A 72,089-nucleotide genomic window follows, 5' to 3' on the forward strand; every position below is an offset into this window, starting at 1 on the left:
ATTAGATGATCTAATAAATGCATGCACATATATTTTATTGAGTACTAAAAAGTTTTATCTATACATTTGGACCTTGGCTAACTGATTCATCCCCACTCTTAGTTATTCTAAATTATTCCAATGATTGGTATCATAGTTATTGGTGCTTATGAGGAAACATTTGTAAGTTACTTGAAGCTAAAGATCAAGATGTACAAAAATGAGGTGCCCAAGCTAACAAAGGAAAACTTTCCTACATGGAAATTTTTGATGAAGTTGCATCTAAGAGGACTTGCAAATTTTGCATAGTCAACTCTAACCACTAAATGTGTTTAAGTTTTTGGAGCCCTTATTTCTAAACAACTAAAAGAAAAGAAAGAACACAATCAAGCAATGTTGGAGATTGCATCTACCCTAAGCTATTCAAATTATGACGACATCAAAGAATGTGTTAATGTTAAAGAAATGTGGGATGCTCTACATAAAATTTATGGAGGAGACAAGAATGTGCTGAGAACCAAGGTAGAAAGTCTAAAAGGAAAATTTGATGATATGAAAATGCAAGAAGGTGAGACTATAGTTAAGTATTGTGGAAGAATCAAAGTTTTTATAAATTCTATTAGAGGACCTAATAATGTAAATGCAACTAGAGGATCTAATGTTAGGATTAAACCATAGACATAAATAATAATTACATGCAAATATAAAATATATCAAAAAATAATAGATCTCATAGAAAAGAACACAAGACACCAATATTTAATGTTGTTCACCCAATCCTTGGGCTACATCCACCAAACATAAAGTCCAATATTATTACAATTTGGTGATTAGAACCTGATTACAATCCATAATCCCTTATAGCTCAATACCATGACAAGAACCAATTTTCTCATCACACCTGATGAAACAATCCCTAACCCTAAGCCCTTTTATACAAGTATTTTTTCCACATTAGGGTTAAAACATGTCTAACATAAATTGGTGAATATAAGAAATATCCAATTGGTGAATAGTAGCCCAAATTTTGTGCCATTGGTGAATAGTAGCCCAAAAAATTTATATAGTATATACAATACTTCCCTGATCAGTCACCACAAACTAACATCTAATGGAAATATTGAAGATGAAACTATGATCAGAATGTTGGAATGTTCAAAGGGGAAGAGTACTTCTGAGAGGGGGGCTAAATCAAAAGTAACTAGTTTTTATGCTTTTAAACTCTCATTAACACATAACTGAAACTAAAGTACATGCATGTAAACATATAAGCAAACATGAAATGAAAGCATGCATCAACACGTGACACAAGAGATTTGGTAACCTAGAAACCCTCCAAGAATAAGAAGGTAAAACTAGGGTGGGGATGACACCCACAAAAATTACTATAGAAACATGTTCAACCACTTCTAATGGTTTTCCCTATTAAAGGCCTACCCTATTAAAGGCTTTACACTATACCAATAGTGAACTAGTTGGAGGATTTACAAACACTTACATGAAGTCTCACCCTGTTAAAGGATTTATAATAGGTTGTTAAACCCACCTAATACATAGGATTTTCATCACCTTCTCCAAAGGTCTTCCCATTTAGCTATTAAGCTAACCTATAAACATAGGATTTCCATCATCTAATACAATGGTAAGAGAGTATTAGAACATTCAACCTAATAGAGTGCAATCTTCAATTGCTAGGTTTAGGTACTAGATCCGCTCTTCCAGTTCTAATCCATGCTTGATTTGATCTCTATACGTGTCCCCTGTCCTATTATGATCAACTATATATGTAATTGTTGCTCCTTTTACTAAGTCCTTGACTTCTTCACATTGAATTTCACTATAGTCTCCCCATACATTGTTATCATCCATATACCTAATGAAGTTTTTAAAGATTTTGAAACTTAGGGTTAGGTATGGATCTACAATCCATATTGAATCTCAAATTCTTGCTCATTCCTTGTATTTTTCTTATTGGTTGCATGCCTTCTCCATTTTTTTGATTGGCTACATGTAGACACATAGGAAATGTAAATGATTCATCCTTATCCTTTTTATTTTTCAAAATCTCTCTATTTCAGCTCCAAAAATTGTTTACATCTGAGTTTGTGAGAGCACAAACTCATATGCTAATTCTGTGTTACTCAACACATACTATATTACTAATGCTCATCACATACTATCTTGAATTGCTTGGCACATGTTACATTTTTGGATTAATCAACACCTATTACACTTTGTGTTGCTCAGCACATGAATATTCCTAAATCACTTGGCACATACTACACTATGTCTTGATTGGCATCTAAATACTAATCAACATCTATTACTTGCTCAGCACCTGAATAAAGCTCAGCAACTACTATAACTTACTCAGCATACATAGTATACTTGACAGATATGGTGGAATTGGTTAAGTGTGTTGATACTTGAATGTCAAGACCATTCTAAGACCAACAATCTCCCCCTTTGACATGAGTGTCAAAAACACTTAATTATGCATTAATGAACTGATATGATTGAGTAAAATCTTTATTCTTGCTCAGCATACATGCAAATTTTCAAAAATTGTTCAAAATTTTTGTGAGCAACAATATACCTTATGACTCCCCCTGAGTTGATTATGCCTAGTCCATTCTTGAAACTTAAAATTTTGTGCTAATGTGCTTGATTCTCTCTATTCTTTGTCCTATTCCTATTCCCTATGCCTGTATATTGTATCTAATCTATATGAATTCTTTATTTCAAATCTATTTTCCACATGCTTGTCAAAAAATTTCATCTCCCCCTCACTTTATCTTATTTCTTGTCCCTTTTTGGCTACCTACAAAATTTCCAATTTATTCTCAAAATGAATAAAAGAATGTAATCAAAATTATCAAAATTTGGTATTCTCCATATATCTTCATATATCTCCCCATATATACATATCTCTCCCTAATGTATATATCTCCCCCTTTTTTACACTAATGTCAAAGGGTTCTAAGGAGTAATAGCATATTTTGCCAAAAATGTACTATTTACCTCCAGGAGTATCTTTAGAGATACATCCCAATTCTCCAATTCAATGTCCAGTGACTTGTGCTAGATGGTAGTCTCTACAGCAAGGTGTACAAGTCCATCTAGGGTAGAAAGATTTGGATGTTTCCTTAGGACTATTTTTGCATATGCTTGCTCCTTATGGAGGACCTCTAAGTGTGGGATTATGGAGGACTGGAATTGCATCAACTTTTCCTTTATGTTTGCCTCCTCTACTATTAATACAGCTTATTCCCTTTGTGTGTGAAGTGTCTGTGCAAAATGCTTCTCACTCTAAGCTAGATTTGTTGGAAGTTGAATGCTAGAAATCTTGAGATTTCTTTCCAAGCTCATTATTCTTTGGCTAATCTCTTGTGTGAAGTTGGAAAAATCACATAGTTTGTTATACAATGAGAAAGTGTTCCCAAGTACAATTTTCACTTTTTCTAGTTTCTTAGCCAATTCAACTTGTGCTAATGCTAGATCATTCAATATTTTCTCATTTACTTTTCCCTAGAATTTTCTTTCTAATCATTTCATTAATTTTTCAACTTTATCATGGCCTACATTAGTCACTTGGTCAACTATATCTAATAGTTGTTCTATTATAGGCCTTGTTTCATCTAGTGACTGCAAGTTGAAGGCATCCATGAAGATGTCCTTTATCTTTTTCAATGCTTGCCTATACTTGTATTCTCTTCTCAATACTTCTTGTCTCTTTCTCATATCCAGTGCACCTTGTATTTCATTTATCTTTTCTATGGTGAGAGTGTTGGATTCATAGGAGGGAATGATGATCTCTTTATCAAGTTCAGGATCTCCATAGTGAAGTATCATGGCTACCTTCTAGAGCTCAAGCCTAGTGTTCAAACTTGCATTGATATCATATCAGTGCTCAACTTCTGAAGAGTCTAAGTAGGAGTACTAGATTTTGGTAATTCAACCAATTTCTATATTACAACTTGCTTCTCATCTCTTGTTTCCTCCTTCTTTTCTTATAATTTCCCTTTATCACTAAAAATTACTAGGGGTGAACCTATTGAATATTCTTGTTTTCCTAGATATCTTCCCCTATTATTACACTCAGCATCTGAAGTGCATCACTTACTACTTTTGGTGGAGATTTTGGTGGAAGTAGTAGGAGTTTAGTAGCAATGTATGTAAAAGGTTGTTCCTTTGGATTCACCTTTTCTCTTTGAGGTGCTACTACTGCTCTTTGTAGTTCATCTACACTCACCAATACAGGGCTTGTAAACAATTGTGCTTGTAGAGTAGATTGATGAAGGATCTTTGAGAGATCTTCTATAGTTAAAGGATTGATGTTTTGACATGAAGTGTCAATAACATCCTTTATTTTTATGATCTTTGCAAGTGTGATAGTGGCATGAGGAGGGCTAGGAGGTGGCATTTGTGCATCTTTCACACTTTGTTCTTCCTATTCATCTAATTCCTTTTCTTCTCCTTTAGCCATATTCTCTTCTGCTCTTCTTTCCTCACCTTTCTTCTCCTCTTCACTTTTCTTCTCTTTCTCACTTCTCTTCTCCTCTTTCTTTCCTATTTCTTTTGCTTCTCTTCTCTTTGAGCTAGCCTTTGCCTTATATTCCTCATCAAATACATCATCAATTGACTTGTATATTGACTTTCACAATTTTTTGGATTTATTTACACCATCCTCTATCTTATTTTGGAGGATGCAAAATGCTCTATTTTTAGGAGAAAATTTTCTATTATGCCTTTTATTTGCTTTAGCTATTTGACCTTTAGTCAGGTTTGGTAGTGTTCTATATAGGGTTGATTCTCTTATTTCCTTTTCCATTTGCAAACAAAAATGTCACTTATCTACAACTATCTTGTATAGCTCCTTGGCCATTGTACTATCTAACTCTAGAGGTGTGTGCTTGTATTCGGCCATCATTACATACACTAATTCCTCTATTTTATTTTTCTCTTCTTTGTTGAGCTTATTAAAGTCTATAGTCTTTAAACTATTCAAGTTTTCTTTTCTAATATTTACACATAACATGTCAATGGTAGACTTCGAGGGATGACTAACCACTCTAAACTGGCTGTTGTCATCTAACTCTGTTCTTTCTTCATTTTAGTCTGGCTGGGCAACATATTTCCTTCTCTTCCTTAGTTCTTTACTAGTTTTCTTTGTGGCTTTTTTCTTCTCTTTGGCTTCATCTTTTACCTTTTGAGTTGCAACTCTGGTGGTAGCCCTTGTAGTAGGCTTCTTTGTTTTGACTACAATGGGTTTTGTCCCCTTCTTTGCCTTGGGCTGGGATGTAGGCTAAGTTTTGGCTTTCCTTTTGATGGCTTTGGCTTTGGTGGGTACTTACTCAACTTCTTCTTCCTTAGCACCTTCTTTGTCCTCTCCTAGGCCTTGTGTTAATTCCAATGGCTCTTGCCTTGGTTCATCTTCTTCTTATTCATTCTCATCTTCATCTTCATATGCTTCTTCTTCTACTACAGTGCCTACTACTTCTATATCAGCTCCAAATTTTTTCTTGAGATTTCTTGTCATTTTTTCCTTCTTCTTCACTGTAGAGGTTGTCTTCAAATCTATTACCACCCTAGATTTGATAGTATCATAAGTGCCAAAATGAGAAGCATCGTTATTAATCTCTTCTGCAAGTAAAGCAGTGATTGTAGTTGAAGCCTTGTCTACATCAAGCTCATATCCAAGTGGCCTAAGACATCTTACTCTAGGTATCATGGCTTGGATGTAGGTGTAATATATGTCAACCAAGAAACAAATTTCATTTACATGCTACTCAACCAGTGATACTAGTATCCTCATCCTTTGTTTCATGGACTTCTTGAAGTCCTCAAAGTAGCTTGTCATTTGAGCATCAAAATTTTCTTCCATTTTCTCAATAAACTCATTGACTTGTATAACAATTGTCTTGTTAGGATCCCATTTTACCTTTCCAATTGATGGAAATTCCTTCATGACATAGAAAAATATGCAAACCAACACTGATCCAAATTTTCATTGAGCTCCTTTAGATTTTCTTATGGCTCCCAAATTTTCATTAATTTTTTGTAGCATGAGCTCTACTAGAACATAGGTGTGGTCCTTCTTCACAAGTTTTTATGCAACATCTACTACTATACATGGCACATTGTTCAATCTTCTTGATTGATAGAATTAATGAGATATGCCTCTAATAGCAAGATCAAGTAGGGGTTCAGTGATGGTATTAATGGTCATTCCCCTATTGTTCCATTTGGCACTAGTATTTTTCACTATGGCCTCCATTTTGTCACTTCTTAGGGTCTTAGGCCAATCTAGGGTTGGGAATCCAGTGACCCAATGAACAATTTTATTTGTGATCCTTATTAGCCCTATTTCTAACCAAAATGATCCATCATGAATTTTGCTCAACACTATATGAATCCATTCAGTCTTAAATACAATGGAGAAAACTAGGGCTTTAGTTAAACCCTTCTTCTCAACAATTTGAAACTCATCCTTCAATGTAACCTTGTCACACAGCTTATCAAAGGCATTGAAAATTTCTAGGTCACCTATGGCTCCAATCTTATAGTTATAATATTTCCTAATATCTTGGACCATTACTACTTTGTCAAGAATGACTGACAAAGCACCAGTAGGGTCATTTTTATAGGAAACTTTAGGTATTGGCCTAAATTTAGATTGTTTAACTTTAATTTTAACAAGTTGAATCTCATGATCATTCTTTCCCTTTTTGGTTTTAGACCCAGATGCCATCTTGACCAAACTAGGGTTTAATATTTAAATAAACTTTCAAATATTGTATAGCTTGGCACTTGATGAAATACCTTTGAATCAAAGAGTTCAAGTTGAATTGATGTTGGGATCAATGCAAATCACTGCTAAATCACTATTTGATTGCCTCTTTGCTCTTCTCATTTTCACTTTGTTTTCGAATGGCTTGAAAAGGAGTGATTTTCAACTTTATTAGTCTCAAAACCTAGCATTTATTGCATAGTTCTTATAGTTGTAAACTTGGCACTTAAAGGTGTTAGTATAACTGGGCTCCCATTGTAATTCATTTACTCAGCTTCCACTAACATATCTCATTTAGCATCAACTAGACTTTCCAACTTGGCATATACTGAATTTTCACTTAGCATCCAAGGGTGGCTTAGTGTCTTCTACAAAATTTTCAATCTCTTAATTTTTTGACATCTTTTCTCATGTAGATTTCTTCTTGGTAGCACTTTGTTGTTCTTTTGGAACTGATGTATGATTTGACTTAGTATATCAGTCCCATACATTTTCCTTTGCTTAATTGGATGAAGTGTAATCACTTGACCTCTTGGGTGAAGTGATCTGTCCATTGGATGTACTTGATCCATCTTTTCTTTGCCATGCCTTTTTCATTTCTACTCTGATGTGTTCCACTTCAACTTTTTCTTTACCCTTGTTGACTTCTAACTTGGGTGCCTTTGCCTTTGTTAGAAAATTCCTACTGACATGTCCTATCTTCAAGCAACTAAAACATGTGGTTTGGCTTAACGACTTGCTATAATTTCCCTTGAAATGTGTTCATATGTATTTCTAAGGAACATGACCATATTCTTGACAGTAGTGACAACTTTGCCTAGTATTGTAATCCCAATTGTAGTGGTGTGCATAGCTTTTTCTCCTTGCAAGCTAATTAGGTGTCCACATATGCTTTGATCTACAATCAAAATCTCTATGTCCATACTTTTTGTAGTTGTAGTAGTAACCTTCAAATCTTGGTGTCCTCACAGTCTTGGTTCTACAGTCTTGTGTTGAGTGTCCTTGCATGTTACACTTGTGACAATAACCTTTGTTTTTGGACGTGCCTTGCTGATTAGTCTTTTTACTCCTACAAATATTAGCTGTCTGCCCCTTTTTATTATAGAAGTGACAAGTAGGTTTAGTGTTCTTACCTTAGTTGATTCTTTCTTCTGTAGTCTTGGATGGTTCTCCTTGTTTAGTGCTGGTGTAACCAAATCCTAAAGTATCATTACTAGCCCTTGATGATTTCAATAATTTTTCAAAGTACTTGATAGCCTCATTGGGTTTGTTGTAGCTTTCTGCTATCTACTTTTCTCTCTTCAATTCATTCTGCAATTGTTCATTCTACATCTTCAAGGTGGAGATCTCAATGTCCTTCATGTTTAGCTCATGATGAGCATTCATCATTTGGCTTAAGGTGTCTAGCTACATGTTTGAGATATTTTCAAACTCAATTGTCTTCTCCTCTAGTCTATTGGTGAGATTTCTCTTGTCATCTTCTATCATGGCCTTGTCTTCAATAGCTCTTTTCTTTTGTTCAGTCACTTCACAAAGAATTATGGCTTGTGATTCTTTTTCAAGCTTGAGTAATCTGATTTCTTTAGCTTGTGCTCTATTTTTCTCCATTAGTTCTGTTATTGCTACATCAAACTCCTTGGAATCTGCATTGGAAAACACTTCTGTCATGTCAATCTCCTTGTAGTGTCTATCATTTTCAACTATGGCTATCTCCTTTCTTCTTTTCAAGGATTTTCTCAATTCCTCTACCTAGTGTAGAGCGAGATACACATCAATCACTTGATTGTCAATAATCTTCCCAAGTTTGAAGACTTCCATCTTATGACCTTTTTCTCCAAGCTGTCATGCTTCTCCTTGTGAGAACTAGTACTCTAATACCAATTTTTGGAATGTTCAAATGGGAAGAGTACTTCAGAGGTGGGGGGAGGGGGAGGGTGAATAAGAAGTAACTAGTTTTTATGCTTTTAAACCCTCATTAACACATAACTAAAAGTAAAGTACATGCATGTAAACATATAAGAAAAGATGAAATGAAAGCATGCATCAAAACATGACACCAAGAGATTTGGTAACCTAGAAACCCTCCAAGAATAAGAAGGTAAAACTAGGGTGAGGATGACACCCACAAAAATTAGTGTAGTAACATGTTCAACCACTTCTAATGGTTTTCCTTATTAAAGTCTTTACATTGTGTCAATAGTGACCTAGTTGGAGGATTTAAAAACACTTACATGAAGTGTCACCCTATTAAAAGATTTACAATAGGTTGTTAGACCCACCTAATACATAGGATTTTCATCACCTTCTCCAAAGGTCTTCCCACCTAGCTATTAAGCTAACCTATCAACATAGGATTTTCATCATCTAATACAAGGGTAAGAGAGTATTAGAACATTTAACCTAATAGAGTGCAATCTTCAATTGTTGGGTTCAGGGACTAGATTTTCTCTTCTAGTTCTGATCCATGCTTGATCTGATCTCTATATGTGTCCCCTATTCTATTATGATCAACTATATATGTAATTGTTACTCCTTTTACTAAGTCCTTGACTTCTTCACATTGAATTTTTCTATAGTCTCCCCATACATTGTTCTCATCCACATACCTAATGGAGTTTTAGACCTCCTTTTAAATATTGTGAAGACTTAGGGTTAGGTATGGATCTACGATCCATATTGAATCTCAAATCCTACTCATTCCTTTCTTTTTTCTTATTGGTTGCATGCCTTCTCCATTTTTCTAACTGGCTACATGCAGATCACATAGGAAATGTAACTGATTCATCCTTATCCTTTTTCCTTTTCAAAATATCTCTATGTCATCTCCAAAAATGGTTTACATCTAAGTTTGTTAGAGCACAAACTCATATGCTAATTCTGTGTTACTCAATGCATATTATATTACTAATGCTTGGCACATACTATTCTGAATTGCTTAGCAAATGTTACATTTCTAGATTGCTCAACACTTATTACACTCTATTTTGCTTGGCACATGAATATTCCTAAATCACTCGGCACATACTATGCTATGTCTTGCTCAGCACCTAAATACTACTCGACATCTATTACTTGCTTGGCACCTAAATACTACTTGGGAACTACTATAACTCACTCGGCATACATAGTGTAATCAGCATATATGGTAGAATTGGTTAAGTGTGTTGACACTTGAATGTTAAGACCATTCTAAGACCAACATAGAAAATTATTAAGAATCATGTTTCTTATCTATTTTATTAAATTATTTTCTATACAAGAATTGAGGTGTACTCCAATAGTGATCTAACCCTTGAAGGACTGGTTGGTAGACTCATTACTTTTGAACTTTCAAATTTTAATAATTTAAAATATAAGAATATTTACTCTACTTTCAAAGCTAAACTGATATTCAAAGAACCTAAAGATAAGAGGAAGAAAAATGTCAAGCATGTTGCTAGTGACAGTGAAATAGATAATGATCTAGATGAACTAGAAGCACTACTATCTAGGAGATTTTATAGAGGCAATGGAAAATACAAAGGTAAGTTACCCATCATATGTTTTAATTGTAATGAAGTTGGTCATATTGCAGAAAGATGTCTTTAGAAGAAAAACAACAAAAATGAAGACAAATACATAAGTAAAAAAATGAGAGTAATAAAGGCTACGAAGACAAGGGAAAGAAATCTTGCTACATTGTTGAAGAAGAATCTAATGATGAATAAGATGATCATGATGAATACATTATCTATGTAGCTATGAAAGATGATTCAGATGAAGATGAGGCAATTGCATTAGTATCTTATGTAACCAAAAGTGACATATGGATCATTGACAGTGGATGTTGTCATCACATGAGTGGTGATAAAAGTAAGTTAATAACCCTTGAGCATTATAATGGAAATAGTGTTAGATTTGGTAATGATGCACCTTGTCTAGTGAAAGCTAGAGGATTAATAAGATTGAAAAACAAGATCATGTGTGAAAATGCTTATTATGTAGGACTTAACTATAATCTGTTGAGTGCACCACAATTGAATATTTCAAGATGCAAAGTAAAATTTAAACACGAGAAGGCTAAGATCTATGATGTTGATGGATAACTCATTAGAAGCGATGATCAAACAAGAGGTAATATATTTTTTGACATGAATAAAGAAACCTATCTTTTTGTATAAATTGATGGTGTGTGGCTATGAAACAAAATACTATGTCATGTAAATTTTGAAAACTTGGTTACTATCATTAAGATTAAAAGAGTCAGAGGTTTGCCAAAACTAAAGAAACTAGATAATGTGATTTGCAAAAAATGTTAGTTAGGCAAGATGACAAAGTCTGGTTTTAAGAGTAAGACTCATACTTCAAAAGAAATTTTGGAATTAGTTCATATTGATCTATCTGGACCAATTGATGTGCAAAGCTACAAAGGTGACAAGTATTTTATTCTATTTGTTGATAATTAATCTAGAATGATGACAATGATGTTTTTTAGAGAAAAACATGATGCTTTTCAAATGTTTAAGTGGTATCTAGAAAAAATTGAAAAGGAAATCGGTAAAGTCTTGAAATTTTTGAGATCCAATAGAGGTGGAGAGTTTACATTGAATGAATCCAACAATTTCTACAATGATAGAGGAATCAAAAGACAAACTTCAGTACTGAGGACCCCTCCACAAAATGGGATAGCTAAAAGGAGAAACATATATGTGATGGATTGTGCTAGAATACCAATGATGGAGAAGAATGTTGCTTTGAAATATTAGAGAGAAGCTTTCAATACAACTGTTTATACCTTGAACTAAGTATAAGTCAAGAAAGGTACAAATTTTACACCTTTTGAATTATGGTATAGATACTCACCCAATGTCAAATATTTTAAAATATTTGGAAGAAAGTGTTATATTCTTAAGGACAACAAAAATGGTAAACTTGATGCAAAAAGTGAAGAAGGTATATTCATAGGATATTCCACAAGAAGAAAATCTTATAAGTGTTTACACACTAACACTAACAAAGTTGTGGAAAGAGCAAATATAAAAATTGATGAATATATAGAAATTGAAGATGAACAAAAGAAGGAAACTGAAAAATTACAAAACATTTATGCACTACTATGAAGGCATGTTTCCTAATACTGATGATTCTATAAACTAAGCTACTAGTTAACAAGAATCAGTGATTGCCAAGTCACATACAATGGATGTTGAGTTATAGTCAAAAGTAAAGGTACATTTTGATGTTGAGATAAATTTACAAGAAAGGAATTGCAAGTTACCTGATAGGTATATAGTGAACTTGAGATTAAAGTTCATGAATAACCTATTGTTGAAGAAAGAGGAATACAGTCAAGACTATCAAAATATGTTAGAAGATGTCATCCTATTGAATATATCATTAGAGAAAAAGAGGATTGAACAATGACAAGGAATGGATTAAGAAATGAAACATGTTTTTTAAGCATAGATGAACCTAAAACAATGAAGTATACACTAGAGAATGAAGACTAGATTAAAGCCATGAAAGAATAAATTGATCATATTGGGAAGAAGAAAACCTAGACACTAGCACCAAGACTAGAGGACAAGCATGTTATTGGAAAAAAGTGGGTATATACAAATTAGATGATAATGATGAAGTAACAAGGAATAAGGAAAGATTAGTCTACAAAGGTTATGCACAAGAAGAGGGAATTGATTATGGAGAGACATTTTTCCTAGTTGCAAGATTGGAAGGATTAAGGACTCAAAGTTTATCAAATAGATGTTAACTCAAAATTTATGAATTGTATAATTGAAGAAGAGGCTTATATTGAGAAACCTAAAGGATTTGTTGATCCAAAAAATAAAAACATTGTGTGTAGATTGTACAAAGCTTTATATGGCTTAAAGAAAGCTCCTAGAGCATAGTATGAAAGATAGTAAAATTGTCTTGTGAAGTTTGGTTTTGAGAAGATTGATGATAACATCAACCTATACTAAAGATAGAAGGAGCTAAAGGAAGTTTACTAGCTGAAATATATGTTGATGATATCATATTTGGAGGACAAAATGAATTGTCTAAGACATTTACAAATGAAATGATGAAAGAATTTGAAATAAATTTCTTTGTTGGATTACAAGTATATAAGATGAAATATGGTATTTACATCACTCAATCCAAGTATGTAAAGGAATTCTTGAAGACTTTGGTATGGAAGATTCAAGATTAGTTAGTACTCCCATGGTGATAGGACATGAACTATCCAAAACTGATGATTCTACTAAGGTAAATCATTATACAAGTTTATGATGGAAAATTGCAATATGTAGCTCATAGTAGACCTAATGTTGCACTAGCTATTGGGATTGTTGCAATATTTTCTAAAAATCCTAAGGAGAATCACTTAATGGTTGTTAAAAGGAATATGAGATATTTAAAATGTATAGAAGACTATCATCTATACTACAAGAAGAATGAAAAGTTTGACTTGAGAACCTATACAGATGTTGATTGGGCTAAAAAACTTTATGATAAGTAAAGAACAAGTGGTGGAGCATTTTTCTTAGGAAAAATATTGGTTTCCTAGACTACCAAGAAATAGAATTATATTTCACAATATAGTGTTGAAGATGAATATGTGGTTGCTACAGTGAATTGTACAAATTTGGTATGGATCAAATAGTTACTCAAAGGAATGAAGGAAGAAATCACTAAACCCATGGTAATCTACTGTGACAATACAAGTTCTATAAACATATCTAAGAATCTTGTGATGCATACAAAGATAAAACACATTACAATCAAATATCACTATTTGGGAGAATTGGTTTAGGATAAAGAAGTGAGAATGGAATATATGAATACAAAGGAACATATAGCTAATATATTTACAAAGACTTTACCTAAGGATACATAATGAAAGGATACTGAAGCAAAGATAATAAGAAAACTAAGAAAAATGAATGTGTCTACCAATCCTAATCGAGAAAATAGTGTAATAAGAGAACTTAGTTAAGGTTGAGTAGAAAGATGGTTATGATTGAGGCAAGAAAAGTTTAGTATGTGTCAAGCATCAAAAAACTTAGTTTTTGTTGAGCATCAAAGATGGTAGTACTAACCAAGAAAGACATAGTTTATGCTAAGAAACCTAGTGTTGACCAAGCATCAAAAGTTGGTTATTTGTATGACAGTATGTTATTTCCAAGTGAAAACATAAAGAGTTTTATGAAGATTTGATGAATCTGAGATGACATAAGCTGATTTCTTGAATTATGTGAAGCATGTTGAAGATAAGCTTAATGAGTTGGTGGTAGAGAATTCAAGATAAACCATTTGAAGACAAATTTGAAGAGGGTTGTAAGAGAAATTTCTAGAGGGAACATAATAGAAAGAAGGTAGGATTCAATGAATATAATCTAACCCTAAGATTGATGATTGTCATTAAGTGGAAAAAGATCAAAATTCTTTATTTAAGGAGATACAAGGCCATATGAAAAGTGTGAGCAAGAAAGACAATTTTGGAGGTGTTGCTTCATTTGGTGAAGGATTGAAGAGTGAATAAGAAATCAAAGACAAAGAGGAATGAATTTCAACTAGAATGGAGAGTTGGATGAGATATCTAAACTTTTCAAGTGAGTTGTTATGATATTAGATCAAGTCCTAGTGTTATTTCCTAGCAATTGTATCAGTTAGGATAAATCCTTTGGATAAAGGTTGACCTAATAGCCATGAGTAAATCCTTTAACCAGGTGACATTGTAATGGAATATTCTAAAGTCCTCTAATAAGGTTCACTTTTAATTGGGTGATTGAAATCCTCTAATCAAGGTCACATTTAACGATGTACATTATTACCTTTAATAGGGTTGGCTACTCATAGAGCTCACTTCAAAAAAGTGAAAATTGGTAGCATGTTACTAGCAATTTTTCCCAAATTGGGTTTCCATGTTAAATCCTTGTGTAAAATTGTGCGATTGAATTTATATTAAATTATGTTTACATATTTGCAAAGTTAATTTGACCTAGGAGAGTAACATACAAAGGTTTTCATGCACATATGTTTGTTGAGTACTAAGAAGTTGTATTTGTACATTTGGACCTTGTATAATGGATTCAACCTTACTCTTAGTTATTCTAAATTATTCCAATAGAGATCACTTGTAAAAGAGTGTGGAGAGCTATGAATGAGGGTGGAGATCAATTTCCTAGTCATTCCCTTGCTCTACATTTCATTTTTGTGTTGTGTCCTTGCTATAGGATTTTGTAGTCATGTTGTTCCCTTTCTCTACATTTAACCTACACAAAAGATTGAGGAGTCTCTAATTTTTAGGTATCTTCACATTCTCCCTACACAAAACATTAACAATTTGCAAACCCATGCAATTCTAGAGTTAAGCTTTTGGGTTCAAGTGGAGATGTAATTTACATACAATAAACAACATAATATTATGTGAGAGCATAATGATATTTTTGTTGGAGATTCCTTTTACTTAATGCACATATACATTCTAATTAAACCCAAAGTTGAGAAAATAATATACTTAATGTAATTCATTTTGAGATTTATTTTATTTTATCTATCTTGGTGAATTGTGGCTGGATTTAGTGCATTTAAAATTTGTTAGTTTCTTGTAGGCCAACCAGAGCCATAATACCAAGTATTAGCTAGGATCTAATTTTATCTTTGATTCATGAAAATAATAGCTTATTTATCTTGGAAATTAGCATAACAATTCCTTGCATCCATTTTCAGTTTGATTGAATATTTGGTTAATCTCAGATTGGTTTTGACAAGATAGTGAAAAAAGCTTAGTCATTATTTAGCAGAATTGTAGTGCAAGCCAAGTAATCAGAGCAAGCTGAGTAATTAGTGTGAGTCAACTCATCAAAGCATGTCGAGCATAAGGAGCCAAAAAATACATGTAAAGTAATACATATAGTTAGTTTTCAGCACTAGTATGTACCAAGTAGATAGTGAGTGTCGATTCACTCAAGAGCTAAGTAAACAAAGTATTTCAAGTCATTTAGGAACCAAGTTACAACTTTGAACATATAGTGAATGTCAAGCATCAAAGAATTCAATTGTTGAGTGAATATTTTTGGACATAGTTATTTATAATGGCACAAAATTCTATGTAAACTATTTTTGGGCTAACTGAATTATTATTTTAATATTCTAGAAGATGTATATAGGTGTATATTACAAGTCACTATGTAGCACATGTAGACAATCAAAGTGAGGGACGTTCTAAGTGGAAAAATGGATAAAAAATAGTTATTTATTCTAACCTAACCTTGGATAACTTGTGTATACTTAAGGAGACAAACCATAAATAGTTTTTATGTGTCAAGTAAGAGAAGGAGATTGAAGAGAGATGAATGCTAATTTTAGAGAGCATTCATGATGGCTATGAAGGTTCTAAAAATGTTATGAATTGCAAAATCAATTAGAGGAGAATAGAGAAAAGCAGAGAGAGGAGAGAGGAGGCATGTCAAACTAGAAGGATCAAGTACACACTAGGAAAGAGGAGATCTAATATCTAATAGAGAGGTGCTAACCAAAGGATCAAGGATGAAACATTCTAATAGGTGAATTAGTGATAATATCTTAACTAAGCAGTCCTAATAGGATTTTGGAAATCCTTTAATAGGGTGTTTTTTTTTACTGCAAGTTAAAGTCCTCTAACAAGGCACACTTTTAGCAAGGTGTTGAAATCATTTAATAGGGTGAGACTTAATAATCTTTGTAATCCTTTAGTAGGGAAAACCTTTCATAGGGTAGATCATAGTTTATGGCCAAACTTCTTGTAACCTTCATTGGCTATACTTTATAGTTGCAATAGAAAATATTTGTGGGTGTCATCTGCACTCCAATTTTAGATTCTCATTAGAGGGTTTCTGGGTAACAAACTTATTGTTTCATGTGTTATTTGTTTCATCCTATGGATGAACATGTGTTGTTAGATATTTCAATTTACATGCTAAATAATGAGATAGATGTGTGGTGAATGTTTTATGTTTAAATTTTTAAAGTACTGATTCACCTCCCCCCCCCTCTCAAAGTTTAATTTGTCATTGTTAATTAAAACAACTGGTATCAGAGTTTTGTTCTCTAGAAAGGAAAGCTTTGAATCTTTGAGAAAAGATCTTGAAGATGGAAGTCTACAAGTTGAGAAAGATTTTTGAGAATTAGAAGATTAAAATTTAGCTTGCCCTATACCACATTATGGAAGCAAGAGATGTACCACATCATTCATTAAAGAGAACGAAAGATATATCTATTGAGGTAAATGACACCCATTACCAAGAGGAAGTGAGTTTGATGCAATAGTTGTAGATTTGATGGAAAAGAATGGTGCCCTAACCAAAGAGGTCAAAAATCTTAAAATAGAGAAAAAATTCAAATTATTATTGCTATGTAAGATGACTGTAGAGAAAAAGAAAGTTGAGGAATACAAGGTCATGATTGAAGATGAAAAAAGGACACTAACTAATAGACTAGAAGAGAAGACATCAGAGGTGCAAAGGATTGCTCACATGCAATATGAAACAATGAATGAAGTGATGATTTCTAATCATGAATTTAATGGTAAGGATATTTAGATCACAACCACAAAGTTACCGAATATACAACTGAGGAATAAACTAAGAAAAGAAAGGAAATTTTTTGAAAGTTTCAACAAACCTAATGAAGAAATTCAATACTTTGAGAGACTGATGAGATCTCCTAGATCTAACAATGATAGTACAGGATTAGGATACACTAGTACTGAGGAAGGAGAATCATCAAAAAGTGGTGAACAAAGAAAAAACAAAGGTAATAACTATAAAACCAATTGTCATAATTGTGGAAATTTCAGTCATAGAGAAAATGTTTGTAGGAGCAACAATGCAAATTAGAACCCTAAGTATAAATTCAAGGGTTACTGTGATAAGTGCAATAAACAAAGACATTAGACACATGAATTTAGTACCAAGACTTTAAGCACACATACATTTGAAGGATATTTTTGTAATTGTCATAAGTATGGACACAAAGTATATGAATGCAGATCTAATGCCAACTAGACATCAAACAAGTAGACAAAGGTACAACAAAATGGAAAATCCTACAATTGGGATTACAAAATAAGGTACAATTGTCACTATTGTCAAGAGTATGGACATGTTCCTAATAATTACATTAGAATACATTTCAAAGAAACTACAATAGATGGTTGAGTGAGACTACACACTTTATTTGTTTAAAGACATGTCATATTAGCAAAAATTGTCCAATCAGATCACTAGCACTAGGTAATGGAAATAATAAAGGAAAAGAAAAGGTCAATGTTGAAAAGGTCAAAGTGTAGATGAAAAAGACATGGAAGAAGAGGTAAGATTGCATCACATCAAGTTCTAATGAGGTCACTTCATCCAATGGATTAGGCGATCACATCACCACCAATTAGGCAGTCAAAAGGTGTGCGTGGAATTGATATTTCACTGATATATTTTACATCAGTTCCAAGAATCTAAATTCTAAAAAGATTGTATTTGCATGAATTAAGATGCAATGTATTGGTGAGAACCCGAAAGAAATCTATAGTTTTTTTGGTTTTCATGTTTCTTTTGAGCATGAAAGGTTTTTACAGTTACTACTGAGCATGAATGAAATTTCAATTTTTTCTAAGTTATAAAGGCGTGATAGTATTGGCCAAGTTTTCTATGTGAATCGAGTGTAGTGGAAATCATGTGTAAGTTCAATGAGTTAAAAACCCTATATTGATCAAGCTTATTGTTGTGTAAGCATTAAGCATTTAATGCAAAATTTTAAGGGTTATATAGTCATTTCTCAACTCATTTGCATTCATCAACAATCAAAGAGTGTACAAAGAACATGAAGGAGAAATGAAACATGAGATTCTTACATTTGCAAACTGAATTTGACTACAACTTGACGTATTCATCAAATTGAAAAACTATTTTACTAGTGCCAATTTTCATTTTTTGAATTTTTGTGAACCTTAAGTATCAAATATGGAAGCTAGTTCTTTTGCTAGTGTTAAGAAGGAAGCAAGTGAAGTTTTTAATGTGTAATTAATTAGTAATTATGTAAGACAACCACCTTTCTAAGCAATACTTTAAATTGCATATAGAGAACACCCATTTGGTATGCTATCAATCATACCACCAAAAGTATTAATGATTTAGGATGTTAGGTTTTTTTATACATACAAAGTTGGAAGTATAGGAGACATGAAGATAAGGTATTTGTTCACTTAACCTTGTGTAGATGAAGTATTATGAGAAGAGAATAAAATTTTAGAAAGGAAAGGGTTAATCCATGCTCTAGATTTCCCTAATGTATTCAATACTAAATGGATAAATATTGTGCTTAGTAGAATACATGATGACTTCATATGGTTATAAAATGGACCAATAAAGATCACTAAAAGGATCATGAACTAAGTTGTAGTGCCTCTCCCATTTGATTTTTGTAAGTCATCCTAATGGATGTAACCTTGTTGACCTATCCTTGAAATGGGATCATGATTGGGCCCATGAATGGTCTACACCCTTGAGGTGATTGGATTTATGTTACTATGTCAATTTCTTTGATTATGCTTATGGCTGATTTATGAGATTATGATGTGATTTATGGTTCACTAAGGTTTTTCCCAATGGTTACTAGGATCAATGTGGTATCATGATGTTGTTTCTTGATTACCATGAGATGTGTATAGAGACTACACTATGTACTATTACCCTGCTACATTGGACTAGATTCTTGTAGTAGTAATTACTCATGTTTATGACTATGTTTACTTATGTGTTTTAAGTGCCTTTTTATGTTGTGTAATCAACCATTATTAATTTCTTAAATAATTAGAAATGGATTGTCCATGTTGGATCCTTTGGTTATGTGATGTGGATATTTATCTTGTTATATTTTAATCGAAGAGATATTTTTTAGTCATGTTATGTTTTACATTTGAGATTACCTAAGGGTCAAGTATTATACTTGATTGCAATATCATAGATGTTAGAATACTATGCTGCTTAGTTGATCATATTACATGATGATGCCATTTTGAGATGACAGTGTATTTTATGATGATATCTATTAGAAATGTTATGATAGGCTAAGTTATTGAGAGGGGAGGGGTGAATCAGTAACTAATAAAACTTAATCCTTAATTAGCAATTAATCCTTCTTGTATTTTCTAATCTAATTACATGCATAAGAAACTAAAAATATTAAAGCATTCATAACACTTTGACACACAATTTGGTGACCCAAAAACCTTCCAAATAGAAAGTAAAACTAGGGTGGGGATGATACCCACACACTTTAGTATTGTAGTATAAAGTTGGCCTATTAAGGTTTACAATGATCAATTCTAATGATCTACCTTATTAGGAGCAATAAGGACTGCTAGGTCCACCTTGCAAAAGGATTTACAAATATACAATGAAGTATGCACTTGATAAAGAGATTTACATAAGACTATTAAGTCTACCTTCTAAAAGGATTTTATTGATCCACCTATTAGGATAAAGTAGTAGCTAATCTCTAATCTGCAACTTGGTTTGCTGAATGAGATTCCTTTGAGTATAGTAATCACATTGCTATAATAGATAAATCTTTGTTTCTCCTTATACTATTATAGCCTTTGTAATTCTCTCTTCTACTCTTCTCTACTTATTACATAACTCCTTACCATTCATTGGATGTGATACAATATGCTACATATATACCAATCCATTTTACAAATTACAAAGCTAGCCACAATACAAGTTTACACAAAACCACAAAGTTGGCCCAACTATAGGAACTTGGGTTCTAAAGATTCGCTTGGTGAGGTTATGATACTCGATATCCACTATCAATTCTTGTTATCATCATGCACTCAGTAGATGTATAATCTCGGTCCATACTAATCACTTCCAAGTAGTCTTGAACTTAGTCTACACTAGTGACTTAGAAAATGCTATGAAACTTGGCATAACACTGAATCTAACAATTTGCATTGCATAGCTTAGTCAATGCTATCACTACGAGCTCAATATAAACTGAGTCACTTGGTTAACACTGAGTAGCTCAGCTAATATTGGACTCACATCATAGTAACAATTAACTCGGTAAGCAATGCATAACTTGGTTTACACTGATAAACTTGGCATACTTTGAGATGCTTAGTTTATACTATTGATCAATACCTTGGTAGAACCTGCTTGGTGCAGATTGAATACTATCTCTTGGACTTGGTAGCAATTGTAGAACTTGGTAAATGCTTGGTTAAATCTATTAACTATACAATTTTCCTGGTAGATACTTACAATCTGAATAAGTGTATGTCACTAATAACAAACATGACTGAAATGTTAACAAATATCTAGTTAACTAGTATTTGGACATATCTCTGATTATATTATATGACAAATTTAATGCTATGGTTATTTACTTCATTCTTGCTACATTATGCTATATGTCAATGTGAGTGATGTAAATAGATTATTTTAGTATAATTGAATAAATGGTTAAAGTAGGTGATTTATTCCATTTATTGCTTCACCTATGTTATTATATGAAAATTACACCTGATCATGTATTTTAATGTGTAGGATTTATAACCCTAATAGTGGCACATGGAGTTAGTGATTCAACCATTCATATTTCACCAATGTCATCCCTATATGGTCGACATATCCTTATTTTAATTGTTTAATTAATCCTTTCTATTATTATTAAATCCAAACTTATTTGCATTATGTGATTAGACCAATAAGCAGGTCTATGCATTTAGAGATTTGCATTATTGCAAAAGTTGTTAAGTAAATTTCTAGTAGCTTTGCTAGAGATGAATTTTGATTACTAGGAATAGCCTATTTTCATTTGGGTCAATTCAGGGTTTAACTATATTGGCTGTTTATTTACCCTAATGTTATTCACTCAAAAATTAAATAAGTATTGAAAAAGGAATTTAATTCCTCACTTCTCACTTTTGAATTAGAAACTTTGAGGGTAAAACCAAAAATCCTCTTCATGAGGAATTATGATTTTGTTCATTTTGAAAGCTATAGGTGTGGGATTGTCATGAGATCAGGCTCATTGGATCCAACTTGGGGAGACTTTTGATTGCCATGATTTTTGACTACTTTTGTATGCTTTTTATTTTATGGTTCAAATTCCTATTTTTCCTCTTTTGGTTGTGAAATAGGGTTCTCTTGCTTTATCATTTTGGCTCCATTTGTACTCTTGTTTTTTTGTAGCCATTTGTTAGGAGGCTGAGAACTAGTTTTTCCCTTCATTTCTATATTCTAGCTCTACCTGGTTGGGCATGTATGAGCATTTCCCTATTTTCTAGGATGAAGGTTTGGGGTTCTACACGATTATGCTATTTATTTTTGCATACAAACTCCAAACCCAAATTTTATTGGATTTTTGTGGCTTTTGTGCCCTAAGACCAAATGGGTTTTAATTTTGAAGTTTTTGAGTTTTTAGGTTTTTTGCTTGGATCTACATGCTGCCTAGTTTTCTCAAGTTTTCTTGGCATGATGTTTGTCATGGACTTGGATTATCCATAGGATGCCAATCAAACCATTTTTGTACTTTTATGTTTACATTGGGATACATGCCACATCTGTACTCCCAACTTTGTGTTCAGTTGAGTGATTTTAAACCTAGTATCATTGTTTCCCTTGGATCCTTGCTATTATTTCATGGACACTAGGATTTGTATAGAATCCATACTCCCAGATTGAGGCTGATTGAGTGAGTTCATGATGTTTGGTCTTGTTACATCATTGGGATTTATGTAGAATGCATACTCCTAGATTGAGGCCGATTGAGTGATTTCATGGTGTATGGTCTTATTATCTTTAGGATTCATGTAGAATCCATCCTCTTGAATTGCTTTCAGTTGAGTGATATTATGCTTGTTTCTCATCCAGTCCTTATGTTATGATCTTTGTGATGGTGGTGTACCACACACAAGTACATACACATATACCTGTCAGGTGGCTTACAAGGCTTGATCTTTCATGTTGCTTCCAAGAATTATGATCATTGGGGTTGGGTTGGGAATATGCATGCCTATAGGAACTCATCATTGAATAAGCATGAGTAGGATAGGGAATATATGGAGGAGCTTCTATCTCATAGCCTAGTGTCCATTTCCCAGTAGGAAAAGAAAGTTTTATATAATTGATAAGTAAATAAAAATACTAGGTTGTGATAAGTTTAAGATAATTAAAACTAGATTGTGCACCTTCCATTGGGGAAAGTAGCTATCAATTCTATCTTGGGCTTCTCGATGCCAAGTGAATTTCCATGATGTTAGTCCCTACTTACTAACCCATTGAGTGTCTAACAACAACCTATAGTTTATGCATTGTTTATGCTCTTGGTTTTAGTCATCATACTATCTAGTATGAGTGTTAGCCATGGACATTTTTCTTTGTGTTTTTGTGGTCGGATCATTATCTCCATTAGCATGGTGAGAGTGGGCCTATGGGTTCCATGTGGTTAGGAGGCATAGCTACCTATACCACTACTAGGGACCCATGTACAAAGATAATCCACTATCCTAGTGTGACTATTGTTGAATGTTTTCACTTGGTACTTCAAGTTCCAGAGTATGCCTTCTTTTGATTTATGTTTTCATTGAAATGCTTGTATATCATGTTTAGATGATGTTAGTCATTAATGTCTTTAATTATTATGATGATTATCATATGATAGATAATGTTATCTATTTGGTAGGATTATCTTATGCTTTACTTCTAGCATGTTAGATTTTCTTATTCTTATGTTGTAGCATGTTTTAGTAGAGATATCCACATAAGATAGCATTGATGATCTGGTTAGTAGTTTGGGATATTATATGTAGGGGATGGCTAGGGCCCACAATGGTCTTATGATGCTATTATGGTTGGGAGGACCTACACACTTAGTTTGGTTTTTTTTCCATTGTGATGTTTTCCCAGTTTGTTATGATGTTGTTTTAGTACACTATGATGTTTCCTTCTATAATTTCCATTCATTTCTTGTTAGATGGTTAGATCTAGATTTTGTCTTATAGTATTTGTGTTCAAATACCTATACCCTGACTATGAACTTCGTACTCCCCAGTGTGGAGGTTTTAAGTTCTTATCTTATCCTGTAATTCATCCTTATAGTTTTTCTAGTATTCATGGGCAACCATGTGTCAACATGAGGTGATACTTTAAAGTGTTGCACACCCAAAAGAGATCTATCATGTGATCCCTAATTGTATCATACATCTCTTAGTGAAATGTTGAGTGATACTCTTAAGTATTGCATTCCCTTTGAAGAAGTGTCATATGATACTTGTAAATTATCACATGCCCTTAGAGAACTATCACCCAAACCCTAAAAGTGTCACCTCCCTTCTTGAGAAAGGTCATACAATACTATAAAGTATCACATAGGGCTAATTTAAAGTATTGCCTAGGTTTTGCAAAAAACTATCCAAGCGGATAGCATACACTTTCCAGTTGAACCCAAACTTTTTGGGAAGTGTTTTGGCTACCATCTTAGGTGCTCTTCAATCCCTTAACACTATATTTTGAATTCAAAATATTTTGATTTTAATTCACTTGTGTGTCTTTCATAGTTAGTCATTTTAGTCAGCAGGGGTGTTTGGAGATTCATTGGTATTGGGATGTTTGGTTAGTCTTTCATTGTGATATTTGTGATCCTCTTATGTGGTATGTTGTGTGCATCCATGCTTGTTTAAAAATATATATATCTTGGCTTATATTTATCCTTGTTCCAAGGATCTCTAGGTGGGGCATTAAGTGAGTGATAGGTTGTCCTACCCTAGAAAGACCCAAGAGCACGTGAAGTGATTCAAAGGAGATTATTGAGAAGAACAAAGGTGAAATATGGAACAAGAGGGGAATGCCTATAGATTCTATCTTAGATGCCCTAATTTCCTTTGTTGTAAGAGTGATAGCTCACAATTTTTTTCAATAAAGTAAACCAAACAGTGTGTCTTTCATGGTAGTAGATTTGGGATACAAAATAGTGAAGAGAGACCACACCGATGACCTTTTCGAGTTGCAACTTTAGCAACTATTTAAAAACTTGGAGGCTATAAGGAAAACAAAGAGTGCATCTTGAAAATTTGGTTCTTTGCTAGTTTGTTTATTCTTTTATGTATAGAAAAAATTTCCTACATTTGGAAAAGTTTCTTGGAAGACCAATAGGTATATCATAGTGTAGATTGCAGAGTTCATAGAGCAACTTAATAATAACTTTGAGTTAGTAATGACTAGTTGTTTTGAGGATTTTAGGAAATCCATAAAAAAAAGACTAAGGATTCTCATGTCACTAGTGGAGAAACATTACAATGATGTTTTCTTCTTAGTCAATGTAGATTATACATATGTGTAGGAAATTATTCCTAGGGTTAGATGGCTTAAGTCCTTTCCATATGAGATCAATGTTGATGAGGGATTTGCAACTATTACAGTTCTATTAGATGAAGAAATTGATAAAAGTGCTACCTCATTTGAAAGTTATGAGAAAGTCAAGTCTAGAATTACAATTGACTTGAAGACAACTTCTATGGTAAGAAAGAAGATTAAACTTGTAATGAAGCTAAAGGAGAGATTTGGAGAAGGAGGAGAAAAAGAAGAAGACGAAGAAGATGAAGAGGAAGAACAAGTGCAAGCCCTTTTTAGAAATCAGTCAAGGACAAGGAGAAGATGAGGAAGTAAATGAAGAAAGCATCAAGAGAGAAGAAGCCAAGGAAGCACCCAAGCCTAATGAGAAGAAAAGAGAAAAGATAAGGAGCCTAAAGTAGAGAAACTCAAGAAGAAGCTTGTGAAACTTTCACAAAAAAAGCTAGTAGTACTTGTGACCAAGTCTAGCACAAGGGTAGCCACTAACCAAGTTGAGGTTGCTCAGAAATGTAAAGGAAAGAAGATTATTGCTTTAGTAGAGCCAAGCCATCTAGCCAAAAAGACATATGCAAGGAGAAAATATGCTCCAATGGCTAAGTCAGATTAGGAGAAGATTGAATTTGATGACATGAGTCAATTCAAAGTGGTAAGCCATAATCCCTCCTTTGACTTAGATAATTTTTGTGAATATAAAATCAAATATAGATTTATTTGGTTTTGTACACCTATATTTTGATAAATTAGGAAAGGTTGAACAAAATACTATTGAGGAATCCATACATGTGATGATGGCTACATTCAAATCAACTGCTATTGAAATTGCCAACTCCCTACCTTAAAGTTTATATGACTGAGTTGAGAAGAAATGGTAATACAGTTTACACACAAATTGATAGATCAAGAAATCTACTCTAGCCCAAGTAGTGATAGAATTGGATCAAAGGAAGATTACCAAAGCTATGAGAAATGAAAAGTTAAAATTTGTTGCAAAATAAAGAGATTTCTATATACTAATAAGTAGATTGAGGATGTGGTGACCAAGAGTACACAAATCTAGAAAAAAATCTATGGGTCATCCACTCTTGCAATGAAAGACAAAGGTGAGAAAGAAGTGTAAGAACCTAAGAAAGAAAGTGACAAAAAAAAAAGCACAAGAGGCATCGGTAAAGGATGGTGGTGTGGAAGGAACTAAGGAAGAAAAACAAAAGATGAGGCCACAACTAAAGAAGCGTAGAAAGATGAACAAAATGTGCAAGATGTACAAGTGTCAAATGTTAGTCCTCCACATGCAAACCAAGTGAGTCAACAAGACTCAATACAACTAAAGAATGTTCTTGACAATTCTTATTAGAACATAAATCTTTTGACTAATGATGACTTGAAGAAAATATTGAAGATTTCCACCATGGTAGCATAGTTATACAAAAATAATGCATTGGTGAGAACTAGTGAAATTGATAAGGTAGAAGTGGCAGCAATAGGGGAGAAACTAATTGACATAACTAGTGTGTCCCCTACATCTATAGAGATAGAAGACCAAAGTGCAAGCACTAAACAACTAAGTGTTATTACTACAACAATAGTAGCATTGTCTCTAATGTCACCCATTTCAACTAAGCAATCCTTAGTTATAGTTGAGAAAGATGGAACCAAAATCAAATTAGGTCAGGAATCCATTCCTACACCTACTCCACAAAATCAAGGTGAAGATCAATAAGAAGTGATTCAAGTTGATAGGACTAAAGTATTGAAGGTGACTACTGCTCCAAAGGAACAAAATGCTATCCAAACTCTAGTTAGCCTACTAGTTTCTATGACTCCTACTAGCATACATACATACACCAGATATGTTGACTAGGGAAACCCTTGATCAAAGGGAAATCCTTGGTGGGATTGATGCCCACAAAATAATATACTAATCTAAATGTTCCTTGTTAGAGGATAGACCCTATTAGGAGTCTATTACAATGCTTAGTACAAAGAATCCCTATTTGGAGACCTTGAATCCTTGTTAGGAGATTCTAACCATGTTAGGAGTTGAAGAAGGTAGCTAAACCTGTTGTCCAGACAACTTCAAGGTTAGATCAATCAACCCATTGTCCAATTGGTCATGGTACTATTCCTTTTCGAATAATAGATGTGAACAATCTCTTTTCTCTTCCTCTATCTAGTACATCAAATTATTTCACCTTCATACCATGCAAATAGATCTGGAACTCATTAGTAACCCTTAAGGTCACTTACATAAATTAGCAAATTACTCTGCTCTTCTACTTCACAATTTTTAAGTTTTCTCTACTTCTCAATCCCAACCATGATATCTAGAACTTGGAAAACATCTTTCCTTTATACCATACTAAATTATTAACCCTTTGAGTTGGCTCTACACACTTAACATTAATTTGAGTCAACTCTACAAATAAAATACATAATTAATTAAAGTTGTCAGCTCTAGTTATACACAAAATTTCACATGTGTGACTTCTATACCTACGCACTTGCTAACATCATCAGTCATCAGTGTACTCTCTCTAGTCAACTGTGTAACCCTTTATTTCAAACACAATGTGTTATATTGATCATACAATAGAGACTATTTTTCCAATGCTATGTTTCACTGTGGATCTCAGTAAATCAGTAATATCTTTCATACATTGTTAATTTAGGTTTTGTACACTTGATCACATGTCAAATACATGTTGTAGTACATGCTATTAAATACACATGGGCATATATGTAATGTGGTGTCCTCAATACATAGATTTCAGTCTATTTCTCTATCAATCTTACTTTGTTGTCATCAATGATAAGCACAGTCATAACATTATTCTACATTGCTCCCTCATAGCATCAAAATTCATGCTAATAGTAGTCAAGTTCTCCAGAGGTAGAGAAATCATACCACACTATTGCAGATATCAAGGGCTAGTGTGGACACATCAAGGAGCTCAAAAGATATATCTTATGGAGATGTGAGCCTAGATGATGTGATTGAACTACCCAGGCTTCATCTTAACATAATCACCATTGAGTAGATGAGAATTCTATAGGAAGCTCTACATAGGAAGAAATAACAAGAGTTGCTAAGAAGGGAGCATGAAAAGAAGAAGGTGCTTCATGACATCAAAGACATTTTTCTTAATGCTTTCAGTCTCCCAACTACAAATGAAGATAAACCAATTATTGAGCAACTGGTACAAATAGTGGATAAGATTAGTGATGAAGACCTAGATGCAAATACTAAACTATTAGAATGGTTTGAAAGAAAAATTCACACTAAGGTACTTGAAAAGATATCTAGTGCCCTTGCACTATGATGGGTTGATATAGCAACCAAAATAGAGAATGTGAAAATGGTGTTAGAGAATATCTCTTCTCTATACAAAAATCTTTTTTATGTGAATTTATTCACACAAGAAGTACAAAGGGCCATTGAATGACTACAAGGAGATCTACAATCCATGGGTACAACACTGGAAATATCTCCTAGTCAAAGCCAGAATCACTTTTAGAGACTACTATCTACTCAAGGTAAGCTAGCCACACTACAAGAACAAGGTGAAAACATAAGAGCTACCTTGATCAACATCCAAGCCATGTTGACCTCACACATGGAATTTTTGCATAAGGAACTACCCTATGTTGAAACATTGATGAAGAAATATTCTCATCTTTCCACTCATGATGGCTTAGTTAACCTTACTGTCAAGCTGAAAATTCAATATCAATCTCTAAACGTAGTGTGCAACAATTGGGATGCAACATTGAAAATCATAATGGAGATCCATAAATAATTTTTGGATAAACACACTATCAATATACCACCCATGAAATATGTGTCAAAAAAAGGGGATATGGAATATAAGGGGATATAGTGCAGAAATAGGGTACATAAAATATATTCAGAAGGAGTAATAGATTTAGATACAGAAAGGGAACATTTAATCAAGGGGATTAATGGAGTAAGAAAGGAATGTGGTATGATTGTAAGTCATCCATTTTGCAAAATTTTGAAGTTTTGAAATTTTGTATGAGACAGGAGTCATAGATATATATTGTCTAAGTTATGCTCATAATATAGATTGTATATGCATAACAATGTATTTTCTCCACTCATGTCAAAGGGGGAGATTGTTAATCTTATATTGGTTTTGAAAAGGTAGTGAAAAAATACTTAGTCATTATTTATCAAAATTGTAGTCCAAGCCAAGTGATAAGAGAAAGTCAAGTAATTAATGCGGGCCAAGTGATCAAAGCATGTTGAGCATAATGTTCCAGACAATACATGTTGAGTAATATACATAGTCAATGTCGAGCGCTAGTATGTGATGTCAAGAGCTAACTAAAAAAAGTATGTTGAGTCATTTAGGAACCACATAACAACATTGAAGATATAGTTAATGCTGAGCATCAGAGACTTAAATTGCCAAGTAAATAGTTTTGGACATAATTGTTTGTAATGACACAAACTTCTATGTAAACTATTTTTGGGTTGACTAAATGATTATTTTATGATCTTAGAAAATGTATACAAGTGTATATTATGAATCCCTATGTAGTACATATAGCCAAAAAAATTAAGGGATCTTCTAAGTGGAAAAATGGATCAACCATAGTCATTGATTCTAACCTAACCCTATCCAACTTGTGTTTACTTAAGGATAAAAATCCTAAATAGTTTGTATGTATAAAGGAAGAGAAGGAGATGCAAGAGAGACAAATTATAAGTTTAGAGAGAATTCATGATGGCTATTCAAGTTGTAACAATGCTATGGATTGCATAATCAATTAGAGGACAAAGAAAAGAAGAGAGAGGACATAGCAGACATATTTGATTAGAAGGATCAAGTACACACCAAGAAAGAGGAGATTTGATATCTAGAAGAGAGGTGCTACTAGAAGGATCAAGACTGGAACATTCTAGTAGGTGAATTAGTGAAAATCTCTTAACCAAGTAGTCCTAACAAGATTTTTAAAATCCTATAATGGTGTTCTTGTTTTATTGCATGTTAAAGTCCTCTAAAAAGGCACACTTTTAGTAGGGTGTTGAAATCCTTTAATGGGGTGAGACTTAATAGTGTTTGTAATCCTTTAACAAGGCATACCTTTCAAAGGGTAGATCATAGTTTATGGTCAAACTTCTTGTAACCTTCACTGGCTACACTTTACATTTGTAATAGTAAAGATTTGTGGGTTTCATTCCCACTTTAGTTTTACCTTCTCATTGGAGGGTTTCTGGGTAACAAACTTATTGTGTCATGTGTTACTTGTTTCATGTTATGGATGAACATCTATAGTTAGATATTTCAATTTACATGCTAAACGATGAGATGGATGTGTGGTGAATGTTTTATGGTCAAATTTTTAAAGTACTGATTCACCCCCCCCCCCTCTCAAAGTTTACTTTCCCATTGCTAATTCCAACATATTTAGACCTAATATTTTGTTGCATTGAATGAATTGTTAGTATCATCCCCAAGCAATGAAAGAATGATTATGTAGAGCCAACTCTAAATATTAGAAAAGGGACAATAATTTGTTAAATATATTTTAGGAAAAATCCCTATTTGAGAAATTTATCTTGAAGCTTGCACAGGCAAGATATCCTTGAGCTTTTTTTAGCACCTCGAATAAGTTCACTTTTTTTTAGTTGGTAAATTTTTCTGAAGCCGCTAATTTTTTATACAAAACAACATATTGAAAGATGAAGTCATGCTTGTTTTCTTTGTGTCCACATTGATATTTGTAAATTTAGGATATGTGTGTGTGTTAAATGTTTGTTGATTAAATAGAGACAAGTTATTGAGGTATAATTTTTTTCTATTTAGAACATGCATCAAAGAATGAGAGAGATGATACATACGTGACAACTAATGAAAAACATCAGCTAGTTCATTTTTGTAGGTTATTGCTACTAGAATTCAGTCATTTTCCCCAAATCTATACTTCATGTTAAATAATTTCAAATTTATTATAAATATAACCTCCAAATAATTTAGTCATTTTTAAAATTAGATCCAACCATCTATAAAAAAAATACTTAACTGCATATCTGAAACACAAGTGACACTTCTATTTGTTACTTATACTAACACATCTTATGGTGGATTCTAACTCATTTTATGAATAAAACTTACTTCATTAATCCAAAACCAATAGAATGTCAATATCATCATAATAAAGGTACAAACACATGATTCAAAAACTTGTAACTAAACCCAAATACCTCATCTTCAATAGTCTAGTAACATAGACTTATTCTCATCAAAATATCAAGCTTTGAATATTCTACTTCTACACTAGCATACCCAAAAGAATATATCTCCACATAAAACTCACTCAAATACTTTATGAGTTACATAGTTAATTTTATATTGGCATATTATTCATTCAAAGAGTTTCATCTATGATTCCTCTGAAAGAATATTCATAACAATAACTTGGAGCTCTTAAAATATAGAATATGATTTTTAGCTAGAATTCAACTATTTTCCTTAGCACATGGTGATGCTAATTCAACGTCATTATGTCTTACGATACTAATTTATCTCTTCAAAGAAAAAAATCTAGACTTCAAATTGATCTTCAAGTTCATTTTTGTTCTGCATTTGGAACTCATGCATCCAATGTAGCAATGTACTCAGGTAATACTTATAACTAACACTTTAAATTGGTACTAGTTATAATGAATCCAATTTTGGTGTATCATTAAACCATTAATATACATTTGAAATTATGAAATTCTAAATTATCACATAGTAATAATCTCCTAAGAATTCAATACCAAAAAAATCAGTCAAGTTGATCCCACAGGTGATTTCCTTAGAAATTTACCTCCACATCAACCAACAATAATACCACTCACCTCATGCATCTAATAAATGTCTTTCACCTCTTGTCTAACAATATGAAACTTTGGCTCTAATATCAAAACATGGGGAGATAGAGCATGAAGAATAGGTTAAGTAGATAAAATATAAAGGGTGATTCCTTCAAAATATTTTCATTGCACTTACTTCTCATTCATTGATAATATTTGGTTTGATACATAATATTTTGTCTTGGCCACTCACATGCTATGAAAAAGGGTAACACCACCTTTACCAACTCAGAACCAAAAACATAACAACATGGAGATAAAAAGAAGAAAAAATATTTTACAAAGCATACATCAATACTCAAAAATCCTTACAAATTCTCCAAGATGAGAGAACTCTAACTTCTTACAATATGAGAAGGCTTCCAATATAAGATCTTAGCAAACAAAATGACCCTTTTTTTTTTTTTCTCTTCCATTTTTTTTCACTTTCTCAGCATCATATTGTTACTTGACCTCTCTATGCCTCTCTATGCCTCTCTTACTTAGGCTTACAATGACTAAATATAACTAATTTAGAAACAAACATATTTATTTTAGATACTAAAATATCTCTAAGTAATCCTATTTAAATATTACTATGATTTAGTTCTATAATCTCACAAGTGTATAACAACATAAATTCATTACAACCAACTCTATCCATCTAGACCTATTATTCATCAACATAGAGAGAAAAATTATTTACATCAAGAAATTATAATTCCTCATAAATGCCAAGACCACATTTTTAGAGCTTTTCCCTCCAACAGATTGATGACTAGGAAGCTGGGATGCTCCTGTATTACTTAGATGATCATCTTACCATTTATTTTATTTCTCAAGTTTTTGAAGGCAATTTTTTTTTTATGTTGAATGGTGGTTGAACATGTTCAAACATGAATTAGGGCCTTATAAATATTGTCATGATTTACCTTCTTTCTCCTTAAGCTATTGAGAAAATGGAATTGTAGTGCCTCTTGTGTTTGTAGTCTATACCTTGTCTATTTTAATTTGAGATATTATTGATACTCTTATTGTTATATGTACTTTGAGATGACCTAAGAGTTACATGTTATACTTTGATGCAGTACCATAGATGCTTTACTATTATACTATTTAGTTTATCATATTTGCATGTTGATGGTATTTTGAGATGATAGTAAATCTATGAGGATATCTAGTTATATGGTTTATTGGACATATTGTCGATTATGTTATGAGATGGATTTTTATCCTATGGTTATTTAATTTGGTCTTGTATTTTTTTACGCTTTTTGCAAACATGAGTGATGTAAATAGATTAATTAGGTATTTAATGCATTCTTCTTTGGCTATGATATTATATGCAATTGCACTTGATCGTGTATTTTAGTCTACATGATTGATATCCCTAGTAGTGGCACATGGAGTTAGTGATTTAGCTATTCATATCTTACCAATGTCATTTCTATATGGTCAACACATCCTTATTTAATTTTTTTAAATTAAACCCTTTTGGTGATTAGTAAATCTAAATTCATCTGCATTATGTGACTAGACTAGTGAGTGTGTCTATGCATTTAGAGGTTCACATTGTTGTGAAAGTGTTAAGTGGTTTTTTTATAATTTTGGATTTTTGGGCTTTAAATCTTTTTAGATTTAATTTCTAGCATCTTTATCTTAGGTGAATTCCTATTACGAAGAATAAATTATTTTCATTTGGGTCAATTTGAAGTCTAGCTGCTATAGTTGGCTATTTACCCTAATCGATTATTCACTCAAAAAGTGCATAAGTTTTGAAAGAGGAATTCAATTCCTCACTTTTTTTCTAATTTGGATTTTAGAATTTGGAGAGTTTTTTGAGAATCCTCTTCTAAAGGATTTGAATTTTGTTTGTTCTAGGATCTATGAGCATGGGTTTTTCACTAGGTCAGTCTCATTGGATCTAGCTTAGGGAGTTTATGCTTTGTTGTCACTTTTAGTAGATTTGATAGGTTATTTATTTTATTGCATGGGTTTCAATTTCTACCCTTTTGCTATTAGGTAGGGCTTTTCCATTTTTATTTTTAACTCTATTTTAGCTTCCATTTCTTGTAGTAGTATGTTAGGAGGCTAAGAACTAGTGTTCCCCTCTATTTTCATTTGCCAGTTCTATCCAGTTGGTTAGGTATGAACATTGCTACTTTTCCAAATGGGGGTTTGGGATTTTCAGCTATTATTTTGGCTTTTTTTGCGTACAATATCTAAATTTGTTCATTTTTGGATTGTTAGGGCTTTTGTATCCAAAGGCCAAATGGGTTTTAATTTCAAAACTTTTCCAAAATTTGAGGTTTTTAACACATTTTGTGTCACCCTATTTTCTTGGGTTTTCTTGGCACAATGTGGCTTGTGGACCTAGATGATCCATTTAGATGTCAATTTGACCACTATGACACTTTTATGTTGCTTTGGGATGCATGTTGCATCCATCCTCCTAAGTCTATTTTTGGTTGATTGAATTTTTTCTTTGTTTTCTCATCTAGTCCTTATGTTATGATCTTCATCATGATGGTGCACCACACATGAGTATGTGCACATACATTTTTGGATGACTTGCAAGTCCTAATATTCTCTAGTACTTTTAGAAGTTATGATTATTGGGGTTGGGTTGGGAATTTTCATGCCTATGGGCACTCATCATTGGATGAGCATGGGTAGGGTAAGGTAACATATGGAGTGGGCTTCTATCTCATAGCCTAACAATAATGGTGCCATCAGTTGCTAGAGGGAGCTTTACATAAGTGGTAACTACATAAAATATTGGGTGGTAATATAACTTAAGATAATAAAATCTATGAGCACCTGATTAAGTTTGAGGACATAATGTGTGAGCACCCATTTAAGTTTGAGGACACATAATCCAAGCTTGAGCTTGGTGATGCCAAGTGATTCTCCATGAAGTTAGCCCCTACTTAGTAGCCCATTAAGATGTCTAACCAAGACCTATAGTTATGCATTGTCTATGTCTTTGATTCAGTCATCATACTATCTGGCATGTGTGTTAGCCATGGATGTTTTCTTTGTGTGTGTTTGTGGTTGTATAATTGTCTTCATCACCATGGTAGGTGTGGACCTACAGGTGCCATGTGGTTGGGAGTGTAGCTACCTACACCACTGCTAGGGATCAGTGTACAAAGATGGTCTATTGTTCTAGTGTGACCATTGTTGGATGTTTTTACTTGGTACTTTGAGTTCTGAAGTATGCTCTCTTATGATTCATTCTATCATTGGAATGATTTTATATCATGTTTAGATAATGTTATTTATTGACACATTTCCTTTCTTTGATGATTACCTTGTGATAGGTAATGTTATCTACTTTGTAGGATTATCTTATGCTTTCTACTAGCATGTTAGATTTCCTTATGCTTATGATTGTAGCATGTTTTAGTAGTGATGTCCCTATTATGATAGTACTGACAATTTGATTAGTGACTTGGGATGTTGCACATGGGGAATGTCTAGGGGCCATGATGGTCTTATGATGGCATTAGTAGTTGGGAGGAACCATGTACTTAGCTTGTTTGTATTTTCTCATTGCGATGTCATTTCCATTTACTGTGATGTTTCCCTTTTATACTTTTACTTCTTATTGTTTGTTAGATGGTTGGTTGTTGTTTTCCATCTTTCAAATATGGTTCAAGTGTTCTTGCCTCAAAATGTGGATCTAGTACTCCCCATTGTGGAGGTTTTGTTCTTTGTTTTCCCCCTTTTTGTTGTCCTTAAGTGTTTGTTGTTTTACTTGGGAGACCATGTGTTAGCATGGTGCAATACAATAAAGTATTGCATGCCCATTAGAATTGTATCATGCATTCCCTAATTGTGTCACACACGTCTTGGAGTTTTGTTGTGTAATACTTTCTAGTATTTCACTCCCTTTGAAGAACTATTGTATGATACCCTTAAAGTATCACATGCCCTTGTGAGTTGTATCACCTCATCCTTGAAAATGTTTCCTAACTTCTTTAGAAGTATCACGCGATACTGGAGACTATCACCCAATGCTAATTTAATGTATCACCTATAATTTATGAAAACCTATGTGAGCAAGAAAAGGGTACTTTTTGGTAAGAAAAACTTTTCAAGAAGTGTTTTGGGTACCCTCTTTGGTGTTCTTCAATCTTATGGACTTGCATTTTGGTTTTGGAATGTTTCTATTTAAATAAAGTTCTATATCTTTCTATTGTCAGTCCTTTAGGGTTTAAAATGTATCATTTAAGTATAAGTTGATTACTTATACTTAAGATATATTTTAATATATGTGATGATTCATTCGAGATAGGTTTTGGACCTCTACTGGCTAAGATAAAGATTCTAGGAAATTTTAGGGCTTCAAAAATTTAGAGTTAACCACATTTCAAGGCTTCAGGATTTTAGGCTTAGCCAATTTTTAAGAGTTAAGTTTTGTCTTTTAGCTTGGTTGATCTATTATTTTTTGGTTAGTAGTGGCATTTGGAGATCTTTTGGTGTTTGGATGATTGTCAGTCTTCTATTGCGATCTTTGTGATTCGTGTATGTTGTTGTCATGTGCAATTACACTTGTTTTGAACAATTCTTTTTTATCTTACTTGTATTTCATCCTTATTTACAAGGATCTCTAAGTGAGGCATTACATTTGGTATTAGAGCCCATGTTGCAACATTTGGATCTTTGTGTTATGCTTCCATTATGGTTTTGTTTGTTGTTGTGTATTGCTATATTATGTTTGATTGGTTGATATCTTGTTGATTCATGCTTTCGACTCTTATTCTTGTGATCTAACTTTTTTGACATCACCTTGTTGTCCCCATAGTGATGCCTCCTACATATAATCCTAATGGCCATGGTGGTACCCATAGTGGTAACCATGTAAATAAACACTGTGAAGAGGGACAATAAGAAGGAAAGGGAGAATAGGGTAATGCTAATTAGAATGTCATGGGAGCATTGATGCCAGTGCTCTAGGAAATTCTTTCTTAGTTGTGCCCTTGTGTTGAGGAGTGCTAATAAGATCATGATCAAGAAGAGGGATCTCATCATGGAGATTCCCATTAGTTGGAGCATAGGGAGGAATAATATGAATAGGAATATTCTTGTACACCACTTGGTGGAAGAAGGCACTAATGGAGGGGGAATGGTTAGAATGATGTGGATCTCACTCAAATTGAGATGATGTGAGAACTTTAGAGGTCCAAACCACTAGATTTTGATGGTCAGGGAATAGGACTCAATGTTGAGACCTGGTTACTTGATATGGGGAATTGTTTCTCATTATCACTTATGGTAGAAATGTAAAGGCATATTGCGTGATCATGTAGCTAAGGGAACATGGTTCCATTTGGTGGGATGGAGAGAGAAAAAGGCTTGGTATCAATCTCACAGATCTCACCTGGGAGATCTTCAAGGAGAGGTTGAGAGAGAAGTTTCTATCACCACAATATTGTAAAGCTTGCATTGATTAATTGCATGAGCTTAAATAGGGCTTTATGATGGTTGATAAATATGAGAAGAAGTTTCTTGGTCTGAAATAGCATTTGAGCTACAAGCATGATGATACACTCATCACCCAACATTTTTTTAGGGGCCTAAAAGAATCCATTATTGGAGATGTCTATGCTCATCAACCAAGGAAAATTACTCTTTCCATAGAGAAGGCAAGGATCATAGAGAGCAATAAGGCTATGGGTATAGTGGTAAATCTAGTTCTCAAAACCAAAGCACTTAAAATTCTAGATAGGATGCATAGTATTCCCAGTCCTCAAGGAAGGGCTAGTTCCAATTAGAACCCTCTCATGGTGGTTATCATGGCAAGAGTAACAAGACATTTATGGGAAAGAATAGACAATATTTTGATACCTCAAGAAAGAAAGGAGATAACCAAAACCAAGGATAGAAATCTTAGTAGGATAATCCTTCTTAGAATGCTTAGTAGAATTCTAGCAAGGGTAGTGCACCTTATACTAGTACTACCCAGGGAGATCATGGAACAAGTTCCAGCTTTGAGGGAAACTATTTTTCTTGTGGTCATCTTGGCCATAAATATTTTGAGTCTTCCATCAAACCATCTTCAGGACTTAGCAAGGGTGTAGCAAGATTTGAGTCTACTGTAGGAGATGTCGGTAGGAATCATAGAGTCTTTGTAGCAGTTGACAACCATCAAGTAGATCATCAAAGTATGGTAGTCAAGGCTATAGGTACTGTTGGTGTTTGAAAATGTTGGAGGGTTTTCAATTATCCCACTGAGAAATTGACATATCTAGGGCCAACTAACTAACATTTTGAACATGCCATTTCTAACAACAGGCCAACTATAAGGCATGACCCTTTTCTACTTCAGGCTTTGCTAAACCTAGGTAGGTAGACCTCAGATTCAAATGATACCGTACCAGTACAAAACATATCCTTGAATCTATTAAGCAGATGAAAACCCTTATATCTCCTAGTTACTCATGAAACAACACAAATCTATAGTAGGAAAAGCTATGAATCTCATAAGGTGAGTGAGGTTTAAACATTTAGGTCCTTCAACATGAAAGGGAAAGAACGTTTGATTATTGATGTTGATTTTCAACAAACCCTCAGATATGTAGTAGTAAGACTTTAATGATCCTATAATTGATCAGTGCCTAATCCATTGGGAAAATCTATGAATCCAATGCATACATATGGATATTTGATACTTATTCATATATTTAGATGTACAATCTATTTATTTACCTTGTAAATAGACATTTGTGCTCAATCTGAACCCATTTTTACATGATATCCCCATCAATTAACTTGCAACCCTATTAATTCCCTGAAGAATTTACATAACTTCTTGAGTCATAAGCGAAAATGAAATAACATATAGCCTTAAGGGACTACAACTACAAACTAAGCTCTTTGTTCAAAGATCATAAAACATTGAAGATCACTAATAAGAGGAGATGAGAATCAGAATGAAACTAATGAATTTGTTGCTCTTTGTATTAATTTCCTTGAAATTATATGATCATATGCATGAAATGAAAACATGGAAAAACCTAATAGATATGAACTATCTATGTTAACCTTCCATAGCTATTCAGACAAGAGAAATTGATGAAAAATATATGGTATCACAGTATGGGAACACATCAAAACTAGATACAAAACTCAGTATATTAGTAGTGACTGGTTTTTCTCCATAAAGACTAGAACCTATTGGTTTCTTAATGACAAAAATTGGAACTAGAATATGGTCTCTCATTAGTGAGTGGTTTTTTCTTCCCAAAAATTGGAACCTATTGGTTTCTCAGTGACAAAAACTAGAACTAGAATATGGTCTCTCAGTAGTGAGTGGTTTTTTCTTCCCAAAAACTAGAACCTACTGGTTTCTCAATGACAAAAACTAGAACCTATACAATTAGGAAGAAAGGGAATGATATAGGAAGAAGAAATTCCTAGATTTGATCAGGAGATGACAAGTGTCCCTTCAAAATTCCTTCCCAAGAAGATGAAAAAGCCTCTCTCTACCTTCTCTTTGTAACTACAAATCAAATCCCTTTATTTGGCCTCTACAAGGTAGAAATATCTCAGAAATCTCATGATGAAAGAATATAATTGATTTTTTATGTTAAAATGCATTCACGGTAAAAAGTGAAAAACCAGTTGAGCATGGTCTTCAGAATGCAATATAATCTTTTAAAGCTTATTTTTACCACACTCAGGCTTCAGAAGGTCTTCAAATCTGCTCTTTAACAAACTCTAATTATCAGTGTTAAAATTTGCCCATTTTTCTAACAATGCCCCAGGAAACACAAATTGACCTATAGGTCGAATCGGTGCACACCTGTGCACAAACTGACTTTATAAATGGAAAAATTTGATTCTCCTAGTTTTGGTAGTATATTGGAATGCCTATTTTAGATATAAATTGAGTCTATGGCAGCCATTTGAAAAATTAGGTCCCCAACTATGACCAGAGTAGTTTGAAAGGATGAAATTTAAAATATTTAAAATATTTCTATAGTGTAAACTATAGAGAATCATTTTTAAATTTTTTTTTCCAAATTTTTAGGTTGAATGCTTAAAACTGAACAAGACATTATTTTAAAAATTTATACCCTTATAACTCCCTAACCATTCATGAGATGCCACATGTCAAATTTTGATAAGTCCTTTGTATCCGGGTGGGCCCCACATTCCTTCTCACAATTTCTACCGGATTCTTGGATTTTCCAACAAGTCACCAAGTTGCTTGTTGAAATTTCTACAAATTTTTTGATGGCGACATGGCGACCATCGAATTTTGACAACCCTTGGGAAAATTACATTTGGTGCCACATCATCGCCACCTCTTTTTGCCATTTCATAACCAGCTAGTCCCACATGTCATTCATGGGTTTGCTACTCCACATCCTGGTAGGACCCACATTTCCTTTTTCACCTTCGCCATTTTTTCTAAATTTTTTGGCTAGCCACTAGTGCACTAGCTGGAAAACCTTGGACTTTCCAACTAGCGAGGTAGCGATTGTCAGATTCCTTAACTTTTCTAGTGCATTTGAGATGTGATGTCATCACCAGTTTCTTATTGCATGTTTGTTTAAAATTCATTACAATCATCAGCACTAGCGTAGTAGTGGGGTCCACCTTGGAGCATGTGGGTTCCAAAAGCCCATAGTCTTGTTGACATTGCATTGCTTTGAGTGCATTTGTATTTAAACATAATAATATCCTCACATTTCATGAATGTGGGATTATATATATTACCTTTTCCTCCTAGCTTTCATCGTGACTCAAAATATGCACATCTTTTAGGTGTCCAATATACTTGTCCCCTAGTTTTCCATGATGATCCAATCTCCTCTATAGAACTAATCTTCCTAGGGGTCTTCTCCTTGGTCATTTAGGTTGGTCTAAAGGTTCTGCTTTAGCCAATAACAACTCTGATTCAATGCTTCCCACTTTTCTTTTCTTTTTTGTGGCAGACACTTTAGTTGCTCTCTTCTCATCCTTCTTCATTGAAATAAGCTTTTTGTATAGTATGTTCTCTTTACATTCATTGACTTGTGTGAAGTCTTTTTATATGGCATCTTTCTTTAACACCCCCTGCTACTTTATCTTTGTGCAGATGGTTTTTTAAAAAATTTGGTGGCTACATTCAACTACTGGACATGGGTATCCCTTTTTTTTAAAAGCCAGAAGTGGCTCCTATTTTCCTTACATGGAAACTTTGGTCTCTTATCTTCTACATTACGTTGGGTCTTCAAAAATTGACTGCACTTTCTTTATCTCTAAACACTGCCTTCTTCCTCAAACATTTAGCCCTACTCTAAATGCATGTTCCTTTCAATGCAAGTTCTTCCTATTACTAGATGTGTGATTACTCCTTAATTGGCTGCATTTTCTTTTGTGTCATGCCTAGGCTTTGTTTTTTCTTTTTGTATAGAAAGCCCATTTTTCATTGACCTTCCCCTGTGACTGAACTACTCTTTAATGTCATGGTTCTGGCTCTTTAAGTACCTCTTAACATTGATTGATGTCTTCTAAGTCTGCTGCTGCTCCAAGTCTAGGTGCTCCTTGAAAACAGTTTCCTCTACCTTTTAACATCCTTGCTGCCCTTGATTGCTTGCATGTTATCCTCTAGCCGGTTCCCCTCAAGATGTTGCCTATTCATCCATATTTGGTAGTAGCCTCTTATCTTTTTCAGAAAAATAGTTTGACTTGACACCTCCTTTTAACATGCCATTTTTTATGTTAAAGTGGTCTTCCATTTTCTTTTCACAAGGGTTTCAATCATTAGTTGCAAAGTATATTGATCATATTCTATTTGCTCCTCCATCATCCTTTGGTATTGTAATGACTCCATTTGTATTGTAGCTTTCTCTTTTTGTAGAGATGTGATCATGGCTATGGCACAATATTGGAGGAAGGCAATAGATTAACAATGTTCAATTTTTGAATCTAATACGTGTAGGGTTTCTTTGAGTCAAACTATTTTGGATGTCACTATCTCATAGTAGTTTACTTAAGTGATATGAAACTTTAGGATGAAAGGGTGATTCATCCAAGGCACAACCATAGTTCAAAATGATGAGGGTTATTAAAATCTCAAAGTAATTTTCAATACTTAGGAAACATGATACAATAATATGAAACCTTCTTAGGTAAACAAGAGACAATTTATTTCATATCTATGGAACTAACCACTGTACCCACCATACCCTTAAGTTTTCCAAATGTCTGCTATTACTATTAGCTTGAGCATTACTATATGATCCACAATCTTATGATGTGATGAAGTTGCAACATTTCCATCCTGATATGTCTTTATAAGATAACAATCACACATTTCAATAGCCTTGCAAATACCACTTAAAACTATTCCACATTTGAAATAATCTAGATGCCATAACAGCTTGGTGAAATTAGTCGGGCCCCAAGTTGGTCTGGCTAAATTTTTTTTTGTTTTTGAACAACTAAAATGCAAAACTAATGTATTGATCAATATGATATTGATTAAACTCAAATTTTAACATTGATTGATCATTTAAAACTCATTTACCCACTTTTTTGTAGACTGTCGAATTTGTTCCAAGAGGTCTATTAACTGGCCTTAAAAACTAACCAAAACACCTGATCAAGCTCTAAAAACTAACACACTGACTCTTTTTTCAGCACCCTCCTACCATGTTGAATCTCATCTTATGATGAATTATAGGTCAGAAGATATTCATTGTCAAAGTTGAGCTCTCAGAACTGCCTGGAAAAGTGTGCAGACGGATTCATCAAAGCTTGCAAACTGGCACACTTGAAGTATTTTTAGAGGAAAACATAGTGGTTCAATCCATTTGATCTCAATTATCATGGATTAGGAGTTATGACATCCCAAATAGGGGTCCTAAAAAATTTGCAAATGTTGACACCAGTAAAAAGATAGAAATTGCGTTTGAAAACTGATCAAACAGATTTGTCATGAACTAAAACTTGAAACATAACAAGTCTTTGAAATATAAAATGTAATGCAATAGGAATTTCAACATTTTGTTCAATTGGTCAAAATTTATTACAGGTCAAACAGGGCTTCCCAAAAATTTGTGCAATTTGCAAATGTGTGAAAACAGTAAACTACCAACTTTGAGGGATTCAAAACCTAGTCAAACAAACTCAAAATAGCTTCAAATCTAAAACATAGGTTCTTAGGTATGGATACTAGACACTCCCAAAGTGTGAGTCTAGAAACATTTCTGGGTGCAAGTTATTTGATTGCAAATATAGCCTCCTGTCACTATTTGACACTTAAGTGAAAATGCAGATTTGGCACTAGCTCAAAACAAGACTTAACAAAATGGCTCAGAATGACAATTTAACTTCATGGAACACTTAGATAGGCTAAATGGAAGGTGCTAGAAGCATTGAAAACCTCTTAGGCCTCAAATTAATAGCTGGGTAAATGTGCATCAAAAAGGGTTTATAGGGCTCAATTTTCTCAATGGTACTCAAAATTGACCTTGCAATTTTTAGTCTCAACAGGTACATTGCATGGTATTTCAACTTTAGTTTTTTTTGACTCTAGTGCTTTCAATTTTTTCATTTTACCATCTCTTTTTTAGTGATGTGGGCTAGTGGCAATGCATCAAGTTGATAGGTGGTAGGTTGAGTTAGCCATGGGTTCCAAAGTGGTTGTAGACTCATTGGTTAGTAGTTGTAGTTTGAATTTGGGAACCTTCACCACCATAGTGGATCTACATATCCTACCTTTGGACATCATTTTGGGAATGGATTGGTTAGCTACCCACTAGGTAAACATTGATTATCATTGTAAGATGATATATTGTGTTGATGACACAGGTAGGCAAGTGTAACTTTTGGGAGTCCTGAGACTAGTCTCACTTCATATGATCTCACCTAATCAACTAAAGTAGAGTGTGTAGAATGGTTTTTGGTTGTTTCTTATGTCTCTTAGTGATCTTGGGGAAGCTAAGAGTCATACGATGACACTTTATGGTAACACTTGATGATCATCCACTCTTTCATGAGTATGTCAATGTGTTTCCTGATGAGATTTTGGCTATGCCACCGTAGCGTGACATTGATTTTTAGATTGATCTTGTACTAGGGGTAGAGCTAATTTCATGAGCTCCTTACTACATGACTACTTAGAAGTTGAGTGAGCTTAGACTATAGTTGGAGGAGTTGTTGGTCAGGGGCCATATTCATCCTAGTGTATCCCTATAGTTTGTACCAATCATCTTCATGAAGAAGGATGGCTCTTTGCATTTGTGCATTGACTACCAGCAGTTGCATAAGGTGATGGTTAAGAACTGTTATCCTTTATCAAGGATAGATGACTTTTTTGATTAGATGAAGGGAACATGAGTATTCTTGAAGATTGATCTTAAGTTAGGATGCTATCAACTTCAATTCAAGAGGTTGATATTCATCAAATAGCATTTTTTACATGGTATGGGCATTATGAGTTCATAGTTGTACCCTTTGGGTTAACCAATGCATGATTAGTATTTATGAGTTTGATGAATGGTGTATTTTACACTTACCTTGATCAGCATGTCATTGTATTCCTAGATGACATATTGATCTATTCAAATACTATGGAGGAGCATGAAGTCCATTTATGTTAGGTATTACAATACTTGAGATACCATCAATTGTATGGCAGCTTGAGTAAATGTGGGTTCTTCTAGTCAAAGGTGAAGTATTTGGGATACATCATCACTAATGATGGAATTATAGTAGATTTGGAGAAGATCTGTGCTATCATGGATTGACCAGTACCCACTAATGTCTTAGAAGTTCATAGTTTTATGGGATTGGTAGGACTTCTCACAAGTAGCTCATCCCATCACTTCTCTTCAGAGGAAAGGGAAGAAGTATGTTTGGTCATACTAGTGTGAGTCAACATTTAATGCTCTTAAGGAGTGTTTGACTAGTGCATCATTCCTTGCAATACCTAATCATGTAGGTGATTTCATGGTTTGTACAGATGCTTCGTTAGAAGGCATGGGTTCATTGTTGATGAAGAATGGTTAAATGATTGCATACGAGTCTAGGAAACTCAAAGACCATGAGCTTAACTACCCCACTCATGATTTGGAACTCCTAGTTGTAGTGCATGCCCTTGTCTATTGGAGGGATTTTCTTTTAGGACATAGGTTTGAGTTGTATAGTGATCATAGGAGCTTGTTGTATATCTTTACTCAACCAAACCTGAATGCACAACAATGTTGTTGGATGGAGTTCTTATACAATTATGACTTTGATGTTCATTACATTAAGTGGAAATATAATTTTTTCATAGATGCTTTGAGTATAAGGTGACATGAGGTATTAGTGATGTCATTGGGAGTGGATTTGTGAGGCTATATCTTGGAGGCTTTGGCTAGTGACACTTGGTATTAGGAGGTGAGGGCAAAGATCAAGTTTCGATGTACCCTTGAGGGGATATTTTTAGGTTATGTGCTTAAGTTTGATGGACTACTACATCACATGGTGTGTATCTATGTACATGTGTCAGGTGATCTTTGTAACTTGGTTTTTTTTGAAGTGCATCATGCACCCTATTCTACACATCTTGGAGTCGAGAAGATACATGCTGATCTCAAATAGCTATACTTTTGGGCAAGGATGAGATGTGATGTTGCTGATTTTGTTGCTAGATGTCTTGAGTGCTATAGAGTGAAGTTAGAGAATCAACATTCAGCAAGTCTTTTGCAGCCACATACCATTCCAGAGTGGAAGTGGGATATGATATCTATTGATTTTATCATAGGGTTACCTATGTCATCATAGAGACACAATTGTATCTTGGTGATAATAGAAAAATTTTCCAAGGTAACACATTTTCCATCTATGAGAGCATCCTACATAGCTTCTTCTATAGCACATGTTTTCTTGGTAGATATTGTTCATTTTCATGGGATTTCTCATCAGATTATTTTAGATTGAGATCTAGCATTTACTTTTGCACTTTGGATGTCTCTCCAACATGTGTTGGGCACGCAACTCAATTTTAGTTTAGCTTATCACCTAGAGACTGATGGTTAGATTGAGTGAGTGAATCAGGTTTTGGAGGATATGCTTTGCATGTATGTTATGGATAGGAAGGTGAAGTGGGAGGACTATTTGTATGTTGTTGAGTTTTCATACAATAACTTGTATCATAGTTCCCTTGGCATGCCACCTTTTCTAGCCTTGTATGATAGGCCATGTCATACTCCTTTAAGTTGGGATCATTTAGAGGACCAAGTTCTTTTGTGTCTAGAGATGCTTCAAGATATGGAGTAATAGGTTGTTTGCATTAGAGAGCATTTGGTTGTTGCTCAAGATAGGTGGAAGAAGTATACAAATGCCCATAGGTTGGATCATCACTTTTCTATTGGTGATAGGGTGTTTTCGAGAGTGTGACTAAGGAAGAGCCCCATCCATTATGGGAAAGGCTCTAAGTTGGCACAACATTTTGTCTTTCCTTTTGAGATCCTCAAGAGGATTAGTCCTATTAATTATAACCTAATGTTGCCACCTAGCCTATTATGCATCCATGATGTTTTTCATGTTTCTATTTTGAGGTAGTATATTTCAGATGTGACCTATGTTCTTAATTGAGATGCTTTACAGGTAGCCAACAAGTAGCTTACTTTGGAGCCCATTCATATCCTACAACATCAGAGGCTGACCTTGCAAGGTTGGGACATAGAGAAGGTAAGGTTCTAATGGGACCTAAGTGATGAGACCTTTGTGACTTGGAAGGATGCTACATGACAAAGGGGATTGTACCCCTATCTTATTTCCAGCTTCTAGGAGTAAGCCTATGCTAGTGGGGGAGGATGTAGTGCCTCTTGTGTTTGTAATTGTACCTTGCCTATTTTAATTTGAGAGATACTTGATACTCTTATTGTTATATGTACTTTGAGATGACCTAAGGGTCAATGTTATACTTTGATTCAGTACCATAGATGCTTTATTGCTATACTATTTAGTTGATCATATTTGCATGTTGATACTATTTTGAGATTACAGTGGATCTATGAGGATATCTAGTTATATGGTTTATTGGATATATTGTTGATTATTTTATGAGATGGATTTTTATGCTATGGTTATTTACTTTAGTCTTGTATTTTTTACACTTTCTATGAATGTGACTAATGTAAATAGATTAATTAGGCATTTAATACATGTATTCTAGTGTGTAGGGTTTATATCCCTAGCAATGGCACATTGAGTTAGTGATTAAACTATTCATATCTTACCAATGTTGTCCCTCTATGATCAACATATCCTTATTTAATTATTTTAAATTGAAACCTTTCAATGATTAGTAAATCCAAACTCATCTGCATTATGTGACTAGGCCAGTGAGCATGTCTGTACATTTAGAGGTTTGCATTGTCATGAAAGTGTTAAGTGATTTTTCTATAATTTTGGGTTTTTGAGCTTTAAATCCTTTTGGATTTAATTTCTAGCAGCTTTTCCTTAGGTGAATTCTATTTATGGAGAAGAACCTATTTTCATTTGGGTCAATTTAGAGTCTAGCTGCTATAGTTGGCTACCTACCCTAATCGACTATTCACTCAAAAAGTGAATAAGTTTTGAAAGAGGAATTTAATTCCTCACTTTTTTCTAATTTGGATTTTAGAATTTGGAGATATTTTTTAGAATCCTCTTCTAAAGGATTCAAATTCTATTCATTTTGGGAGCTATGAGTGTGAGTTTCTTGTGAGGTTAGTCTCGTTGGATCTGGCTTAGGGAGTTTATGCTTTGCCATCACTTTCAGCAAGTTTGACAAATTGTTTATTTTATTGCATGGGTTTTGGTTTATGCCCTTTTTCTATTAGGTAGGGCCTTCCTATTTTTATTTTTTACTCCATTTTAGCTTCTATTTCTGGTAGTAGTATGTTAGGAGGCTGAGAAATAATGTTCCCTTGCATTTTTGTTTGTTGGTTCTACCTAGTTGGTCGGGTATGAATGTTTGCCCTATTTCCAGGATGGGGGTTTTGAATTTTGAGCTGTTATGTTGGTTATATTTGCATACAGTGTCCAAATTCATTTATTTTTGGATTTTTGGGGTTTTTGTGCCCAAAGGCAAATGGGTTTTAATTTTAATTTTTTTCTAAAATTCAAGGCTTTTACCTCATTTTGTGTGCCACCCTATTTTCTCAAGATTTCTTTGCACAATGTGGGTCATGGACCCAGATGATCCATTTGGATGTCAATTTGACCACTACGACACTTTTATGTTTCTTTGGGATGCATGTTGCATCCATCCTCCTGAGTCTATTTTTGGTTGAGTGACTTTCTACTTTGTTTTCTCATCTAGTCCTTGTGTTATGATCTTTGTGATGATGGTGTGCCACACATGAGTATGTATGTGTACATTGTTAGATAACTTGTGAGTCTTGATCTTTTGTGGTACTTTTGAAAGTTATGTTCATTGGGGTTGGGTTGCAAATTTGCATGCCTATAGGCACTCATCATTGGATGAGCATGGGTAGGGTAGAGTAGCATATGGAGGGGGCTTCTATCTTGCAGCCCAATGATCATGGTACCATTGGTTGGTAGAGGGAGCTTTACATAAGTGATAACTAAATAAAATATTGGGTGGTAATAAAACTTAAGATAATAAAATGTGTGAACACTTGATTAAGGTTGAGGACACAATGCGTGAGCACCTATTTAAGTTTGAGGACACATGATCCAAGCTTGGGCTTGTTGATGCCAAGAAACTCTCCATGATGTTAACCCCTACTTAGTAGCCCATTGAGATGTCTAACCAGGACTTGTAGTTATGTATTTTTTATGTCTTGGATTCAGTCATCATACTATTTGGCATGTGTGTTAGCCATGGATGTTTTTTTTGTGTGTGTTTTTGGTTGGATCACTATCTCCATCAGCATAGTGGGTGTGGACCTATGGGTTCCATGTGATTGGGAGGCATAGCTACCTACACCATTACTAGGGACCTATGTACATAGACAATATATTGTTCTAATACAACCATTGTTGAAGTTTTTTACTTGGTACTTTAGGTTCTAGAGTGTGTTTTCTTGTGATTTATGCTATCATTAGAATGATTTTATATCATGTTTAGATGATGTTATTTACTAACACATTTCCTTTCTTTGATTACTAGCATGTGATAGGTGATCTTATCTATTTTGTAGGATTAGCTTATGCTTTCTACTAGCATTTTAGACTTCCTTATTCTTATGATTGTAGCATATTTTAGTAGTGACGTCCCTATTACAATAGTACTAATGATTTGATCGGTGACTTGGGATGTTATGCATAGGGGATGGCTAGGGCCCATGATGGTCTTATCATGCCATTGATGGTTAGGAGGAACTGTGTAGTTTGTTTGTTTGTTTTGTTCATTGCGATGTCATTTCTATTTACTATGATGTTTTCCTTCTGTAATTTTACTTCTTACTATTTGTTAGATGGTTAGTTGTTGTTTTCCATCTTTTAGATATTGTTTGAGTGTTCTTGCCTCGAAATGTGGATCTGGTACTCCATAGTGTGGAGGTTTTGTTCTTTGTTTTCCCCCTTTGTGTTTTCCTTAAGTGTTTCTTGTTTTACCTAGGTGACCATGTGTCAGCATGGTGCGATACAATAAAGTATCACATGCCAATTAGAATTGTATCATGCATCTCTTGATTGTGTTGTATGCCTCTTGGAGTTTTTTCATGTGATACTTTCTTGTATCGCACCCTCTTTGAAGAACTATTGTACGATTCCCTTAAAGTATCACACACCCTTATGAGTTGTAGTGCCTCATCCTTGAAAATGTCTCTTGACTTCTTTAGAAGTATCACATGATACTGGAAAGTATCACCCAATGCTGATTTAAACTATCACTTGGAATTTATGAAAACCTATGTAGGCAGGCAGCAAGCACTTTTTGGTAAGACCTAAAATTTTTGGGAAGTGTTTTGGGTACCCTCTTTAGTGTTTTTCAATCCTATGGCATCTCATTTTGGATTTGGAATGCTTCTATTTGAATCCAATTATGTGTATTTATGTTTCCAGTCCTTTCTTATACTTAAGATATATTTTAATATATGCGATGATTCATTTGAGATAGGTTCCAGACCTCTACGGGCTAAGATAAAGGTTCTAGGAAATTTTAGGGCTTCAAAAATTCAAACTTAGCCAAATTTTAGGGCTTCAGGATTTCAGGCTTAGCCAATTTTTAGGAGTCATCTTTTGTCTTTTAGCTTAGTTGATCTCTTATGTTTTCTTGTTTATGTTTTGGTTAGTAGTGGCATTTGGACATCCATTGGTGTTTGGATGATTGTCAATCTTCCATTGCAATCTTTCTGATCCATGTATGTTGTTGTCATGTGCACTTACACTTGTTTTGAACAATTTTTTTTATTATCTTGCTTGTATTTCATCCTTGTTTCCAAGGATCTCTTGGTGGGGCATTATAGGAATGGATAAGCTTATGTAAATTAAAGTTAGATTGATTTTTTTACAAATGCATATAAAGATTGAATTTTAGAAGAAAAGTAGAATATTATTTTTATTTTATATTTTTAATTAATGTTAGGGGATTTTAGAAATATGATTTAAAACTCAATAAAATTAAATTTAATATAAATACATACATGCATGCATACATATATACATACACACACACATGTACATACTATGTGCATGTATATATATATGTATGTATATATACATATATAAATATATGTTCATGTATACATACACACACATATATGTCTATGTCTATGTATGCATGTATGCATATATATAGAGAGAGATCCTTTTTAAGGTGCCTATTACATCTGAGCACAATAGATAAATTGATCCAACTACATACATATTCCAAAATTCAAATAATAAAACAATAAAACTCACTCAACCCATGGTAAGTGACTTACCTCAAGATCCTACACAAAAAAAGTGTAGACCAAGAAAAATGGGAAGAGTTTGTAAGAAATTTTACAAAAACATATCATAGAAGATATTTTTAGAAAGAAACAAGCCATAACCCAATTAAATTGGTCTAGTTGTTGATTAGTTGGGTTGATTACAAATTACTATAGAACTATCATCAGATTAGGTACAATAAAATGAACAATCAATTTTTTCTAGCTAGCAAGATTAAATATAGTTTTCCAAGGTGATAAAATTGCATATGTAGATGTATCACTTGCATTCTAGGCATGAAGTGTGCTCCCAACTTATAATGAATGGCTGCATATAAAGCCTCCATATGATAGCCCAAAATGAAAGTCAAGGATGTAACCATGCATGTATTGGCATAGTCTCCCTAGAAGGCTATTAATTTAGGCATCACTATATGATCATGAATGTTATGAAGTATTGGAGCTAGTAGTAACTTCTTGTGAGGCCTCGCCCCGACCCAACCTAGCACTGATGATACATTGTTATTTTGATACTCATGCTTGTTATGTCAGAACATTATTAGATACATTGAACATTGTTAAGCTCTTTTTTTTACAATGTGTGATGTTTACTTCAGTTATTTGATTTTTTCATTTAATGCTTATAAATATGCATAACGATGAAGAAAATGTATGCAACACTAACACATTTGGTTATGCAAGTCGAAAGGTTAGAAATATGAGTAGAATTAGATAAACAACTATTTATTGAGAAATGGATGCTTTAATTTATATAATTCCTCTAATATGTAATTTACATTATGCATGTGGTTTTGGACCTACTGATGTGTGCAATGAGTGTGCAGGAAAATTAGCCGAGACAACTCAATGGAAAAGCGGAGCTAAACTACTTGTTAATTTTGTGCTAACCTTATATTGTAATTCTTTAAAGGTTGTAATTTGATCTTACTATTCTCCTAACTTTTAATTGTTCCTAATAAGCCTTTAAAGGCTTAGAAACATTAAATTTAAGTACCCCTATGGGTAAGGATATGGGTGGGGGTACTTTCCAACCCTTTAGCCTCCTAGGTTGACTCTTAGGGTCTCTTAAAAACTCTATTATAGGCTGATTTCGAAAATGGGTTGCTTTTTACTTGGGTTAGTGAAACCAAACCTCCATCTTGAGTTAATTGAAGCTTAGTGGAGTTAAGGACCATACTTAGAGGCATTTTTGGAGGAGTTTAGTTTTGTCACCCAATCCTCCAGTTTTGGAGGAAATCTTGAAGATTGAAGGAAGGGAAGCTCTTCTCAAACCACCATTGCCATAACTCTTTTATGAAGGTAGGAGTTCTTCACTCCATGAATGGTTCTCTATGTGTGTTCATGTTTTGAATCTTGCTTGAATCATGTTGGAGACATTGTGTAGTTATGATTTTCTTGCCTGTGTGTTGGGGGTGGATTTGGGAGGGATTTTATCTTGTTTCTTTGATGTTATTTATATGCCTTCCTGGTGTGTTGATTTTTTTTGAGATATTTTCATGGAGATGTTTTTGGCAAAACTCACCCTTGGATAGGGAAGAAGTGGCCATGCTTGGGGAAAGGGAATTAGTTGGACCTCAATAGTGTAGAGTCTCCTCTCATGGAGAGAGGAGGGAGGAAGGGTAGGGTGTATGGGCCCCTGCTTGTCATCTCATACCTTGTTGTTATTGAGAACTCTTGAATGTGAAAAGAATGAAAATCCTTGTGGATATAGCCTCAAAAGGGCCTTGTGAAAGAATGGAAGTTCTTGAAGTTTTAGCCCCGAATGGGCTAAGTGAAGGTATGGTGATTTACTTCTCCTATTGAGAAAATCCGCCTTTCCCCTATATTGGTTCATTTTTGGACCTATTGTGCAGCCGGGTGGGAATGCATGTTCAATTTTCTTATCTCCTTGTGTTGTTATCTCCATGTTGGTTCTTGTCTCTTTCATGTTTTACCTTGTTGCAATGTAGAAATTTGATAAAAGTTCTCTTGTGGAATCCTTGAAGAAATCTCATTGAATTGTGATATTTTGTAAGTTGTAATTGATTTTTATGTAGTGGCAAAGACATCGGGTTTTCTTATTGGTTCTTTCTCGATGGAGCCTTGAACCAGGATGAATAATAGAGGAAAGAAAAGATTATGAAAATTATACTTGCAATGCTCTCAAGTGGTTCCAAATTTGTCTTATGTTGTGAGAAATGGGTTGATATATATAATGTCATTGAATTATAAACTATCAAGTTCCAATTATGTTAATGAAATGAAAATTAGATATACTGAAGCTCTAATTTGATGTTTTAGGTATTGTGAGGACATGAACAATCCTACATTGTAGACAACAAATTTATCTCACACCTTGTTAAATTATATAATTGACAAAACCAATGTGATTAAGGAATTATGCATCTACTTGGATTCAAAATAAGAGGCCCATATACCTTTGATGTAAGATGAACTATTAAACAAGAAGTATAGAGCAAAGAAATTATGCCAACACTTAGCCAAAATTGGCTTCCAATTAAAATGTGCATCCCCAGGTCAAAAATAACCTCTCTAGAAAATGTATGGGAGGAGTTTTAATCTTCCCAAGACTACAGAGAATATTCTCTATATTATTCTTTTAGATTGCACAAAAAAAAAAAAATTAATACTAAATCTTTAAAATGAACATAAGTTCAATGCATTTGAAAATTATAATAATTAAAAGAACTTTTCATTGACATTCCTCAACAAACATTACTTTCGCATTAAATTTCTAAGGACTAGGAGGCATGGTGCTAGTCTAATACTTTATGTTGATTCCTTTTATTAATCCAAATCACCCCACTTTAATATTATTTTTCTTCTATACTATTCCTTCGCCATTAATTTTCTTTCCCCTTTCAATACTGGGCGTGGACCTATCCATCACCTGCCACCTGCGTACTTGGGTAGTACGCTGGTTGTGTCACATCAAACAAGGTGGGGGTGGGTGGGGGGGGGGGGGGCAAGGTAAGTAGTATCTTTTAAAAAGTGCTTGTAATGACATAAATGTCATACTCCTCCCATAGCGCAGGCTTGCATCTCTATCCCCACTCACGCAAGGTATAGAGGGGACAGGTCTGTAGTATGCAAACCTTGGGCAGCGTACTGCCCATTGGTATGAGGGAGCACATAGGTTGGTAGCCTTCTTGGCTTAGGTGTAAAGGGTAGGTAGTAAGGGTGGGGAGATTATAATAGAAATTGTTTTTTTGTTTTGTGTAGATTGGATTAGTATGTAGAGTAGGTTAGTAAGAATAGTTAGTAATTAGGATAGTTGTGTAGTCAGTTTGTTATATAGTTTTATTAGTGTGTTAGTTATTTAAATTAGTATGTAATTGATAGTTAGTTAGTGTATTATGTGTAGTTAGATTTTATTAGATTTAAGTTAGTTTTAGGTTTAATTTTGAATATTGTTTATCATTTTTGGTTTAGTTTTTATTTATTTATTTATTTTAGTTAAAATAAGATAGAGGTAATTAGTGTAGCTAAATATTGGTTGGGTTGTATTTGTAGTTTGGACTATATGTTTAAATATTAACTGCCTAGTTAGTTTAATTGTTAATGGAAGTAGAAATATGTTTTCATTTAGATTATAAAGTTATGTAGTATAATTAGTTTTAGTTTAATTATGGTTAGTTTTAATTTTTAAGTGATTAATGTCTTGTAGCTTAGTTATATTTTAGATATATATATTATTAAAGTTTAAATTTTTAGACCTAATGTTAAGATTAATGAAATTAATTAATTAAAATGTATTAAAATCTTAAGTTAGTGTTAGCGTAGGATACTAGTTAATTTTGGAATATCAATTAGTTCCAATTTGATTTTGTGTAAGATTTAATGTAGTATTTAATTTAAGAAAAGTTTGGGTTTAAATTGTATTTAATTTAGTTAATAATTATTTTAAGATAGTTTGTGTTAATTCAGTTTTAAATTAAGGATTGTTGATTTTTAAATTAGCTTAAGTTTAATTATGATGAAAGTTAAATTAATGACTAATTCACGTGTGAAGATTATAAACCTAAGATGAAATATAGAGAACCTTTACGTTAATTGTGAACACAAGCATACCAAACTTAGAGCATAAAAATTATAAATAAAAAAAATATTGTGTGTGTTTTTGATCCTTACCTTATATTTTGGGAATGACACTTCTCCCATGTCTCTAGAAAATGTCATAGTACCTCTTGCAACACTTTTCTAGATTCCATCTAGTGCTCCCATAATATCCTCTATGTTGTCTAGCTATTGGATTTTTCATATAGTCTCTTTCTAAAGCCACTCCTTCTCCTTCTAGTATATTGCCACAGACTCTCTCTTGTGCCTTAAATTTTGATCAAGCTTCTAATATCTTCCTCTACCATTTCTAAAATCAACTTCACATTGTGTTGTAACTCTAGCATAGGTGTTTGATCCTCGATAGCTTTCATTTCAACATTCAAGTTTTCAAGATTGGTCAACACCCTCACTTATAGACCTCTCATGTCAAGCACTTTCTATACTATTTCAACAACATGTTCTTTCTTTTGAGATAACAGTTCTTTAGGTGCATTTTCTTGTAAAACATTAATTTTTTTGAATAATTGTAAACTCTTAGAAAGTATATTATTATTTTCTATTAGCATTGATAGGCTTCCCTTGAACAAAATCAACACGAAGAAGCATAAATGAAACACAAATTATAAAATTGCATTCATTGGACCCATATCATCTCTTTATGTCCCTAAGCTAGATAATAATGTTTATTGGTTCTCATCAATAACAAAGATAATTAGTTCCCTACCACTATCAAAACTTATCAATGGGAGAAATATAGTCCAAATAAATAATCAATATGAAATGGTAGTTGTGTTGATGTGATATATGGAGATATAAATGTATGTATGTGTGCATATATACATATATACATATTTATATGTGTATATGTGTGTTTATATACATACATATACACACACATATGTGCGTGTCTATGTATATATGTATGTATATATAAAGAAATTTATTTTAAGGTGCTTATTACATTTTAGCACAATACGAAAATTGATCCAACTACATACATATTTTAAAATCTAAATAATAAAAAATTAAAATTCACTCAACCTATGCTAAGGAACTTACCTCAAGATTCTACACAAAAATAATGTGGATAAGGAAAAATGGGTGGAGTTTGCAAGAAATTTTATAAAAACATGTCATAGAAAATGCTTTTAGAAAGAAACAAGCCATAAACTAGTTAAATTGGTTTTTTTGTTGATTGGATAAGTTGATTACATATTCTTGTAGAACTATCATTAGATTAGGCACAATAAAATCAACAATCAATTGTTCCTAGCTAATAGGATCAAATACAAATTTCCTAGGTGATAAAATTGCATATGCAGATGCATCATTTGCATGCTAGGCATGAAGTGGATTCCCCAACTTATAATGAATGGTTGAATATAAAGGATCCATATGTTGGCCCAACAATAGGAGCCAAGGATGTAACCATGCATGTATTGGCATAGTCTCCCTATTAGGATCCCATGGATTGGCACCAACTACAAAACCTTGACTTGAGTCGTCACCCTATAAAGGGAAATGTGAAATGAAACTTGGAAAATGAAGAATAACACAAGGACTAATAACAATAACCCTGAAACAAAACCCAACGAGAACCATATCAAATAAATTAGTGTAGAGTAATCCCCAGTGGAGTCACCATTTTGTTGGTGTGTATTCTTGTAAGGAATATATCAAATGCATTTAAACCTAATATCAAGAAACAAAGATAGGGATAGGCCTAAGGATTAGTTAAATCCCATAATTAGCAAGGTTAAATCTTAGTTATAGGCCAACATTAATAGAGTCATCAAGACTCACTTCACTTTAGGCTCTACAATGCCAAGATAGGCAAACCTAAGGAATTAATCTAATTAATTTGTTATTTTCTCATTCTAGATTATTCCTTATAGTAGAAATGGTCAATATCCTTCTATAATTTTCTAATAAACTTTCTAAAAATAGTAGCTAACTACAACCATAAGGTAGATGCAAATAAGTGATGACCAACACTTAAGTTCTTGATACATTAAATAGTAAATTGATTTGTTCTTATGAATGTTCTACAATTAGATGAATCATCAGTATATTCTTGAACTTTTAAATGGACTAGTGTTTTATCCATTGGGATATAGAGTCAAAGATTAGCAGAGTTGGACCCTTTTAATCAACTTGTGATTAAAATGTCAATCTCAAACTCTAAAGAGGTAAAAGTACAAAGTTGTCTCACCTTTTAGGCTAACTTATTAGGATGACTAAATTTAAGTATTTCTATCTAAAAATCAATTTTGTTAAAACATATAATCTAGATAAATTTATTCTAGCTAAGTTATATTTGGTCTCACACTTTTCCAATTGGAAATGGCTATTAAATTCATGTTTTATACTAGTTTGTATCCAATTACTAAATACATAAAATTATTTCAGAAAAGTTGTGATCCAATAAATTTAACTATTTTTTATGATTTTTTTTTAATAACATATAAACACCATTTTATAGAGCTTAGAGTCAAGAATACTCTCATATAAATTTTATAGTGTTTTAATTAGATATAGCATATTGTAATTAAAAAATTCTACAAGCACATATTTTAACACTTGAAAAGATGTTAGTTTTGAGAAAGAAAAAAATATTAAATCATATAAAAAAAATCTAAAAAATCTAAAAGATATATGACATTTTAGAGGAGAGAGTCCTCTTATAGAATGTATAATTTTTTTCTTGGTTATGATAGTTTTATTTTGAAAATTGTGGTGGGAGATGAAAACTATCAATTTTAGGTGAGTTGAAATTTGAATCATTATACAAGAGAAAATATTGGTCTAAAGCTGATTTTTAGTTTTTATTTTTCTAGCTATATATGTTATCTATAACATAGTCTGATATCAAAAGGAAATAAATTTATTTCCCTATAGTTTTGTAGTGGGAACTAGACCCCATATTTTCAACATTTATAATCCTAAATTTATCTATAACATTTATAAAAATTAGGAAAATATATCAATTATTATTCCAAATAATTATTAAAATTTATAATCCTAAACTTCATCCATTTCTACAAATTTCATTATTTTACTTCATTTTCAAAATCAAAGAATAATACCAATTTTATGTCATTGAAGGTGAAAATTTATAATTTTTTTAGCCTTTTCCTTTGAAAAAGGGTGACACAAGTTTGTGCTTTTACCCAAATTTCATTCTAATTCTCATCCTTTTCACAAATCCTAAACCTTATCCATTATATAAATCATTTACCTAATTCTTTGAATTAGCAGCAATCAAAAAGAGATATATTACTGTTAAAATTGCATTAAATTGAATGAGACTTGTTCATTCAATCCCAAAGTTATGGATATGTGAGAAAGGAGACAAAAATTAAAGATGATGATAATTAAGGAAACCCTTCTTCTTCAAATCTTTATACTTCTAATATGAGCTCATAATATAACATAGAAACAAAGCATAGGTCCTAAATGTTCAATTTTTCTATTCAAGTATGCAAAATAACTAAACTCATTCAGATAACTACAGAATAAAATGGATTGACTACAAAATAATACATGGCATATTATAAAATTCTATAGACAACCGACCTCTACCCTTCATCTTGGAAATCTATATATAGGATTACAACAAGCTACAAATGAGAGGAGGACACATGTCAAGATATTAATGGATACAAAACTTTGGAAGAAGGGAAAAAAAAGGTATACAGAACATTCTTCCAAAATATTGATCAAAAAAAGATAAGTAGCTGAGGAAATAAAGGAACATTTATATCAAGCATCTAATAATTTTCCTCCTTGTCCTTTACATGCAATGTAGGCAAAATATCTCAACAACTTCCTACCAGCAGAACTTTAATTTCTCCCAATGCTTCCCAAACATAAATTACCCTTTTTGTGGGCCACTTTGTAGTTTTTACTTCTTGCAAGTCATGAGAGGCTTTGGTCCATCTAGCATCCATGATCACTTTAGATTCTACAATAAACTTATTTAAATCTATTTCTGCCTTAAAAATGGAATCAATTAATTTATTGTAGGGAATATTATAAATGTCTTCAAAAATTAACACTGTAGTCCCTTGAGTCAAAATATTGTCAAAGAATGTAGACCACTCTTTCCAGTCTTTCACTGTGCTAGCAGCATCCAAAATTGGTGGTATGTAGGTTTGTATCCCCTGGGATAAAACATTCAACTTCCCTTGTACAATTTGCAATTTTCCAATATAGAAACCCGTCAATTCTTTCACTATTTCTAGGCCTTCCTTTATTGTAATTATTTTATCAGGTAGATCTAGCTTTTTAGCCATTAGTACAATTAACCTCTTATAAATTGAATATATGGCCCCCAAAGATTAAATGTGGGTGATCTCCTACCAATAGCCTCATATGAAATGGCATTCTCCTACCTCCTTATTTGATCAAGCATAATTATTTGTTCTAAGTCCCATCCAAGCACTAATAACATACCACTTCTCTATACTAAATCCCTAGCCTCCTCTAGCATCATAACTTCACTCTCAAGATCATATACCTACAACTTCTCAACAAGTTCCATCTTCTACTCATCATACTCCCCTAGTTTCATCTTCAACACAAGTTCACTCTATTTTATCTTGTATAGGAAACTCTTGAATTCAATGGACATGATGAATTCATCATCTTCTAAGAACTGTTGAGCTTGGATGATCCAATCATCTAGCCTTTTTGTTGCTAGTTCCAAGTCCATGACAATATTTTCTCCTGCATTTATTCTATTTTGTAACTAATTTTGTCTTAAGTCAATAAAGTACTAACTATTCCCTGGCAAAAGCTGTAATGTCTTCTATTTTACTTTAGGAGGGATATGGAAAATATTTTTTCTTTTGTTTCATTTTTCCATCCATGATGCCTAAGGGGCATCATCTTCTTCTATTTCAAAGGTTACATTAGGTTCAAGGCTGCCAAGGAAAACCCTATCTTCTTCTTCTATTGGGCCCTCTAGCATTTTAGCCATGATCTTAGCATTGTCTACAACCATCTTGCTAATCCTTTGAGGATAGGGGATGTCCATGTAAAATACCATGAATTAGGGATCTATTATTTTCAATTCTTTCTCTAACCTTAAAACATCATCAATCTTTGCTAGCTTGTCAGCTTCCTTACTTGTTGCTACTATGTTTGGAATGACATCCTAATGGGGCAATTCATTGGTTCTTGGTAGTATATAGTTTCTCATTTCTTTAAGGGTGAGATTCATCCAATTATCAAGGTCATACATTCTAGAAGGGCTAGTGCAAAAATTTTAGCAATGGAGGAAAGAATGAATTTGGTCTAAGGCCTCTTAGCCAATTGTAAAATCACCAATCCTAAAACACCTACACAAAAATGTTTCTCTATGCACTTTGGGTCCCAAGTATTCCCTATTGACCATGAATAGTTGCTAGATAACTTCAATTATTCATAACCTAGGAGGGATAAACTCAAGAAATATATGGGGTGGTTGAGGACAACCATAAACTCTCATTAATGAAAATGTGTGAAATAAGAAAATATCTCCCCAATTATGGTCAAGACTCTTTGCTTTAGGAAACAGGGCTAGTCTCAAAAGACCTTTCAAAATATCAAGAGCCCTAAAGTATCTTGGATCTAACATTTTCATAATTACAACACTAAAATTATTTTTAAATGAGGTAGAAATAGAAAAATGATGATTGCTATCCCATACCCATGCCCATCGCTACACTAGTAAAGCTCCATTTGCATCAAAAGTATGGTCAATGAAGTTAGAGTTGATATATCCTATATTTCTATAGAGAATTAGGTGCATCAATAATGAATAATGATGAAAACTGAAGTCTTTTAAATCTCCACTCTGATCCCTAGCAATATTCTCCTTCATTACTTCTATAATGTAATTGACATAGTCATACTCTCTAACATAGCAGGAGTCCTATACATCTCTTACAATTATGAATTCTACTCCATAAACCATGTCATTTCCATCTTTCCTAACCACCTTGTGAACACCACATATAGTCTTAACAAAATAATTCTTAAATTTGTCTAGTGGCATCATCTTTTCCACCTTATTAGGCTAATCACCCCACTTTCTTCAAATTCATGGGAATATGTTGTATCATTGATATACCAACATATGTTTTATGTTTTCTTTAGATTTCCTCTATAAATCCTTTAAATCTATAGGCTGACCATAGCCCCATCTAATCCAAATACCTCAATAAATGACTCTTGGTCTAAGGTGCAAAGGATAGTTCCATCTCTCCTATGGAAGAATTTAGTTGCTAGATTGTAGCATCGAAACAAGGCTTTCATCATGTTTACATCTACAAAGACCTCTGAAAATATTAATTTGGCAAGAATCTTCTTCCATTAGTTGCAAACATGAATTTTCTTTTCCATGTTATAGTAGAAGTATTTGAAAAGCTCTAAACCCATAACACCAAGGAATATGGAAAATTTGCATAGGGCATATGGATCAATGAAAGCTTGATCATCTATAGAATTAGCATTAGAAGAAATAGGAAAAAGTTTTATCGATTCTTCATCAAATCTATTTGGTTTCTTTTGTTTGGTTTTGCCTCCTTTAGAGGTTGAAGGTTTTGAAGCTTCCATGTCTGAGGCTTGAATCTCTTCTACTTCTTTGTTAGACATCTTGATACTATGCAAACAAATACAAGATAGGTAAGTTGCTCTATCCTCAAAAGCTTCTAGAAATAACAATCTAGAATGCACTAAAAGCTCTAAAACTGCTCAAATTCTCTTTCTCTCTATAGATGGTGAATTCTAATTGTGAAGTGGGAAAAACTTTACAAATTAATATATACAAATCAATGTTCACTTGGTATTGATTTTAACATGTTTTAAATGTGATATCAACCCATTCTATTAACTCAATGGACCATCACCATTATTACCCAGTAATACATTTTTTGTACTGCACCTAATTCTTATTGGTTGAGAATTTTATTGTTGTTTCTAGCTTAGAAAAATATTCTTTCATTTTACTATTAGAATGGGGCTTATGATGCTATGAAATTGACTAATTAAGAGACCTCTCATATTATCTTACATCTAAGAAACTTGTCTCTTGATGTTACAAAACACTTAAAAAACCCTTGTCAAATAGTCGAAGATAGTAGCAAAACACTTCTACGACCTTATGACTCCTTTCTTTTCATGGCATTAGTACTAACCTTTTCTCCTTTTATGATCTCTCAACAAATAGCTTCATAATATCTTTCATTGACCCTTTCTATCATACAAACCCATGATTGCGGTCTGATTTTCTATTTTGTAACATTCCTAGTTATGTTTGGAACTCCTATGGTCCTCTAATAATGGTTAACCCATTACACCATAGCATCATGATCATTATAATTTTCATGTACAATCTTACGATCACAGCTCCATCGTATCATTCAACGTATGCATTTTTTTGTCATGAGATCTTACAATGAACCATTCATCGTAGCATCAAAGATCCTCACATGCTGCTTCAAAATAATATAAAATTTCCTTTAGTCCCACTTTTTCTTCAATAAGCACATACCTAGTATCTGTACCTCTGTTTTGACCAATGAAAAAGCATACACCTGTCTATTAGCACACCATCACCATTTCTTACTTTTGACATCTTTATGACTTTTACACCATAGGTTCCTTATAATATCACAACATTCCATTATGTCTTTCACAATCCTATGATATACATTGCTTCATAATATCATAGCACCCCTTTTCATCGCTTCCAATTCCATGACGACCTCCCATATCATAATGTCAAGGATAGCTACATAATAAACCATTTAAAACTATGACATGATCTCACAATACAAAGGAAGTCGTAAGGTCGAAAAGATAGATTATACCATTCATGATAATAACAACAACACATTTATCTTAAGATTGTAACAATGAAAATACATGCTTACAATGCTCTGCTAACACCTTCATCATAGCAACATAAAGGAAGATGTTAATAAAAAAATAAATACCCACTTAATTTCAAAAACCTAAAATTAGGGCTTAGACCAATTTCATGAAGACTTTTACAATGTGAGACAAAATTCAAATTCTAGGGCACTAAACCCTTCTTGGATCAAGAATAAAAATAACTGAATTAGAGCAAACATGCTAGGGTTTCCTTTATAGATGAAACAAAAAATATGCAACCCTAACAATCCATTCAATATTTTCACCATAATTTTACAAATTGAACTTAGCAAAAATAGGAGCTAACAGGTCCATTGACTCCTAGGAATTTGTAGCTACTATTCTCACTATTGGGAGAATAACTTTAGTGAAGAGTTGAGTGTAAGGAGTTGAAGAAGCAAGTTCTTCTACTATGTAAATTCAATATCCATGAGGCTCATTCCCTTGTAGGAGTCTCTACCATAATGAGGTTACCTATAAACTATGAAAAGGACGTTGAAGTGGTTACCAACCTTGAAACACTCTTATAAGGAATGGCAAAGCAAATGGAGATGCAATACATGACAAATTGCACAACTTGTAGTCCTCCCAATATTTGGACTATAATTCTCAAAGATATGTGAAACTTATTCCAATGTTATAGTAACTATTGCTAGGGTAAACTTTAAGAAACCCCTCTCTAGAAAAAGATATAAATTATTGGTGAACCTTTCATTATTTTGAAAAAAACAAAATTATTTTTATTGCCGAATCTCTCAATTTTTTTAATTTTAAATATTATTTATAATGGCAATTATTTTGGAATCATAAATTTTTAGTAGAAAATATTAGTGAATCTCAATAATAATAGGAAATTTGCTAATCATCATGGAATATTACAAATAAGGATTGAACATGTTTTCTCTCATGGAAATTATGAGGATAATTACTTTATATTTTAAATCAATAGTGAAAAATAAATAATTGTAATATATCCCTAAAGTAACTAATAATCATGATAATTATTGGTGAATTAATTTTAAATTATGTGATAATATATAATATTTAGGTGAATCAAATCTAATCATGTATCAAATATTTTGGCAAATCGTTGAGTTTAAACTTTTTAATAAAATAAATTATTGAGTGATTTTAAATATTTTAGAACTAAATTTAATAAAAATGTGGTGATTTAGGTTGCATTAAATCTTAAATTATTAGCAAAATTACAAGCAAAAAATGTCTAAGATTCACAAAAATTATGAATATTCACCACTAAAAAATACCCTATGTGGGAGTTAGACTCATTGAAGCAATTTATGGTATAGTCATATCTAGTGCATGTGTAATTAGCCTACGAGTTGGAGTTTGAATTGGAGGCTTTCCCTTTGTCATAATTCCCTAAAGGATCTTTAGAAATAGTGTGACCAAAATTGGATGCTAGTAGTGATGGATCAACTATGATCACACTATCATCAATAAGGTCTTGTGTTGCATGCTTTAGATGGAAACACGATGAGGTCTTATGTCCTTTGTTGCATTGGTGATTACATAATTTTTTGTCATCCCACCATTCTTCTTTAGTTAATGGTTCATCTATGATTGGGGGTAACTATAGGAAGTTATTACTTAGTAATTTTTGAAGTGCAATCTTAAGAGGGATCCCCAAGGGTGTGAATTTCTTGTCTTTGGTTCTAGGATGTCTTCAAGGTCTTTCCTATGTGGAAGTCTAATTTTTCTATTGTTGAGGTGATGTTTGATCTAGAATTTGTGAAGTTGTAGGGTTTGCACCTTTTAGAGTTAGTTGAGGTTGTGTTGTGTTGATTTTTCATACATCCACAATGGCATCATTGGTTACATTCTTATTTTTGGAGAAAATTTTTACCTTGTCTTTGGATGAGTTTGTGTTGGTGTTTTCCTTGTTTGTTTTAAGGATGCCCTTCAAAATGATGGCATATTCAATACTAGCCCCCTTTTTCATCAACATGGAGATGGTGCTTGGACTTTTGATCTTGAGTTCATACATTAAGTCAGGGACTAGGTTTTCAATGCATAGATTAGCTTGTAGTTCTTCAAGAATGTTTAGTGAGCATTGACTAACTAAGTTTATCTACCATAATAAGAATATGATAAATTGTTCTCCCATATTTTTTTTAGTTGAGCACAAATCAGAAAGTGTCACCTCATTTGTAATGTTGCAGATGAAGTGGAAGATGAATTTTTACTAGGAATTTTGGTGTACCATTCAAGTGTGGGACCACCTAGAGAATGAGGGAATAGTCTCATGATGTAGGTGGGCTCAACACTAAGTTCAGTACAAAAGGCACACAATTTCTTTATGTGATCAACAAGGTTGTCTTTTCCTCAATATTTTTCAAGTCTAGGTGCCTTAAAATGTTTTTGGAATGGAGGCATATATAGAGTTTTATCAAAGGGATTAGGATGTAAGTCTCTTTCTATGTATAGAGTCTTTTTCTTTTGGACTTCCAATGCCTCGACTTGTTTGGATAGTTGTTTGAATTGTTGTAGTAACTCTTTGTTAGGATTTTGAACAATAGTCCTCACTTTGATTATTTTGTGTCTATGAATATATCATTTTTTATGGCAAGAACATTTTATGTCATAACATTTGGTAAAGTTAGGAGCAAGGGTGCACTTTGTTGATTTTCCTCCAAAGGAGGTATGTTTGGCATCCTTGGAGTGCAAGTACCCTTAGGCAAGTCATATTGTGGTATTATTTGATTGAGATCAATTTTTAGTGCTCTCTTGGGATACTTATGAAGAATCTTGTTTCCATTGATAGTTGGGGGTTCATCAAACAAGGTATTTATGTTGATGTGTTCAAAAGTACTATGGAGGATCTTAAAGGTGTTAGAAATAATAGTCCATCAAGATAACTGAGAGGGGGGAGGGGGTGAATTAGTTATCCAACAGTTACAACATTTATCTTCTTTAGAAAAACTTAACCATTCAACCAAAGTAAATAAAAACCATACAAAGATGCACATAGACAATTACACGAGATACATTGACTATGGAAACCTTTGATCAGAGGGAAAACCCTAGTGGGAATGATGCCTAGAAGATGATAAACTAATATAAATATACCTTATTAGAGGATAGACCTTGCTAGGAGTCTATCACAAAATTTAGTACAATGAGTCTCTATTAGGAGACTTTGAATCCTTGTTAGGAGATTCCAACCCTATTAAGAGTTGTGGTATAATGTATGCAAGAAAAACCCACTGCCCAAACAGGTAATTTAAACTACAAGAAGAGCTCATTTTTCAAACAAGTAATTTACTAATATCTTCTTCTTTCCTCTATACTTTCCTCTATCCTATCAACTAGACCAATCATTGTCAAACCTTATAGACTATGTCATGAACCTCAGATCCAAATATTTAACTTTGGATCACTCAGTAAAACCTTAACAATGAATTTTCCTTCACTTCTACACTTCTTTGCTCAACATCACATTTTTTACTCTCTACTACTTTCCAAACATTCATAATTCACATTCATCCATATACAGATACATCATGATAAAGGAAAATTTCCTTCCTTTATACAAAGTTCATAAAACAATTCCCTGAGTTGACTATTAGTCCTTCTCAATTAATTATTATAGGATCTTACCAAGAACGTCTTACACTTAGTGATAACCTTAATCTTTGGTCTTGCACCTTGAATAATTTCTTGTACACACAATATTATGATGAGCAAGCTTAGCTACATCCTTCTCAATATGTCTTCTTCATTTCCTCAACCTCAATCATCAAGATATCAACTCTGCTAAGAAATATAAAAAGTTTACTAGAACATGCCTCTATAAACTTTATCTCCAAATAGACATCACCAAAACATGTGTAACTTCTTCTAGACTTATCCTTTCTACTTCTAACATTAACTACATATACAATATACTCCAAAGTATCTCCCATAACCTTAAGTGGTTATCATGCTCAACTAGCCATCCATACCAACTTGATCTTTCCACTATTCTTCTATCAAATACCATAGAAGAAATCAAACATGCTATGTTGATCAATGAAAAACTTATTCATGAATGTAACATACCATCAAACTCTACAATAGCCAATACTTATTCAGCTTGAGTGGCGAGAGAAATTTTTAAAAATAATCTCAACAACAGTCCTAGATAACTTTGTCCATCACAAATACTCCACCATATAGGAAGCATTAGCATCTAGTCTACACAAACAATAGTGCTCTATTACCCTAGACTGATGCACTCTTTCAAATCTTCTTATTTTGATGTAGGAAGGGGCATAACCCTAAGCATAGCTTGCAAATACTCAAAAGTCTCTTTGGGAAGAGGCTTAGTGAATATATCTACAATCTACTATTTTGTGCTCACATACTCCAATCTGATTTCCTTTTGTACAAGTTTTTCTCTCAACATATGATACTTAATAGAGATGTGCTTAGTCCTGAAATGCAATATTGGATTCTTAGACATATTTATTGTGCTTGTGTTGTCACAATGTATAACAATAGGTTCACTAATTTCTATTCTTATATCCTTCAACATCCTCTTCATCCAAATAACTTGATTGCAATTATTTACTGTTACAACATATTATGCTTCTACTATAATTTGACATGTATAATCCTACTTCTTATTTAACTAAGAAACCAATATTCCTCCAAGAAATAAAGCTCCTTCACTAGTGTTCTTTCTATCATCCATACTACCTACCCAATCTGCATTAATATAAGCACTTAGAGTAAAATTATTAGATTTTTCATACCATAATCCAAACATAGATGTTCCCTTTAGATATCTAAATATCCTTTTCACTACTACATAATGTGCTTCTCAAGGATTAGCCTAGAATCTTGTAACAATTCCAACTACATTTTCTATATCTGGCCTTTTGTGAGTTAGATATTGAAATCCTCCAATCATAGATCTATACTTCTATTGGTCAACAGTAGGTGTCTCATCCTTAGTAGATAACTTGTGTCTATTTACCATAGGTGTTCCAAGAGGTTTACATGTTTCCAAACCAAAAAATTTCACCAAATCCTTCAAGTACTTAGAATGAGAAATAAAGATTCCTCCTTTATTCTATACTATATATAATCCTAGGAAATATTTCATTTCTCTTATCATACTCATTTCAAATTCTTTCTTCATTTCTTCTACAAACTTCTCAATTTCTTCATCATTTCCTCCAAATATAATTTCATCAAAAAATATTACCAACATTAGTTTCTTTCCAATATAGATAACTATCTGCCATACCTTTTCTATGTCTAAGATTTTTCAAATGCTTGTCCAACCTCACATACTAGGTTCTAGGTGCTTGCTTCAATCTATACAATTCTTTATTCAGTCTGCATACTGTTTCCTTGTTATTTTTCAAAGGACATCCTTCAAGCTACTCAATTTATACCTTTTCTTCAATTTCTCCATTCAAAAATTTTGACTTGACATCTATCTAATATACTTTGAATTTCTTATGCGTTGTATAGGATAAAAATAATCTTATATCTTCTATTCTAGCCACTGGAGCATAAGTCTCCTTAAAGTCTATTCCTTCTTCCTATGAGTAACCTTTACATACCAATCTTGCTTTGTTTCTTATAACTTATCCTTGCTTATTCATCTTAATCCTAAACACCCATTTAGTTCCTGTCACGTTCTTATTTTCTAGCCTAGGGAGAAATTCCCATGTCTCATTATTTACTATTTGATCCAATTCCTCTTTCATAGCTTGCTTCCAATAATCATCTTTACATGCTTCATTTGCATTCTTTGGCTCAACTTGAGATATCAAGCATATTTCTTCATTCACTCTACTTCTTTTCATCATACCTTTGTCTTTGTTTATGATGATATATTTGTATGGGTGATTATTTATCATGTTCTTTTTAGAACTAGGAGTTACCATCTCAATTCTTGGCTTAGTAACATCATCATTCCTTGGCTTAGTAACACCATCATCTAAATTGTAATAAACTATTATCTCTTGTGCTCTAAATTTCTCATCAATTCTCACATTTTCACTTTCCATAATAGACTTAGTTCTCTAATTATAACAACTATAAGCCTTTCTTTTCAATGAATAACCAAGAAACATAACTTCATCACTTCTAGCATCAAACTTACCAATGTCATCATCTCTCTTTATGTAACACTTACTTCTAAATGTTCTGAAGTACTTAATTTTAGGTGAGTGACCAAACCATCGTCCATAAGGTGTCTTGTTTGTGTCCTTCCTAACTTGTACTTTGTTCATACTGTAGACTATTGTATTCACAAATTCTCTCCAAAATGTCTTGGATACATCATTCTCTTCTAACATAGCTCTTACAACTTGTGTAATAGACTTGTTTCTTTTCTTTGCAACACCATCTTGTTTAGTAGTTCTCGGAGCTTAATTGTCTCTTAATTCCATTTTTCTCACAAAACATGTTAAACTCATGTGAAGTAAATTCTCCTCTATCTGATCTTAAACATATTAATCTTTACACCAGATTCATTCTCAACTCTATTCTTGAATATCTTAAACTTGTCAAATGCCTCAAATTTCTCTTTAAGAAATGCAACCAATATCATTCTAGACAAATCATCAACTAGAATCTTAAAATACCTTTCACCATAGAATCCTCTAGTCTTTATAAGACCATTTAGATCTATGTGTACAATCTCCAACTTCATTGTAGTGGTAAACTTCTTGCTGGGAAAAGAAGTTCTATTATGCTTTGTCAAAACACACTCCTTGAAAATTATGTTAGTAGGCTTTGTAATCTTTAGCAAATCTCTAACATCAAACATTTTACTAGTCCTCACAATACTATCAAAGTTAATATGATAGAATCTCTTACACCATAACCAACTATCATCTACCTTTGCAACTAAACATGTCATTTCAGTAGGATTCAATTGAAATATATTACCTCTAGATCTAGTTCCTATTCCAATTACCTTCCCATATTTATCTTTCATCATGCATGTCTTTTATGTGAACTACAACTGATAACCTTTGTCTACTAGTTATCCAAAACTCAAAAGATTATGTTTTAAACCATCAACAAATTATACATCTTTAATATTAGTTTTACCATCAAGGGTAATAGACCCAATACCTTTTACTTGGCATGTTGCATTGTTTTCCACTTTGATAATTCCTCCATCTTGACTTTTGAAGTCAACAAACTTGTTCATGTCACCAGTCATATGATGTGAATAACCACTATCAATTATCCAATCAAATTTCTTCTCAACATGCGATACCAAACCTACCTTCTCTAGAATTTCTTCTTTAATTGCCACAAATCCACTTTCATCATCACTAGCACTTAATTCTTGATCATCAGAATCATTGTCTTCATTTGCATACAAACAATCTCTATATTTTCTAGCCTTATGATTTCCCTTATACTTTTTCTCCCTTTTAGGACACTTAGATGCATAATGACCATATTCATCACAAGTCCAACATTTAAAGATTTTCTTACCTCCTTTTTCTCTTCTTACTAGAAAGGGCTACTGCTTCATCAATCTTTCTATTTTCCTTAGATCTATTGTTGCTAGCAAAATCTCCTCTAGCACTTGTGCTCCTTGATAGGTTAGGTCAAATATTCAAGGCATTGAAAGTTGTCTCTATTTTGGTCAATTCTCCAGACTACCTTAGTTCATTCTTAACTACTTCAAGTCTTCCAAGCAATGTCTCCTTTGTGAAATATTTGGCACATGATATCAACAACTGTATCATTTGAACGGCTAGCTTGAATGATTGTGTTAGAATCTCCAATATCTTCCATATAACCTCATCTTCTTCTTTTTTTCCTCCTTGAGCTTTAATACATATAGTAATTTTTGATATCCTACCTATATATGTTCTTATAGATTCATCTTCCATCATCCTAGCATCTTGAAACACACAAATCCACCTTTGTACCCTCAAATTCTTAGAATATGCATTACCTTCAAAACTATTTTCCAAATCTTTCCAAATCAAATGTGAAGTAGAAAATGATTTTACCTCATTGTACTCAATTTTAGGAAGTATAGCCAATGGTGCTTCCCTAGCTCTCATGTCACACATGAAAAGATATCTTTCTGCTTTAGAATTTTTTTTTTCTTCAATGATTTTCTTTGTTGATTTTGTCAAGATCCAATATCTTGGACCCATACACAAAAAATGTGTCTTCATCTTTTCCTTCCAGCTATCATTGTTTGTTCTATCAAACTTTGGACTATCTTTCCTAAACATGTTCACCATGGGTCTCCCAAAGCTGTTAAACTTTTTCTTCAAGGACACAATGCTCTAATACCAATTATTAGAAACAATAGTCCACCAAGATAACTAAGAGGGGGGGGTGAATCAATTATCCAATAGTTATAAAATTTATCTTCTTTAAACAAACTTAACTATTTAACTAAAGTAGACAAAAACCATATAAAGATTCACATAGACAATTACACCAAATATGTTGACTAGGGAAACCCTTGATGAAAGGGAAAACCCCAATGGGAATGATGCCCACAAGATGATGTACTAATATAAATATTCCTTGTTAGAGGATAGACCCTATTAAGAGTCTATCAAAACATTTAGTACAATGAGTTCCTATTAGGAGACTTTAAATCCCTGTTAGGAGTTGTGGTATAATGTATGCAAGAAGAGCCCACTGCCCAAACATGCAATTTCAACTATAAGAAGAGCTTGCTGCTCAAACAAGCAATTTACTAGTATCTTCTTCTTTCCCCTATACTTTCCTCTATCTTTTCAACTAGACCAATCACTATCAAACCTTATAGACTAGGTCACAAATCCTAGATCCAAATACCAAACTTTGGATCAATCAACTAAACCTCATGATGAAGTTTCCTTCACTTCCACACTACTTTGCTCAACTTCATATTTCATACTCTCTGCTACTTTCTAACATTCACAATTCACATTCATCCATATACACATACATCATGATAAAGAAAAATGTCCTTCCTTTATACCAAGTCCATAAAACAAATCCCTAAGTCAGCGATATTCCTTCTCAATTAATTATTATAGGACCTCACTAAGAACTTGTTATGCTTAGTAATAACCTTAATCTTCTATCTTGCAACTTGAATAACTTTTTGTACACACAATATTATGATGAACAAGCTTAGCCATGTCCTCCTCAACATGTATTCTTCATTTCTTCAACCTCAATCATTAAGATATCAACTCTACTAAGAGATATAACAAGTTTACTAGAACATGTCTCTA

This window comes from Cupressus sempervirens, chromosome 9 (assembly GCF_028749045.1).
Source record: "Cupressus sempervirens isolate cs-2001-9-10 chromosome 9, ASM2874904v1, whole genome shotgun sequence".
Classification (NCBI taxonomy): domain Eukaryota; kingdom Viridiplantae; phylum Streptophyta; class Pinopsida; order Cupressales; family Cupressaceae; genus Cupressus; species Cupressus sempervirens.